At 38.5% G+C, this 72,089-nt stretch overlaps 1 protein-coding gene across 2 annotated transcripts; it reads right to left on the bottom strand.

The window, feature by feature from the left end:
• Positions 1-45,521: 45,521 nt before the first annotated feature.
• MAP9 (microtubule associated protein 9) lies at positions 45,522-69,160 on the bottom strand. 2 transcript variants are annotated; one of them, XM_074866616.1, is made up of 13 exons: positions 69,023-69,160; positions 67,947-68,043; positions 66,299-66,721; positions 63,955-64,031; positions 63,131-63,242; positions 60,560-60,813; positions 59,681-59,739; positions 58,973-59,138; positions 57,754-57,843; positions 56,883-57,044; positions 56,285-56,430; positions 55,432-55,564; positions 45,522-50,105 (listed from the first exon to the last, which is right to left on the bottom strand). In XM_074866616.1, exons 1-13 carry the CDS (start codon positions 69,074-69,076, stop codon positions 49,983-49,985), a joined length of 1,896 nt encoding a protein of 631 aa, XP_074722717.1. In that variant the 5' UTR covers positions 69,077-69,160; the 3' UTR covers positions 45,522-49,982. The 2 variants fall into 2 exon arrangements, with proteins under 2 accessions (XP_074722717.1, XP_074722719.1); XM_074866618.1 differs by lacking the exons at positions 63,131-63,242; positions 63,955-64,031 and having other exon boundaries at positions 69,023-69,154.
• Between the last annotated feature and the right edge of the window lie 2,929 nt (positions 69,161-72,089).

Genomic DNA, 72,089 nt, shown 5'->3' with positions numbered 1-72,089 from the left:
TTAACATCGGTCATTTTCCCAATCTTGTTTCTGGCAGTGTGGGGCAGAAAGAAGTCACGTATAATATTTTTGCTGTCCAAGAAGATTACACCATGTTCAGCATATGCCCTGAATCTTTACCTGTGACTTCTAGAAGCAGGATATCTTGTAAAACATTCAATATCCTGCATTACTGTTGGACCAGCCCGAGTTATAGCAATATAAAGAGTAATGTTGACTAAATTTATTTTTCAGGGGAGCATGAATAACACAAAGTCCTGTGACTACGCATTTACATTAAAGTTCAAACTAGCAGCCTTTTTTCTGCTAACTTTCAACTAACATGCAAATAATTAAATTTTAATTGTGCTGTGTTTATGAAAAATGAAATTGCATAGTTTTTGTACCAGTACTTTCAAAGCTAATTTTGACTTTCTCCTGAGGTGAACATTTGTAGCTGAAGAGTTTGCCGTTACAGAACTAATCTGCACAGCAACAACTAATCCAAGTACTTTAAATGATAAGAAATTGCAGGAAAGAATTTGCCATCAGTGAACCTGGATGGTTAAAAAATGGAATGCCTCCCTCCCTGAATCCAACATAATTAAAGAATGATTAAATTAGTAAGAATCTTGATTATCATGTTTCATAATGAGAAAATGATTTGTTTGTGGAACAAGTTCTTCACTATATATTATTTCTTCAGCTCTGTTATTTTCTGCCTGCACTGCAGCCAGCTGTGGTTAGAGCACTGTGGTCCCACAGTCACAGATAGTGTTGCACAAAGAGAAATACTAACTGCTAGTTCTGATGTGACACCATTTTTTAACGGTGAAAACAATCTCAGATTGTTTAAGAATGTATTTTATGGCTAATTCAAACATTATTGTTACCTATGCCATGGTCTCCAATTGCTACTTTTCTTTAATTGGCAAGCTACAGTACAATTATCTCAAATACCATATACTAAATCACATGAAAATGGTACAAATTAGAAGTACATTAGTTGAGAGGGTGGTTTATTAGCCATAAACATTCAGATTAATCACATTTCAGCTCTAAATTCTTGTTATCTTGTGTGTTTCCATTCCCTTTATTATTATGCTTTGATAGGTTGTTTTTAGCACCTCTGGGTGTTTGTTTTTTATCAAATTATGATTCATAATTCATGAAAATCATGATTCATAAGCCTTGAAAGATTCACAGCTTTATATAAGCATCTGAGATTTAGAGGTGCATTTAACACTAATACAAATTATCGGCACATTATTCCCTCTTTTCAGTGGAGACTTGTCTCTTCACTACTGCAGTTTCTCTCTGATGGGAATTGGCTTTCCCTACCCCTTTCACCCTTTGGAATGAGAGCTATGGGAGACAGAGCTCACAGGTTGCTACTCTCTACCTTTTTTCAGCTACCCACATTTCTAGCAGAATCTCTTCTAGCTCAATCCCTTGGTTGTACAATCCCTCAAAATTACTAGGATTTCATTTCTGACTGCAAGACAAGGTCAATGTTGTTTTTAAAACTCTAGTGGAAATATTTAATTTTTTCTTGATCATACCAAATGTTATTTTGCTAAAAAAAAAAAAAATCAAAATTCAAGATGAACATTTGCTGAAGGACAAACTAGAAATGCAGGCAGTAGCTCATCCCCAGAGATGATTCACTGTAAGAATGGGAACGAAGAACCTGACTGCTGTGAAAGTTACTGTATTCATGCAACCTGTTAATCGCCACAGACCTAAGAAAAGGTTTTTCGTAGATTAAGGAAAAGAGAAGAAATGGCCCAAACCTTAACTATTGAAGTCCTCAGAAGTGGTTACAGCTTTGTTGTGACATCTCAGGAAGAGCTCTACTGGCAGCATGGTCAGTCCAGCAGAAAGGCAGGTGTTAACCATACTGCAAGAGCAGAGGTACCTGAGAGAATATGTATCAGTTCAGGAAAAAAAAAAAAGAAAAGAAAAAAAATCCCCAAACCCCCCAAAAACCCAAAACCTGCTGTACTTCTCTGGGATGGGTTAGTCTAGTAGCAGACCTCTAGAATAAGACAGATGTACAGTTTGACCAGAAAACACCATGAAGACAGCATAAGGAACCCGTGGCTGAACACACTTCAGTGACTGGTTTGGGTATTGACACTGGAGCACAGTGAAATGAGGACATTATTTCAAAATGTTACTATTGGTGACAAACACTTTGTGCTCCCTGCACAGAAGCACACAGAAGTCACACAAAAAATTGTGTCACAGATCTCTGGGACATTCAGTAATATAAAGACAGAAGAATAGAATAACAGCATTTTTTCATTCATTTTATGCTTAAAACCCCAAACAGCATTCATAAGATTTCTTAGTTGAATAAACAATGAATCAGAAATGGTATCAAGTTATAGAAGTTAAGGATGCAACTATGGTATAAAGACTCTCCAGAAAATAGGTTTACAAGGCTCATCTCAATGCAAAGAAGCTCTTTCATTTACATGAGTGTATATGGATCCTCAGCCATTGTCTCTGGACAGATTTGTCAGGTATTAAACCAGTAACCAATGTTACACTTGGTCTTTTTTGTTCCCTTGAGTATGTGGATTTGTTGACCACTCAGTTCTCTCTGTGGGCTCTGTTCCTAGGACTAGGGGAAAAAAATCAAATATATAAGAAATTCAGTTAGAGCACTGACGAAAATTTTAAAAATCAGTCTCTATTGGTGATAAAAATGTACAGAGTAAAAATGAGCAGATGGTACACTATACACCATCATTTTTGCAGAGCATATACATATATAAAAAAATATCGCTATCTCCATAACAAAATTAAACCTGCCACACGTAACCCAAATATCCTCTCTTTAAGGAATATCTTATTTGTTGATTCAGTAGAAACAGAAGAAAGTAGAATTGGGAAGCTGCGTGTGAGAAACTGGGTTTTGTTTTCAAAGGTAAATTTTCTTTTAAAATACTTAGGTGGATCACAATTTTCTTCCAGATTTAGTCCATAATTATTTTATAAATGATGAAGTACAAGATAAAACAGGTTAGTTTCGATCTAACTTTCAATCTTACTAACTTTGTCTAAAATAATTCATCATGTTTCCTACATCACTTTAATTGATATACTTCAAATGATAGAACTTGGTAGCTTTAACTAATTTTCAAGTTGTTATAAAGTCCACAATATTTTTTAAGTTCAATTTGTCTTTGTTTATCAGTGATGGAAATGGAACAGTGAAACTACCTTTGTGTTAAAAAGAAGCAAAAGTTCTCCAGTGTAGCTAAATTTTAAATGAGGAGGAAGTAATCTTTAACAAATTTTCCTTTTTGTAAGAACGCTGATTGTCTAAATAAGCAGTTAGGCAGCTAAAATAAACTTTAGCATGATTTGGGTTAGCAATCTGAATGGAGATGTAGGTGAGATGGAGGATGTATCCATTTTCAAGTCCACACTGAGGTATTAGCCTTTGTCCTCCCCATGACCCACCATCAGGCATAGGGCTCCAGCATTTTACTTCACCCAGGAGGTTTGTGTCTGCCACAACCGCTTGTGCCAACAGAGTGACCCAATCAGCCACTGGTCACAGGTGCTAGAATGGATGGAGGGTGAGCATTTCTGGGTAACTTAAGACAATGAGAGTGTTTGGAAGAAAAATTATTTCTCATATATACTTTTAAGGTGCGAAGTCACTCATTGAGGTAAGCATGAATTTAAAAACTGACGAACTGCGAAGAGGTATTGAAAGGGATTTTGGCTTATCATAGGAGCTGATCCCAAATCAGAAGTGGGGATCTGAAAATTCATGCTAATTTTGGCATGAGGACTTGAAGCCCAGCCCTGAATTTTGAAACACTGGCTTCCTGGGAAACTGCACACCCCTTCTTTCCTCCCTTCCACTAAAGCTGAAAGAGAAAACAATTGCACCAGTACTGGTGGCCAGTCATTTCAAATTTTTGCCCTTAACCAGAAGGTTGTGGGTTTTTTTGCGGGTTTTTTTTGTGGTTTTTTTCCAGCTACTGGAGTAAACTGAGAAGTATAAATAGCATTGAGCTAAGTTAAACAGTCTGAAGTTTTCTCATTAGGAACAGCTGTTCAAGAGAAAGTGATGGGACCTGAGCTTGTATTTCTAAGGCCAGAATTAGGCTGAAGACTGAGGACCTGAGTTCCCACACAATCTCAACAGCAGTTCCAAAAGAGACTAAGTCACTCTGCTGTGTGGGGTCTGATCTCTCAGAGAACTCAAAATCAGGGTTGCTCCTCCTCAGGTTTTACCACAAGCATTAGGCATACTTTTTTTTTTCCTAAAAAATCCATATCTTGATATTATACATTATTCCAGAAACTGTTTTCGTTTAAAAATCAAAGGCCATTTAAACTTTTTCCTATAGAGCTTAAAAACATGGCCCTAATAGAAAAACATAAATGAATAATTTTAGAAGTTGCTTGGCCTTTGATCCAGGAACACAATTCTCTGTGACTGAGATATGTGGTGCCAGTGCCATGAAAACCCAGTAGCCGCAGTGTGGGCTTGTGGGGAAGGATATACACAGAGAGTTCAACTGGAGATGGGAATTTAATCTGCTCATAGTTTCTACCATCGGAACTAAGGAGTTAGAGGCCAAAGACATCACAGATGGAAGTGCTACTGAAACACCCAATGAAGCAGAGGTTCCCAACTGAATGATCACAGCGTTAGCCTAAGAATAAAGGAACACACAACATACTGGGACGCATGAAGGCTATAAAATCCAGCCTTTCACATCACATTTGCAGCTGGTGGCTTGGAATATACTATTAACTCTATGACTCAAAATCCTAGTAAATAATATGAGTATTCGTAACAAAAATTAGTATTAGATAAGCACAATGATGTATTACCAAATTAAAGCAGATTTTCAAAATCTCCTCATGATATTTATGATGTCCAGAATATACTTAAACACATGCCATCGCCTTGTCTTTCCAGTGATTAGGTTACCATGAAAGCATCCTTTTCAAAGCTGGGTTGACAAAGCTGTGCTAAACTACATTTTAATAGTAATCTCTACCTATGTCTTGTTTTGCTAAGTAGTCTGTTTTGAATCTAAACTTAAAACTTCAAGCAGTTCTGAAATATTTTATAACTGACATGCTTTTCTATTGCCAGTATTCCAAATACAGTCTTTGTGGCAAGATGCATATTCTGGTTGTGTAGGGGCTAAATTATTCTAACATTCATCAGAATAAAAGCCATTTTGTCTGCAAAAAAGTAATATCCAATGTATTTTTCATTATAGAAGGAGTAGAGAAAGGACAACTGGCAGAGTAAGACCCATCTCTTTAGATTCAGTACAAGCCTTCCAAAATAAAATGTGTTCAATTTTCTATTATATGAATTCTTCTGTGGTCACAGATGTTCTCTCTCCTTCCATTTTACTTATTGACAAGAGACAATCATGTATTTAGTCCAGTCACTTTATTGTCTTCCTTTTATCACAAAAAATATGTTCATCTGAAGTGATTCTTTATCTTTTCAAAAGCTGTTTCATGAAATTAGAAATAATACAGAAACCTGACTTGACCTGTCCATTTTTAATTATATAAGTTAAAGTGTAACTAGCTCTGTGCTTACTATAAGCATGTCTTATTAAATTATACACATAAAGGCCAATATTCCATGGAAACTCCAGGTGCTATCTCAGCATGATTCACATTAGAAACAGCTGAAAGCTATACAAAACTTATGGAGGAAATATTCTAAATGGATTTTAGGGACACATGGAGTTACTGTACACTCAAAAGACTTAGATCTAGAGCTAAAGACTAAGTCTTTTCATTGCAGGCCAGTAATGAGGGCATTATACCTTCTCTTCCTCTGTTCTTCAGAAGGGATGCAAGTTAACAATGTGATGGGTGTCCTCAAGTTAGGGAAGCTTTAAGTAAGGGTTCAGAATCATGTAGACTTTGGTGTTTATGGTGTGGGCTACTGATTCCAGCAGTGTCTTTATTTTGCAGTCTCCTGTAATATTTTTTAATTCCCATTTCAACTTCGTAATATGGAAATGCAGTCAAATTAAAACCTCACCATTAATTTTCCTCATAGTAGGAAATATGGTCTAGATAAATAGATTAACACACATTAAAAGTTGCTGTGAAGCACAGTGGTGCTGAGGGAGCAAAACAGATCACTTTTTGCAGTGCTCTTGGCAGTACTAAGTAATAGCTTCTTATTTAGAGACCTTAATAAAGAGTCCAGAAGCAGATGGATTCTGAAGTGCAGACACAATGCAATTTTCCAAAAATATTAATAGAATGATATATGAAAGAATTAGAAAAAGCATAGGTTCTGCGTTTCTGATGGCTTCCAAATGTTTGTTTTTCACATCCTGTGATCTGAAAAGCACCTGAATGTAGTTCAGAAAATATCTGTAAACAAAAGTCTCCAAACCCAACACCATATATATATCTGTATTCAAGCATGCAAGACAAAAACAGGAATAAAATGTGAAAGGAAAGCTCAAAGCTTAGCCAAAAAATGCAGAAGTTGATAAAAGGAAGCTTCTACAGCAGTGTTGTGTAGACAGTCTTTTGATTGTTTCAAAAATGCTAAGGCATCCTTTGAATTTTAAAAGGTTATGAAATACTGGGTTTGAGAACTGTGTTTTATCAGCCAAAACTGTGAACTCTAAATGTGTTGAAAAAGGCATCTGCCCAAGTCAAATGAAAGCAAGTTCTGCCATGGCTGAGAAAGAAATAGTCTGCCTGCTCTTGGAGCTCCCAATTCAGGCGCCCTGTAGAACTGGGCAGTCAGAGCATTTGGGAGCCAGATGCTAATGGGAGGGGAACTATCAGCATAGGGTCATTAAACTGGCATAGTAAGTAAAAAATTTCTTACTAGAGGCAGACTTTTCCTGTGTGGGCCACCCACTGAAGAAATAAACCTGTTTTTCATATATGCCCCATACCAATACATTAAGAACATTTACCATACATTAAGAATATTACTTGCTAATTTAAAGCAAAACCGAAGAATAAATAGAACTCATCACTTGATACATCAATTGTATGATGTATCAAAGGAAATGACCATGCTCCCTTCACTCCTTAAGCTGTCTCTCAATAGTTATCGAACAGATGCTATTCTTGGAAAGATAAAAAAACCCCCCACAATATAGAGAATAATTCTAAGATCCCAAGTGGTTATTGTAAGTTGCTGAGATTAATTACTTCTAAATATAAACCTTAAAATACAGGGGTCTAAGAACACAATGAAATCTTGACTCTCTGTGCAGAATATAAACATTCCTCCAAGCCTATTTATCTATTATTTTATGGCGTTAACTTCATAAATACTCTGAAATGGCCATTTTTCTTACATCTTGATAATGAAAAAAACCCCAAACATCTGTACTAAAACCAGGTCAATGTCAAAGTGTTTTTATGAAAATGTCTGCTTCATGAAAAGGATCTGAAGGCACAATTTAGTTTGAAGTCTTTCAGTATTTGGAACATTGTTTGTGTGTATATATGCTATGGTCCTGGGGAAGCGTAATAGGTAAGGAGAAAATTTTACAGACCTTACTAATGCTTGAAAACATTTATAATTGTACAAAAATGAAAGCATAGTATTCAGTTGCTAATGCTCTCTGAAAAGAAAATTCAGTAAAGGAAAGAAAATTAGGTCAATTTACTTTGGTCTCTAAGTACAGAGTGGAATTAAAAAAATAAAAAAAAGAAATGGTCCCTGTAGTTTTTCAAGTACCATTACTCAGAAGATCAAATCTAGAGCTTCTACAGTCCATTCTTGTTATACTTGAAAGGAACAGTTGCAAGTGAAAATTTTTTTCAACAAAAATACAATTAATTTTGTAACAAACACACACTCTGCAGTTAAAATAAAGTAACTCAAAAGATTCAGTCAAACAACTTTAGTCCATAATATCAATTGCCATTAGTCTTCTCACTACAGTTTGGTTTTTGTATGGCAGGGGTTAGAGGTGGATGGTGAGAAGTTGTGCTTAGCTATGTTTGAAGTTTCCTGAACAGAAGGAACCCAAACATGGTCTCAGAAGAATCAACACATGTGACTACAAAGGCCAGGACACTCTTTTTCTGCACCAGCTACTGTTCAGAAGATTATCTCAGTAGCATAAGAACATTCTAAGGAGTACCTCTAATCTTGCTTCAGCAAATTGATGAAAAAAATTTCTGCGGATTTTCCTTTCCAGTGGGAGGCAAGAACAATACAGAGTTCAGCCTTGATTCAGCAAAGACCCTTTTTTTTTTTTCCTTTTTCAATGTCAAGTACCTCTGAACCATAATAAATTCTTGTTCTGATCCATATGTTTAATTTTCTTCCCAGGTAGTGTGCGGAGAGCCCAGGTGTCGTTCTGCTTCCAGCCTCTGATCAGACCAGGCCATCTTTTAAATTGGTTTTGTCTCATACTATTTCTCAAAAGCTTTGCAGAATCAGCTTCACTTGTACAGCGCTCTTCACTTGTACAACTCTTCACAGAGTTCTCTTGGTACTTTCAAAGGGCATCCTTAAACTTTAATTTTCTTGCATTACCTTCATACTGCTTAGTCCAGCAAAAAATGCATAGCCTATCCTAAAAGCCAATAACTGGTCCCCAGATCCTACCACTATAGTCTCGGGCATATTTCTGCTCTGGTATGCATGGGTGTAACTGCATACTTCAATTAAAAGAAAAATGTGGCTCAGTACATAAGCATAAGTCTGCAGCAGAGAAGAGGTTTATCCTGGAACGAATCAAGTATCAAAGCAGGATGATACAGTTGTTTATCTAATCTCTACATGCAAGTAACGCTTACTATAGCAAATCTCCGTCAAGGCAGGGAAATCCTTCCATTGCTGGGTGAAACAAAATATCATGTCATTGCTTTACTTAAATGAGAAGTGCAAGTCAAATGGGATTTCAAGCAGCTGTGTTCACAGCTCTGCACACTTGTCAAACCAGCCTGCAGATTCTGGGAGGCAGGAAAGCCAAACAGAGTGCACATTTAAATCCAAATAAAGTACCCCCAGGACACTTGTGGTGGTCCCAGCTACATTTACACTTAGCAAATGTGCACAAAGCTTTGGTTTGGCAGGTTATTTACTTATTCATACATGCTTCCCCCTTTCTCGATGCCTATTTCAATAACATGGTAGGTTACAAGTCAAAGACTATAGACTAGGTGCTTAAGTAGCTACTAAGTGATGGTAATACAGAATAGTTGCTTCTCACACTCAAGAGCGGGAAAGCTCATGCCAGCAGGTACAGAAGCAAGTGTTCATTTAAGCACATCTATGAAACCATTAGCCAAGACTCCTTTGCAAGATTTTTCTTCCCCATTGTTGCTAGTTATTTCACAAAGCAACCTTAGACAAACTACAATCACCTTCAGTTTCCTCACTGAAAAATCAATCATCTCCCACAAGTAAGAGGAGATTTAATTTTTATACAAAACAACTAATGAAGAGACTGCTCCTCAGAAAAGGCATTCTTTTGAATACCATGGCTCAGTAACATATTTCAGTGCTTATTGGAAGTAAATCATGGGCCTGAAGTCAAACATGTTAAGAAGCACTCCAAGCAATTGGGATACATTTCTCTGTATCAAAACTCTTATAGAATATCACGCAACTTTCTCAGAAGTACCCTGTTGCCATCTTTTCCACAGTACTGTTGTAGTAATTAGTGAAATATCATCAACATGTTTAGAAACCCTTTTTGGACTGTTCTAGCCTCCAGGGAAAAGGGACGCCCTTTGGGTTAATTTCTTCAGTGCAGGCAGGCTGAACAGACGGCATTTTCAAAGCAGATTTGACAGGAATTCAACATCTGATGGAAGTGGGCACTCAGAGCACTTTCACATGACTTTGGAAAGCCCGTCTGGCTAGAATTATTTATTTTTTCCCTTCAGAAAAACAAAAGAGTCTAACCTGATATGAAGCTACAGTGCATCTTAAATCCTATCTCTTGCAATAAAAGATGCTCTGATGTTACAGTAAGTCTACTACATCCTCTCTTTGCAAAACTTCCTTCAGTGTCTTACTGGCCAGAAACAGGCACAAGTTACTGAATAATTTCCTCAGAAAGTTTATGAAGGCTTTTCCATTCCAACATCTAATTAGCTTTGGAAATTTCACAGTGCAGTAGAGTATGCAGTAATTGGAGTGAAAGGTAAGAATAACATCCTGTTTATGATGGAAAAATAAGGTTCGCAAGTTTATTCTATCAATACATAATGCTACCACTGAAATAAATTGGTATTCAGTGTTTTCATGACAAACAGATCTTGAAACTGCCCCTGGGTCTACACACAGTGCTGCTCAGTGAATGATGTTAGAGGAGACTGGAGAGCATAGGAGAGAAAAACCTTTAGTCCATGAGAAATAGGGAGGGTGAGTGAAGGAAGACAACTTTAATCACAATGAGACAAAACAGAGCAAATGTGAGAAAAGGACAGAGTAAGTGAAGGATGTGAGCAAAGCAAGGCAGTAAATGTGTGCATGGGGCAGGAAGAAGACTCTATTCTTCAAGGCAGCCTCAGGCCTCAGGACTTGCTTTTTTAGGCACAAGACCAACAACATTTCTCATGCATTTGTTTTGCTTTGGCAGGGCCTAGCTGAGGCATCAATGCAACCCACCCGAGTATTGCTAAACTACAAAGCCACTTCAGAGAGAAGCGCAAATGTCACTGATAGAGGGGAATCCCACTGGAAATGTTAGGATGGAGATAAGCGGTAACAAGCATCAGCAGCATGCTCATCAGGTGTGCAGGCTCTAGATAGAGAAGAAATCTTTCATCCCAGAAGAGGACATCATGGCAGCAGCTTCTATGGGTCTGTCAGCCACAACAGTGCTGTATCGGTTGCCACCGACCAGGGGCAGCAAATCAGGACTGCCTGCAGGAAAACAGAGGTGTCTTTTGGGATGCATGGGAGGCAGCAATAAATGGCATTCAGTCCATCCAAGCTCATCTTACTGGATGCCACAGTCACTAGAAAAATGAACGCTTGGATTAGTGCCTCATTGCATGAAGGGACAGTGTCTGTGGTTACAGAAGCTGTAATGATAAATACCAATTTCTTCTTTTTGGCCATGAATGTTTCCTCCCCAGTTGTTCCCTAGGGTATAAACCATTTTTCTAGAGAACTGCTGGTCAGCTGTTAGTACAAGATGGCAGCACTGACTGCACAAGTGATAGTGCTGCTCAGTCAGTTGTTTGCAACAAGCATCATGTGGACAGATGACTGATAACCCTGCCAGTGACGATTTTAACAAGATGGAGGTGTTAGGTAGCATGCTCATCTACGTTCCTTTCTCTCTCAGATTTATGACAGAAGACAACAGAGTCAAAACAGGACAAGCAGACTGCAAGCATACCCTCTGAACACTCTCCTTTTTGACAGTTTATAAGGACCTCATCAAAATGTGTCTGTAAAAGACACCAGTAAAATAACTGCAGCAGAAAATGGGAAAATGCTGGGTTTTTTTCTGTTTGCTTTGTGCATCTGACAACATAAGCTCAGGAGCGCAATCTATAAATAGGTGGCAGGACTTGTGTTCATGACATTATGGACCAGTGTCAATCAATGTCATCCAGTTACTGATCAAAGCAGACTTAGCTTGTCCATATATGTTTTGTCTCCAGTCAAACTGTATCACTTGCATTGATTGAAATAATAGCTATGCTACTGATACCTTATAACTGCTTTGCAATATACATATACCATTAAAGCCTTATCCTAAATTAGCAGCTCTCCAACTCTTAAGGGAAATACATAGATTGAACTCTGCCTTCATACTGTTAAATAAATTTGCCTTTGATGAGCAGAAATAACTCCAAAGTCTGCTGGCATTATAATTCATATGTGATTTTAATGTCTTCTGAAGTTACTCTCTCAAGGTTTTTTTTTGTCTCCTACTGATTATCTTCACACCGACAAATCAACAGTGCCTGAATTATGGGACCCATAATACACATCTCACAATTCCTGAAGAATCCAAGACTAAATTTGTTTCATATGGGTATATGTATAATACTTGTTCTGTAGAAGTCTAAACAGTTATTAGCATTGCAGTCCAATGCTCTAAATCACCGACACTTATCAGTGCTGCTAAATTGCCAGTCGCCTTCCTGGACGCCACTGAAACAGGAAATTGAACAAGAGATTAATCAGCAAGTTAATGCAGGCAACCAAATATGAGGGTCCCCTCAAAGGCTAAAGACCTGCTCTCATGCTTTCATCTCTATCTCAAAGTCCAAATATAAACAGCTTCCCTACTAGTTAATTTACAGGGATTAATAACTGGATGACTTTATAATTCACTTCAATGAGGCTGGGAAAACAGGTCAATGAAGCATGTCTTTTATCCGCCTGGTCAGGCTTGTTCTGAAGTCTGTTCTGCATCTATGAATGATTAGCAGCAGGTGTAAAATTGTTCCCCAAAGGTTGCTACTGGCAAGTCCCATTCACTCCTGGGTCCTCCTGACAACAGTTCGTTAATTTTCCAAGCTTTCAGACCTAAGTCCTGACATCCAAGTTAAGGGTACATCACATCTGTTTCCATTAAGAGACCTTAAATGACCTTAGCCAGTAATTCAGATCTTCAGCAGCTTTACCAACTATCTAGGCCATTTTTTTTTTTTTTTTTTGTAAAAGACCACTAAAGAAAGAACCAGGTGCCACTGGCCTTTTTTTCCTTTAAAAAGGCAACTTGTATATCTCTTTTAATGTAAGTTCTCTTTGAAAATTATTGGAGGGTTGGAATATTTCAGCATTTTGAGATTCAGTGACCCATGGGAGCGAAATTTATGTCACCGATGCAAGTTGTACTCTGCTCTGTAAACAAGTGGCTGTAATTCCTCCGATACTACATTAGAAAAGAATATAATTATTAAAATGATCATGTGTATCTGAAAACACTGAAAAATAGAAGAAGTATATTTGATGGAAAAAGAACTAGATGAAACAAGGTAGAAAGGAGGAAATTGAGAATGTCATCAACATAATTCAACAATTGCTCAGTCAGAGCTATCATTCAGTTTAATATAGTAAAAATGGGCTTGCTTCACTCAGCAAGTGTCCAGTGTCCAAACCCTGCAGCTGCCTCACTTGGATCAGACCTTTTGCAACTGCACTGTCTTTAGATACAGCAATTAGGCCCAATTCTGCATTGCAGCTGAGGCTGAGGCGAGTCCAAGGAAGAAGACATTAGCATACAGCGGAGGAGTATCTGAGCATCAGTGTGAACTACAGCATCTGAGATTGCTCTTCCTTAAAGGCACAGCTTGACCTTACAGTTGTTTCCAGAATAAGAAAAAAAAATTCTGTAGGTGAGCCTCTTACCTACTATTTATATATTTATATTATTTTTATATTAAAAAGTATTTATACTTTTTTCTGTAAGTCTGTCGTATTCTAGATGCAGCAGCACATTAAGTACAAGTGCTGCACTACTAAAAATGCAGATCACACCTGTGAGTCTTTAAGCAACAGGAGAATCTTAGCCATGTTTGGTAGCAGGAGCACAAAAAGGAGCATATTGCAATGCTGCTATTTGCTTTCAGGTGTCTTGGTCATCTTGATCATATATCAACATCCAGTAACATGCAGTGATGTGGGAAGAACAGACAGCAGCTGAGGAGCAAACACCTTTGGAAAGGTTATTTTAGCCGTAACTATTGCTACAGTATACAAAATGGAGTTCCCTCGTCTTATCATCAGATGCCAGACTAGGTTTTTGGTTTAATCATAATGTCTGTCAAGAGGACTTCACAGCAGACAGTGAGCAAAAGGCTTTATGGACTTCTTCTCTCCTTCCTTCCCCTAATATGTTATAAGCTTTTTCAGTCAATCAAGATAGTTAAACTGCTAATGGCAGATTGCCTGAGGCATCAGAGATGGGCACAAACTAGGAGTATCTCGTATTTGCAAGGCTTTTCTTCAATGTCTAGGTTCTAAACAGCAACGTTTCTTAGCAATGAGACTAAGCCTTTGCATGTGACAGCATTTGGTTGTTTGATTTGTAAACAGATTAGAACAACTGCTGAAAAAGCTATTTCTCATATATATGCAGACACTAGTATGAGGACAACTTTTATAAGCCAACTTCTTTGTTAGTGAAGTGTAAACCATTTCCTTATTTGGGTTGTAGGATCACTTTTTGTCCATATCTAAACTCATAGCGATTTTACCAATCTTCCAGTATCAGCTAGGTAGTTGCAACTTTCTTATGCTCTTGATTTCTTTTTTACTTTTAAACAAGGACTACTATGGTACATAAGTGCAGACTAAAGGTTTTACCAATTTTACCTTAATGAGGTAAAATTTGTCCAAAGCTTGTCAGATTGTGAAGCAGCCTGTGAACATGATGAAGCATTAAGTGAAACTACCTCTACAGCTCTGTTGATCACTTGTACATCATGAACAAAAACCCTTTTGTGGATCTCATAACAGTGGTCAACAAATACTTTTTGTTAAGATCTGCCAAGGGAAACAAGACTCTTTATTGTACTATACCTAGAACAGTGATGTCTCTCTCTGTAAGATCTTCTTGGGAGACTGATGAAACTACAATTTCAATACTCACCCATTACTGTAGGCATGTTTACTTATACCGATCCAGAGCAAATAAAGAGAGGGTATGCCACTGCACATAGCAAAGCAAGAAAATACTTTACTAGAAAGAATAGAATTTGCAGCTGCTATCTGGTTTCATGTTCAAAGCCTGTGATTGCTTCATGCAGTTGATCACAATCTGATTAACTATCATAATTAGAGAAACTGAAAAATGACTCATCTGAAAAATGTGCAAAAGAACATTGTAATGTGAGTCCTTACTAGGAATGATCCTGTTTCAAGTCTGACTCAAATATTAAGTTCAGAAAAAACAATTCAATTATCCAGTTTAACAGAATACAGACACACAAACTCATCACAGAATTTCTTTGATAAATACACAAGTGAATATGAAGACAGGAAGACACAGAAACCTCCTAGCTTCAGTTATGCACAAAGTTGGTGATAATGAGGGGAGTTGAACCTTCCTCTTTGAAGAGAAATATTGCTTGGGCTGTGCAGTATCTTATTTGTGTCCACTTGTGGGGACAAGTAAATAGCTTGTCACATCCATAACACTCTGCATATAACATTCTCTCAACTATCTTCATTGTGGGTAAACCAAAAGTACCGAAAATGAATCTGATGCATCAAATCTGTCCTGATATTTTCTGTGCAGGGACAGGGAAGTGATCTTACCCCTGTACTCGGCACTGGTGAGGCCGCACCTCGATGACTGTGTTGTTTTGGGCCCCTCACTACAAAAAGGACATTGAATTACTCGAGCGTGTCCAGAGAAGGGCAACGAAGCTGGTGAAGGGTCTGGAGCACATGTCGTATGAGGAGCGGCTGAGGGAACTGGGGTTGTTTAGTCTGGAGAAGAGGAGGCTGAGGGGAGACCTCATCACCCTCTACAACTACCTGAAAGGAGGTTGCAGAGAGCTGGGGATGAGTCTCTTTAACCAAGTAACAAGTGATAGGACAAGAGGTAATGGCCTCAAATTGCGCCAGGGAACGTTTAGACTGGATATTAGGAAACATTTTTTTACAGAACGGGTCATTAGGCGTTGGAATGGGCTGCCCAGGGAGGTGGTAGAGTCCCCATCCCTGGAGGTGTTTAAGAGTCGGGTTGACATAGCGCTTAGGGATATGGTGTAGTTGGGAACTGTCAATGTTAGGTTAATGGTTGGGCTGGATGATCTTCAAGGTCTTTTCCAACCTAGACAATTCTGATTTTTTTCTGATTCTGATATATCCTATAAAAGAACAGACTAATTTGATCTTGAGTCCCATAGCAATAGTAAACACTCTGAGTCATTTGACACTCCAAACCAAGTGCCAATTGAGAAATGGAAAGAAAAAACAAAAGGATTTCTCAAGATGCCAAGTATATCCTTCCTCCTACTTCAGTTATAAACAAAGTACTAAGGCAGAACTACGGTTTCCAAATAACTTGACTATTGAAAACAGAGATCTTGTCTCTAAGAGTAGTGACTAAGCATTTATTTTTGATGAAAGAAACACCATTTTTAAGCAGTTATGAACAACACTGGGTACTTACTAGGAATTAATGGCTAGCACAGGACATTTTTTGGTTAATGTAGTTTCAGCTGGGATATTGAGAGCTTTTACAGAGGACTAGTGAGTCATAAAAAGACTCGCTCACTTGCTTGGACAATCTCTCAGAGTTGTTGTCCACTTCAGATGGTCTGTGTTACCATGTCACAGATGAGATGGGTGACCTCTGTGGTCCCATTTCTGTCCTTACCTGCTGCACAAATGACTGCACTTCTACACATGCATAATTCTGTTCAGATTCATTGGTTGCATGACTTCATCTGAACCATAGTTTCAGCCTTACTGAATTTTCTCTTCCACATAGTTGTCTATATCTGCATTTTTTGTATTCTTCCTGTTCATAAATAGTACTTGCCACAACAGCTGCTTTTAATAAGAAAATAGTTAATTTTCTAAGTGTTGAGCTCTGTTTGTTTGAAGAGTACTTCTCATATTCTAAGCCCATGACTGCTAAACAGGATCAAGCACTTTCAAGAGCATACTTTTATTTGTGTGAAGAAAGTACATGAGGAATTTTATACACAGTGTTTATTGAGAGATATTAATGTAATATAAATAATTACAAGACAATTGTTCATTGTTTCTGTATTCCCTTTTGCTCTTGAACATCCGTAAGAGCAGTTTGAAAGAAGAGGAATATGGTGAACTGGAGTTAAATTAAACTTACAGTTCAGAAAAATGAAGGATGACTACATGAAATGCAGAATATTCCTTGGAGGAACAATTTCAGCATAAATACAGAACTTGTGTTAAGTTTAGTATTATAAATGCTAGCAGCAAATCTTGCAGTCACTCACTTTAAACAGTCCAGAAATATTCTTTCGATTCCTGAGGGAATTTAGGGAGGTATACTTCCAAAACTTTACAGCTGTACACAACGGACGTTTATAATATTACTTAGCATTCTGCTACACCAAATGAAAAGTCAATTGACATTCACTCCCTAGTCAGAAGATAGTTCAGAACAGAACGACCAAGTAGCAACAGAGAACAGAGAATGTGAAACAGAAACACAGTCTTTAATTGCATGAGAAGATGTTTACAATTCCACAGGCTGTTCTCATCTTTAACTTGGAAGGTTGTGAGCAGAGAATGGGTTATTAAAAATAAGTTTACACTGTTATGGTTTTATGATGAATTAGAAATCCTGGAAAAGAACACTTAAATTTCCACTTTCACAGTGTTGTTTTCATGCCCATTGAAATGCTACAAACAGGTAGCATTTCCAAACATGAGCAATCAAATGATTTTTACAAGTTATAAAATTATTGCAACTTCTAGCTCCGTTATTCAAAGGAATTTAGATGGTTAGTATTAGGAATAATGTTATTTTAGAAGAGGATCATTACTGGTGTCAGGTATGTTTTCTAGCATTAGGTTAGCTGATATGCTGAGAGTGCTGGAGTGTTTCCATGTTCTGAAAAAGCACAGATTTCATAGACTCAGTAAGTGCTATTCCATAAAAGTTAAGACACTTCTGAAGTACTATAGAGGAATGTAAATGTTCGGTTTCATGTTCTGTTTCAGAAATCAGAAGCATTTAATTTTCATCTCACTTTCAGTGTCCTACATATCCCCTCATTACCCAAAACTCTGTAATTTTCTCAGTTACATTTCTCCTAGAAAAACAGAGAACAGAATGAGCCAGGTTTTTTAAGCCATGCCCAGAGATACATGAAAACTCTTCCAGAACATAAGAAGTACTTCATACAATCAAATATCAGCTGGAGGCAACAAACTGGAACAACCTCTTCTCACTAGATACTATGCCAAGCCACAGAAGAGACCAGAATGTCGTTGTATCACCAAAATAAGTCTTGTGTAAATATGCAGTTCCAGCTAAACCCCATTTAAAGGTAATTGCAGCCTAGCTGGCTTTAAGCATTGAGTTGCTTATATCTTCAGTACTTACTGAGCAGAAGCAAACCTTTATTTCTCAGTTACAAAAGAATATATCTTCACATGTGAAAAAAGATCACAGATGTGCAGAGTAGCTAGGTGCTCAGGGAATGAAAGCACACAATGGCACATTCCCACCTCTCTGCTCCCTGTTGTCACGAGAGCCTTGCACTTACGTCTCACATGTGTCCGTGATGCATAGGACGCATTCCTGCCTGTGCCAAGAGCCTCACCCCTTGCACACTGGTGCATGTGGGAGGGATTATTTTATACCCACCGGAGCATGGATTATTTCAGACTCCTACCTGTATCCCTTTCAAATCCATAGGCACAAATGCACCATCTCACACCACATATATATTTTAAAGTGTTGCAGTGGAGGAATGGCTTTTTCTTTCACTGGAATTTCTTGTCAAGACCCTGAAGTATCAGTTTCTTCCACATTTTAAGAACAGAAATGTATGTGAGAGCAAGCATTGTGAAAACTATGGCTCTGACTGAAACTGAGCTGCAATGATTTAAATTGTAGGTGTTTGCTATGTAGCATGACCTTTACCTCCCTTTCTTGAAAGGTATTTATAGGACATTTCTGCCAGAGCACACATCTGAGATCTGTAAGCACTCCAGTGAGTCTGTTAGTACTATTAAATACCTATGAGTAACTGAAACACTGTATTTCATTTTTACTTTCCAGAACCACTTCAATGATCTTCCCTTCTTTGACTTTAATAGTTTTCAGATTTCTTTGACTCACCTTGCTAAAGGCTAAAGTAAAATTCATTATGATCTAGAGCATCTAATTTATGTTCCAGCCAGTCAGTAGCCTTGGACAGAACAAGGTAACAGACAGCTGTTAACACTTAGTAAATGTTCATATTCATCAAAAGATATGCATGGGTGTACATGCACTAGTTTTCATAACAACTATTACATCTCCAGGCTTCCTAAGGTGGAAAAAGACATTTAGAGAAGAAGAAGACATTGCATACATCTCCTACACAGTTTTGTCTCCACTGTATCAAGTCACACACCAAAAGAACTGCAGGCAACTGGAAGTTAATATTATTGTATGAGTAACCAAGGACCCCAGTTTAGATCAGGGCCCTGGTCCTCTTTGCAAGGCTGTGCCATCAAATGCAAAGGAAAAGACAATTTGTTCAGGCGCAATTCATATTCCCACCAAACTAGACAGAGGCAGAAACAGGAAGTTATCAGTGCTAATTTACACAGTGGTCTTTCATGGCTCACCCTCATGTGGATGATTATCAGCAGTTATTGACTATCCACTGCTTCAATAGATGTGTTACAGTGCATTGTACATTACATGCACTTACTAAACCTTAGCAAGCGTATTCTCAAAGAGCCACTATTGGGTTAGCTCACAATAAATATCTTGACATTCTAGTTATAAAGTTATGCCTAAGGCCATCACTCCACTGACTTTGCCTGAAAGTACAAAGCAGATTGCACTGACCAAGTTCCAGCTGTAGCATTGGACCTATTTTTGTGCAACGTGTGTGTCTATCTAGACAGAAGTAGAGCACAAAGCAGTTCAGCTGTGCACATGTAATGTACTGAGCTGAAAACACTGTCTCAGCATTGCTACAATGTCTGATTTTAGTCTCAATACAAGACATTTTTGGGAAAGATTAAAAGCAAACAGCATCTGACTGAAGATCAAGAACCATCCTTTGTTATCCTCTGTCATTTCTATCCAGTTTCCTGCTCTCTTACCTATTAGAAAGAAAACTAAAAAAGCTAAGTAAAGATTAGGTTCTTCTGAAATAATATCATTGCTAAACATTTGACCTGATAAAGGAAATTAAATACATACCAGTTCAAGTATTATAAACATGGTGTCAAACAAGTCGATCCAGCCTATACTGATGTTAATAGGTTTGATGCAGGTTTTGCATTACTTAAAGCATGATATAAGACTACCTGTAAGATCTTTATCTGCTATTGTTACAAATGAAGTCCAAGATGGCTGAAAGGGAAAGCGATTCTTTTTTCAGCTTGTTTACTTGGTGCACTTGACAATAGTTTCTGTACAGTCAGATTCTTCATGCTGAAAAGGATGAGCTTGTACAGATATGCAATCATTATGATAAAGCTTCAGCCAGCACATCTTAGGCTCTGTATATAAATCCTGCTCTCTTTTTAACTGCATCCCACCCCATCTAAGGAGATGATATCAAGTAGCCTGTATTCACACTAACTTGCTCATGCTCTAGTCCTGAATAGTGAACTGGGGGAATTAATGCAAGTTACTATATATGTGAAGTTAAAACGTGATAGCTGTTACTCAATAGGTCTCCATTAAGCAATCTTGCTCCACACTGAAGCCATGGCTGCACAGGACTCCTCAAGCTAAAAACTCCTGTAATGGACAAGGGCGTGCAACCAACCAGATGCCAATAACAGGAAAATTGAACTAAAAAAAAAAACCCTCAAGAAAAAAGCACAACTTCACCTCACTACACAAATGCTTCCAGAAGAACTTACCACAGAAACCACTGCACGCAGCTCTGGCCGGAACACATTCCTCTCACTTTGGCAGTTTTCCTGATGTGATCAGACAGGACAGTGGCTTTTCACAGGCTGTTCCACTCCCCCCTTGGGTGGCCAGAAACCCCTCCATGCTCTTCCACTGGCTTCTTTTCCAGCTCCACTCCTCTGTGTGCAGGTGCCACAAAGCAACTTGCTCTGACTTCAGACCCAGAGCTCTATTGCTCCTCTTATGACTGTTGCCTTGCTAGCCCACTTCCATTTGCTCTACTTAGCCCCCAGGTTTAAAAAAGTAGCATTCTGGTAATGAAGTGCTGTTAATCTATGTATCCAGCCTAAATTCAGTTCACAAATAATTCAGGTGAAAACTTGGTCCTATTTCATATTAATTTCCCTTGAAATCTGTATTATGCCACTTTGTTGCTTGGCAATATACCAGGAAAGATGTCCAGTACCTGGGGGAGTAAAGAAGGTCAAGTAACAGTTGTTTCAAATGACAAGCTTTTTCTCAATAACACTGCAACCCACACTTGCTCATCTAATAGAAATCTCATTAACTGTCAGCTCTGACAGTTAAATTATTGATAGGTCTGAGTAGCTTTATCTGAAATATTGTGTTAGAATTCTTTCCATCTTAATCAAAATATTAAGACTTAGAACCATAAGAAGGAACAAATACAGAGTTCAAATCATTTCCTTTAAAACCAAGGACCAGTTCTTGAATTTTTAACTAAAATCTAACAAATACTAGAATTATTTCTAGAATGTGACTTCACAGATAATAAGGTTTATGAGATCTGCAGTTTTGAATCTCTCAGCCCTCAGTCTGTTTTTTAAGAAAAATGTAATGAAATTAGTTATATGTGATTTCTCTAATGTAACTATATTTTTATCAAAATATGCTCAGATGATGAAAAGGGCTAAATCACTTTCTTACATCAGTTTCAGAAAAGGTATCTTACCACTCTGTCCCTGTTGCATTCAGGCACCTTTTCCACCTATTTATGTCTGCATTTTCAACATCAAGCATTATATTCTGCCAAGAGAGAAAAAGCACAGTTGACTTTCTTGCGTCATTAATCCCAGGTTTTGCCTAGTTAATGTCTTCAAAAAGTCAGAATTTGTGTTGTTCCTAAGTAGTTAATGGCTAGTGACTCCTACTGGAGAACCTAACAGCAGGCAACCCTGGCTGCTCTTCTCAAATGTAAATCCTGACTGTAGGAGGAAGAATGAAAGTCATAGGAGTCACTACTTTTAAAGCAAGAAACTTCTCTGGATAAAATACTTTAACCCACATGACCTTAGAAATGAAGCATGGAAAAATAATATGATTATGATGGAACACTGACTCAGTTGCCTCATAATCACCAAGATATTTCTCAAAGCAGATTTAAGAAAAAACATAGCTGTTAAAAAAAAAAAAACCCCCACAACCTAAAAAATCTTCATTACCCCACTAGAAAAAATGTCTACCTTTTGAAACTGCTTACTGCTGCTGTTAAACTTGGTAGGACAGGAGAAAGCTAGCACAATACCTGGGGCGCCTCCCCTTCTAAAAGTTGCAGAGATAGTAGTAGTGGTTGTGATTATGTATTCTACTAATATTAGCAGTACTGAGAGGAGGCATAGGACAAGTCATTAGTGCAATCAGGTAGCTAGGAGTTTTTATAGATACACCTCTACTAGGAAGTAAAAAAAAAATGTTAATTTTCAAAGCACAGTCAATACACCTGTCAACTCTGACTCAATCCACAAAGATACATAAATTCAGAGCATCTACTTACACATTAGTAGTGGCTCTGGGAGATAACATGGTCACCCCACAATAGTCTAAACAATGTCAGACCTGCCACATTGCCAGTAGTTCAAGTGCCCATGCATTTTGATTTTGTAATTCAATAACATTTCCTAAAAAGAGCCTATGGCCAAATTTTCCAGCTCTGGCGTCATTAAAAAACATTTGAATCACCACTAGACATTGGAATTATCTACATATGAGCAAAAGTTTAAGATTTAGCACTGGGATTTTCTAGGAATATACTGAGGTTTTAAAACTGTGCTCTTCAGCTGAAGTCCAGCATGACATTACACTTATTTACGTCACCTGGCAATCTAACCAGCTCTAGTTAATACCTACACTTTTAGTTAGAATTGTTGTGCCATAATGATTGGGCCTTCAGTATAACTGGAAATTTGGCATTTGCTATACTTAAAAAGGAAAGGAATCTGATGAGCTAGTGCTGTTTTCGCAATGAGAGTTCTGCTATTGCTCACTGTTTATGCTTTTACCAGGAAAGCAAATTCCACTGAAATAGTTTCTGCATTCTATCTACCTTTTTGGTACATTGATGAAAAGATTTTCATCAGCATTCTTTGTGAAGTGTCTCATTTCTATCAGAACTTGCTCATGACGAAACAAAGGTTTGCTTTTTATTCCTTTACACAGGGAATTCAGTACAAATGCATGGGAAAGGATGACAAATGGCAGCAGGTAACCAAAACCAACATTCAAAGAGCAGGATCAGAGAGACCACTGACTCTTAGTGCCCACATAAACACAGTAAGAATGCAAAGAGAGTCAGCAATAAGTCAAGAGGTTAAAGTAGCTGCACATACCTTACTGTGTATGCCCTTTAAACTGGTGGTTACTCTTAGATTACTTGAGAACAAGTACACTGTATATTGATGGAAAAGGGATTACTCCCAATTTTGTTCTATTTACTCATATATGAAAATCTCACACTAAGACCATTGCTTTGCTTTCTTACATAGCTCTTTGCCTCGGCTTTTATGGCTACTGCTTTTTTAATCCAGATCCACATAAAACAATGGTGTGAATAGGTAAGGAAATCAACAGTACACTTAACAAACATATACATCCAAAAGACTTCGAAGTAATGTTTAATCAGATAAATCTGAGCAGAGATACATTTCTTTCTCTTCACCATGTTATGTTAAGGGAAAGGGGAATTTTAGCAGTTTGTGACCTTTACTGATTCAGTTTAGATATAGAGATAATATTCTACTTACTGAGTTACTTTATTAAGTCTTCGATACCTGTCAGTTACTACATGAATATATACTAAGTAAGTATATATATATACACTTGAATGTATGACTGTATTACTGTATGACTATATATATCTATATTAACTGGTGTTACTTTTCACTTAGTAGAAATCTTCCTACAGCTTTGGGATGTCTGACTTAGGCCTTCCTTGCACTCAGAAATTTTTCCATTTTCCCCCAAATTAAAGGCCTAGTATTAGATAGAGATAATGACAACTGCAATGTTAGTAAGTCACTGACTACCTGACCCTCTCTCTCCAAACCAGCACTTTGCTATGTTTCTGAAAAAATGACTGTTTATTACTAAAAAAGTGAGCAATTATTTCACTGCAATAGACATCAGCCAAAGGGTAGGATGCAGAAATGTGGCACCTCTGGGTAAGAAGATATTTTGTAACCTAAAGGGATTTCTTCAGTTTTGCAGAATGACCCAGTTTTTCTACAAAAGTATATACAGATTTAGTATCAGGGAGGACTGAGCAACACAGATCACCTTAAGCAAAGTATTTGATCTTGATACAATATGTGAATATTTTGAAAGAAAACAAGAAGCTTGCTTAAATATTCTAAGTGATTCATGCATAACTGTTGGAATTTAAACTCCAAGCAGACATTGCCTGCAATAAGGTGCCAAACTGATACGCATTTCCAGCACTAACTTCCTTTTTGTACTTGGCTCTTACAATATTTTGCCTACATTTATGTCCAGCTTTTTCAATCTGCTTCAGGTTTGTTTCCATTTTCCTAGGGAAAGAATTAGTGGACCTAGCACACATGTTGTCCACATAATTAGATAACATTCTTATACATTTTACCATGGAAAAAGCCTCACAGGAGCGGAAATTGAAAGAGAGAAATGGACATCACAATATCAGCTAGCCTATCTTCTGGCCCAGAGGGAGAACTGTCATCCTTAACAATTTTTGAGTCTGTTTTTAAACCAGCCCCCTAGATGGAAATCCCATTATCTCATCAGTGCCCAGCAAATATCAGTGCTAAATTACCTTTCCTTACTTTTTCTAATGACTTGCCTAAGTCTGCCCACTATCATTTATGTCCATTACTGCTTGCCCTACCTGCAGCACATGGAAGGGAATTTAATTCTGTTTATTGCACCCCTTAATGTAATTGAAGACTTAGATGTCCTCAGTTTTCTCATCATCAAACTTGAAGTTACTCTTCACACCCGCAACCCGTCCTTGTATTCTCCCCCAACCTGTTTTCTGATCTCTGACTGACCTCACTACTCTGGACCCTGACATTTGATGTACATCCTTCCTGATCTGCAGAATTCAGTGCTGAACAGAGCAGGAGACTCCTATTTCAAGACTGTTTCTGATGATGTATCCATTCTGATGTGTCTCAATCCAACAGCATGACACCATTGAGTCATATTTAGCTTGCAATCCTCTATAATGCTTAAATCCTTTCCTGCAATTCTGCTGTCCAGGCAATCTTGTTCCTCTGAAGCTGGCATTCATCTCAAGTGAATTAGATAATTTCACAAGAGTCTGAGAACCTAATCTTTTCTTCCAATTCCTTTTGAATTAATATAATCTGCATAGTTAAAACATTATTCCTTCATCCAAAACACCAATGAAAATACTGAATAGAACTAGACTCAAGCAAGGTCCTTGAAGAATCATGTTTGATATAGCCATTTGGTTTGATGTTAAAGCACCGATTTTCTACTCTAGAGCAGATTTTTCTTACCAGTTCTGCATTTCCTAATAGTCTCACCTACTGCATATTTTCCTAGTTGTTAGTGAATGTCCTAGTGAACAGTTAGGGGGCATAAAAATCTGTAAAAGTCAAATTATTTAACTCCTACTGCTTCTCCCTTATTCACCCTGTCAGAGAAGAAAATTAGATCAACTTGACATGACTTGTTACTGGTACAACTGTGCTGGTTGTTACTCATCTCCTTACCATTTTTTTAGGTGCTTACAAATTTCTTGTTTGAGTATATTCTCGTATTTTTCCAGGATCTAAGTTGCAATGACAGCTGTATAATTTCTTGGCTGTTCTTTTCTGCTGTGTTTCCCAAGATAAGGTCAAAGTTTAGGGGAAGATTTTAAAAACAGTTTTCCAGGCTCCAAGATCACCACTAGCAGTTATGATGGTTGAAGCAATTTGCCTATGTAACCAAGCTTAAATTTTACCAGGTCCAACCTGTAAGTCATCTTTAACCTAATCTTTCCCTATAATAAGCTCAACTCTTATCCTTTTGTGACTATTAATGCAATGTCTTGCTGTCTTTGGTTAATGAGACTACTAATGCAATGTCTTTGGTTAATGCTGTCTTGGGGTCACTCCTGTTTAACATCTTTATTGATGATCTAGACGAGGGGATCAAGGGCGCCCTCAGTAAGTTTGCAGATGACACCAAGTTGGGTGGGAGTGTTGATCTGCTCGAGGGTAGGGAGGCTCTGCAGAGAGATCTGGACAGGCTGGAGCGATGGGCTAAGGCCAACTGTATGAGTTTGAATAAGGCCAAATGCCGGGTGCTGCACTTGGGCCACAACAACCCCCAGCAGCGCTACAGGCTTGGGGAGGAGTGGCTGGAGAGCTGCCAGTCAGAGAGGGACCTGGGGGTGTTGATTGACAGCCAGCTGAACATGAGCCAGCAGTGTGCCCAGGTGGCCAAGAAGGCCAATGGTATCTTGGCTTGTATCAGAAATAGCGTGGCCAGCAGGGACAGGGAAGTGATCTTACCCCTGTACTCGGCACTGGTGAGGCCGCACCTCGATGACTGTGTTCAGTTTTGGGCCCCTCACTACAAAAAGGACAATGAATTACTCGAGCGTCTCCAGAGAAGGGCAACGAAGCTGGTGAAGGGTCTGGAGCACATGTCGTATGAGGAGTGGCTGAGGGAACTGGGGGTGTTTAGTCTGGAGAAGAGGAGGCTGAGGGGAGACCTCATCGCCCTCTACAATTACCTGAAAGGAGGTTGCAGAGAGCTGGGGATGAGTCTCTTTAACCAAGTAATAAGCAATAGAACAAGAGGTAATGGCCTCAAGTTGCGCCAGGGAAGGTTTAGACTGGATATTAGGAAGCATTTCTTTACAGAGCGGGTTGTTAGGCATTGGAATGGGCTGCCCAGGGAGGTGGTGGAGTCCCCATCCCTGGAGGTGTTTAAGAGTCGGGTTGACATAGCGCTTAGGGATATGGTGCAGTTGGAACTGTCAGTGCTAGGTCAATGATTGGACTAGATGATCTTCAAGGTCTTTTCCAACCTAGACGATTCTGTGATTCTGTGATTCTGTGAAATTTGCAACCTCTACTTTTTCCTCATAGTGTATACATTATATTAGACACATATTATGCATAAGATAGGAATGGGTCTAGTAGATATATTGGATAATTTCTTTAGTGATAAGTGATGGTCCTTGTTCTTTTCTCATTGATCTTCCCATGTTTGTTAGCCTCAGTACTCATTTACTTGGCCTAAACAGACTAAATCTGTAAAGGAAAGTGTGGCTTGGGCCAACAGGTATAGTGCCTTCTATGCCTACAAGATTTAGGGTTTTTGTGTTTGTTTGGTTTTGTTTGGGTTTTATGTTTGTTTGTTGGGGGTTTTTTTGGGGGTTTTTTTGTTTTTTTTTTTTTTGTTTTTTTTTTAAGAAACATTGTCAGCTCTGACTGAATTATTTGAAGCTAAAGAGTTACTTAAATATTAGCAGCACAATAGCTTGAGAAAGCTGTGAAGCATGGTCAAGCTAAAAATAGAGTTATTACACATAGGAATACAAGTACACTCACGTTCATTAATATCTTAATCAGCATTTTTTTAAAGCCAAGAATGAAGGACTATGTTTCAATATAGCATCCCTGTTAACTATCTTATACATTTATGCATATATATGCATATAACCCTGCCTGATGCCTTATTCAGTTTTTTTCTTATCTTGCAAAGTTTGGGAATTTATTAATTTGACAGTATGTTTAGTTGAAGATATAAATAAAGGAGTCATTATTTTGTCAATATTTATTCCAAAGGGAAGATTTCTGGTCTCCTTATATTAAAGGATAGAGTCAATGGAAGCATGAGACATCACAAAAGGAAAAATTGTGAGCAAAGAGGAAACCCCTAACCTAGTGACATGGAAACATTAACAAATAATTTCACTGTCATGATTCTGCTAACACTGTTCTCCAAAAGCAGTTTATGTCCCTAACTCTTGAAAGTCAGTGGGAGCATCTCTCATTTTTTTTGGCCTTCATTATTTTCCCGCAGTGGCTGACTTACAAGGTGGAGCAGGGGAGGGCATAACAGCAATTTCACCTTGTGCAGCCATTCATACTCATGGAACAGCACAGGAGACACAACACCGAGCACAAGCGAGTCCCACCACACCAACGCTGGCCACAACTGCACTGGAATCCCTCAGCCAGGAGAACAGTGTCTGGCTCCAGACCAAGCCAGACAGGTCCACCTGACCTGTTCAGCTTAGTCATCACAGGTGCCTGCTGGAAGAGATGGCAGTCACAGGACAAGATTGTGTGCAAGGAGACAGTGGCTCCAAAATGGAGCTGAGGGGAGAGGTTCTTGGGATAGGTAAGGGAAAGGAACAAGGGACTAGGCACAGACAATCTCAGACAAAGCTCAACTACAAAACAGTTGATCTGATGGATGTTAGCCCTGGTCTTGAGGGCAGAACCTGTTACAATTCATCCCCCTTTGTGAGAGCTAGCAGACAGTTTCTCAGACTTAAAGAACTGAGCACTGTGACAATTAAGGTGTAATTAAGCAGATGAAGGAGCTGATCTGAAGAAAATAATCAATTCTGTATTTCACCTTTCTCTGAGGCAGATAAAATTCTATGTTAAGAAAGTAATAAGTATGCAGGTAATTATGCTCCAAATGTCCTCTTAGGTAAACTTTATTATTTTGTCTTCCTAGTGGTCACATTCACCATATTCATATTGATTAATGCTGTCAACAACTGATTTACCTGCCTTTTGCTTGCAGAAGACAGACATAAGAATTTAGCTGAGAGATGCTGCAGCAGAAGATTCTATCACAGACATCCAGAGAAGCTTTACAGATAACAAACATCAGCTTTCACTGACCTTTCCAACTTTGCTATTTCTATAGTAAGACTTTTGAAATACCAAATCCAAATATACTCTGCAGTCTTTTTAAGTCTGCAGAAAAGAAATCAATTTCCCCTTAATACTTACTATAAACATCTTGTTGTTACCCTCTACCTTGAAGCAGCTGGTCTCAAAAACAATGAAATGTCTTACTTTGCACAAAGTTCAACCTTACTTATGGATTGCACAGATCTTGTCATGCCATTTGCATTTTTATTACTACCTTGTGTAACACAGGAACGAGGTAGAAGTGTGTATCAAATCTGTCATATATTCCTAACTGTGGCTGACTGTTGAACAATGAATCTGGGCTGTTCCAAACATCTGACAGTTATGCTGAAGCTCTATTTGATGGAGCAACAGTCACTGTATATCTTTAGCAATGAATGCAAAATTGGAATTTTAAATGTTATTTCATACATCAAAAGACAACATTATGTTATCTGCTCCATCCAAGGCTTTAAAAGCTCTGTTGGAGAAGCTAAGGAATACATTCTATTTAATTTCATACCTCCTATGATCACACAGCTGTGTGATATGATACCACCAAAATAACTTTTCAAGGAATAGAAATGCTCCACATGTTAAAAGTCAGAAAGTGGTAATAAATCTTAAGGATTCAATTTGCTACAGATGTTGGATATTACAACAACACAAGAGCACAGCTCAAAATATTGTAAGAAAAACAGGACACATGACAAAAATGCAATTTGTAGTTTTCTAAACAGTTCTGATTAGCTTTTTAAAAAAGTTAAAAAGCTACATCTGTCAGCTTTAGACTTGTGTTTTATTTAATCCTGAATTTTCTCCCTAGTATCTGCAAACTTTTTTCAGATCATGCTTCAGTCTTCAGCAAGTCTTACTCTATTATAAATCAAGGAAATAATTTGGTTCCAGTTTATCTAGCATAATCCACCCCTTTACATCTTTCTCTGACACGTCAGGTACTAGCCCCTATCGCAAACAGAATATAGGAGCTTGGACTCAATCTACCATAAAAGTTCCTAGGCCTTGTTTAGATATTTTGGGATTATCCCTCAAAACTAATTTGAGTAACCAGACAGTCCAACTGCACTCTTGTCAGAGAACATATGCTTACCTTTATAGACTGTCATTACCAACGGTTAGTGATGCCTCCCCTGCATTACCCTTCTGCATTTAGGCAGCGTGGTGCTAAATTTGTGTTTAAATGATATAAAGGTGCCAGACATAAAGAGTTGGTGTAAACAAACAACGGCTTGATGGTTGAGTGTCAGCTCAACCAGCTGAAGGAGAATGTTTTCCTTACGTTAAGGTAATTACTTGTTTATAAGTAATTAAGTATCAAGGCATGAGCAAGCTCAGTTTTCCGTCTTGAAAGAACATGATTCCGTCTACTTACACCAATAGCATAGTATTTCCAAAAGCCATTTTATTCAGTCACTGTTTCAGGAAGGAGGTTAAAATCAAAGCTGGTTAAATTTATGAAAATCCTGGCCAGATGATGGACAAAAGAAGGCAAGGAAAAAGAAGAGTTTAAGAGGCCAGATATCTCACTCTAGATCTTCCTCAGATAAAGCTTTATCCAGGATGGGAGTTTTGGCTAGATGCCTAATCTTCACCATGATCTCCGTATGTATCTGGATAAATGAGAACAGACATTTCTTGGAACTGATATGAAGTATACACCGACTTAGACACAGTGATATGTGTATAACTTCCTGTAAACCTAGGAAATGTGTTGCTCTACTACGATTGCTGAAATATCACTCAAATATCTGAGAAAGGAAGCACCCGTAAGGTGTAGTTGGAAGTTGTAGCAAGGTAGCTGCTAAAGACGCCAGGATGGAGGATTGTGTGCTACACTTTGTCTATGAAATAGGTATTGAGTGCCTAAACTCACTGTGCTTCTCAACAAATACGCGGTATTTATTCACACATGCTCAAAAAGAAACATGGCAGCTGCTATCTGTAAAGACTGCAGAACTGCAGAGACAAGATATAAGAGGGATTTCTTCCCTGCCTTGCTTCTCTCTTCTCCTGTCTTGTATTTTTGCCTCACCCAGTCTTACTTTCTGCAAGAGGCAGTGACTAGAAGGTTGGGTAGCCACATATATATTTAAGAAGATTCAGTTAAGTTTCCAAAACTGTTTTCTATTGGATGAAAGCAGATGTATCTATAATCTGGATACACAGTTATAATAGATTGTTTTAGTATACATTATCAGTATGTGTATTTTGCTTTGTTACTAAAGGCCAGTTAACAGTTAACAGTTTACAGCCAATTAAGCAACAAGTTACTTCACAGTAGCTTTAAATGATGCATATATTTTCAGTCCTGATTTCCTGGGAATCAATGTTACTTTTCCAAATTTCTATTTAAAACTTTAAACAATTCGATTCTTATCTGCTAATGGATAGTTCAATCTTTTTATATTTGTGCCTGTGAAATATGCCAAACTTGGCCTATGACAAAATAATTGTTTACATTGTTACAGAAAAGACACCATAGTATGTATTTGAAACTACTATTCCTGTTCACTCCAGTCTATATCCCAGAAACAAACAACATTGTTTCCTGTGAACACAGAATTAAGTAACCCATGTCCAACAATGATGGGACAGAAGGTAATTTATCGGGATGGAAAAAGTTCAGTCTCGGTACCCAGTCAGGGTTTGAACCCTTTACCAAAAACACAGTAAAACAATCCAGCCACCACAATAAACACCCCAATGAGCATCTGGAAGCCTCTCTGCAAGATTTGAGACTGAGGAAAACAAATCTCACTTCACAGATACCACTGAATATTACCAACATGATGAAATACAGCCAGAAAGGATCTAGGCACCTAGAAGTTACTTACTGTATTATCTAATGTTCAGGCTCATGATTAATACAGTGGGGTTTGAAACCTGTATTAGAAGTCTAGGTCCATGCACAATACCTGATGGTGTCTCACTCAGGGATTCTATACAGGTGTTATGCCAAGAAAATCATCATCTACAGACAAGGAAATACACAAGTTATAGGAAATACAGATTTTACACCCTTTCTAGCATATCCTAATCTTCAACAACAGAGTGCTGGAAGGTTGTGTCCACTTGTTTAACAGTTTGTAAACACAGCAGCAGTGTGAGATGCTGTTGGGGAAAGCCTGGCCAGTATTCAGCCTACTCCCATCATACTCCCAACATCCACCACTGTTGAACTGGTGCTGTCAGAGGGTACACCCCTGCCTATGGTTTCAGAGCACTAGCAACTTCAGCGTCACCTTCTGGAGTTGCAACTGCCAGTTTTGAGCTCAGCATCCCATATGCACAGATTATTTTTTTCTCTAGAGGCATTACTTTGTTTTAAAAGTGTAATCTATATCGAAGACTGTCTGGCTTTTTTTCTTCCTCATTCAGATCTGTGAGGTCCTTCTGGAGCTGCCTGCCATTAGCACACCATTTAACTACCCAAAGGAGCCAAAAGACTTATTAACTAGAAAGTTTAAGACAGCATAACAGAAAAATGTCTAAGCCTACTAGTTAGGATATGTACCAGGGTAAGACCTGGTTTCTGTCTGGAATTCATTTAAAGTCCTTGAGTATATGGTTGAATGCAGCCTGTTTCAAAACTTCAACAGAATTTGTAATAAAAATTTAGTCTCATTATCAGTGCACTGAGCCATTTACTTACTCCCACACACAAGTCAGAAGCATGGCAAATCATTTTGCAGAGATCATTTAATTACTCATGAGTGCACCTAGAGCAGTATATCCTAATTCTCATAAATGACCTATAGTTTCAAGTGTTTATTCAGAAGAGAAGCATTTCAAAAGGTCAGAAAGGATCATTCATCAGAGGCTTAGAAATTGCTCCTTTGTAAGTTTTACATACAGTAAAAGGATACACAGTAATTTTCAGACTTGCATCAGGTTTCATTATTTTTCTGATAAAGAACTTTTTTTTTTTTTTCCACAGAAAAAATAAATTCTCATTTAAAGGATTTCTTAACTAGTATAGTCTTTCATATTGAATCTAGTATTGAACATATTTTATGCAATCATCCTAGGACTGTGAATAAGAATAATTTTTTATTTATCCTGGCACTCAGAACTTGATTGCTTTTGTACGGCTACATTTTATTGCAATGTACAAAAGTTCTCCCCCCACCTAAACATGAGAAAGAAGACTAAGCTCCATTAAGCTTTGAACACTCATGAGGTATCACACTATTACCCTGAACATAAAGAGAAATTAATTTTCAGTGTTTTACTATAGGAAATTTAGACTCATTTTATTTACAAGGCTAGAGATGTTTCCATGTGAATGAGAAAGATGAGGTAAACCTCTTTCCCTTGCCTCTTACAGGAACATCATACATGATGACAAGGCATGGTCTCACAGGGTATGTTGGGGAGCACCATCTAAATCCCAAATTACATCAGTCACATGATATGGGGTGCAGTGACACAGGACATCAAGTCACTCCAGTAAAGGCAGATGTGGGGCAGCACTGCAGCTGCAGGAAGACCCTTGAGATCTTGCCCCTCCTTGACCTCATCCTCCTCCCACTTCCCCATCACAGCTCTGCAAAGCCCTGGGGAACACCCTGCTGCAGAGGCTGTGGGGGCCACCTGACAGAGAAAGAAGAGGTGGAGAGGTAAGCGCTGCAGCTACCTCACGCTCCAGCACTGTCTGCAGGAGAAAATTGGGCTCTACTACAGCTTAACAGAGGGCAAGTTTTGCCCAAAGGCTTCCTTCATATAACTGATGGGCATTGATTTTAACGTCATGATTCATTTGTTGTGGTTCTCTTTGTAACTAAAAGATGCAATAAAAATAACTGCAGTGTGCTCAGCAGCCAACTTCAGAGATGTGGTGTCCTGAAAGGCTGATACAGACAAAGACTCCTTGGCTTGGAACATGTTTTAAATCTTCCCACCTCTCCAGGAAACATTTATGACCTGCCTAACACACACTATTGCTAATGCAAGTCTTTGTAAAGACAAAATTCCAGATATAGATCAGGTATAACTCACTATACCTCTACTTTCTACAGATAGCTTGAAAAATGACTGGGGGTTGAAATTGCCCTTGCGCAGTTAAAAAATTATTCTGAAGCCCAAGAAAAACATGAATGTAAGCATTAACTATTTGGATATCTGTCATTTTAGTGGCTGATAACTGAAAAAAATGGATGAAATATGAATTTCTAACAGTAAAAGGTAACCAGAAGAGAGATAATGGAGAGGAACAAAAAATAAAACAGGTGTACCAAAACCAGGACAGAAGCCATTGGGGTTCTTCCCTGAACTTGCTGTCACCCTGTATGATATAAATCATGACAAAGTCCTGAAGAATGAGCTGTGACACAGCGCAAGGCTCTACCCCCATCTCACCTGCAGATACATCACTGCTCCTGGTAAAAATATGACTTTGACTAGAGAACAGCTTACATAGTATTTCTTGGCGACGAACCCGAATATAAATTATTTGCAACACATCGCCTCTGCTGAAATACTTTGCATGACTCGTGGCTGAGAGAGCAGGACCTCCAAAAATTGAAGCTGGGAGTTGATAGCGAGCCACAACTTTAACTGTGAGAGCAGGACTGATCCTTCTAACATGGTGAACAGCAAAGTAGGCAGAAAGGAGGAACCTAACATGCCTAACCTAAATAAAAATACCCCATCAATAAGAAACAAACAGTAAGAATGATCATATTTATTGGACAATAACTCTAAGTCACTTCTTTACTGTAAACTGCATTTCTTTCTGTTTTGTTGTGCTTTTATAATGTTGTCTCTCCCCAGAGATTGAATTGAGTGCTATATTTCTGATTTTTGCAAATAAAACCAATGAGATAAGAATGATTTTAAATATAAACATCTGGATATAATATTTAATAATGTTGGCATTTCTACAAAATAGCATCACTAGTTGAAAGCACTGTTCAAAATGTAACTTGATTTTTCAGAGATATTTACTAAAGAGAGAATTTTCTTAAAATGGGCCACAGTTTGGAAATCTGTAGCTTGAATCAAAAAATAATACAAGCCAGTCTGGGATCATTTTAAACTCCACCTTTGAAATATCCTTTGTAGGTAAGAAATGGTGAGGGAATTTTGAGAATATCAAAGTGTTAGAGAACAATCTGAATATCTGCATAGCTCCCATAATTCTGTGCCATATGGCCTTTATGTAAAGTCTGTGAAAGCTCTGAGATGCAGCCTGCTCTATGGATTGCTTCTCAGTGCTGATCAGTACTGCTGAGAGCATATCTGCAGGTGTCAGGATATCAGATGACCTGAACCTAAGAGCAATGAGCTTTAATATGCAGATAAATTTAAAGAGCTCAATTCCCTGCTGATTTAAAACAGGATGCTAGAGTCTCTCCAGCTCCAGACATTGACTAGTAAGAAACAGCAGGGCAAAAAAATTAGGGAATATTCCTTGCAGTAAGCACAAGTTCACCATTACCCTCAATTACCGTCTGAAGATCCTGAGTAGCTTTAAACACCCTATAGCAATTAGAAAGACAGCTTTTCAGTAAAATGGGCATTTGCATTTGAATGAAACATACTTAACCAGATAGACTCCAACATATCAAATTCTGATTCATTTTTCTCCTCTTCAAACAAAGGTAGAACATTTAAAGTTGCCCTGTAGAAAGAGCTTCCCTTTTTTTTTTTTTCGTATTCTTACTCCCTCCCCTAGACTCAGATTCTTTACTATTTTTATTACTGCAGTTTGAACAGCTTTCCATAAAACTAATGACTGTACTTCCCCCCTTTAATCTTGTTTTGTTTGACTGATTAGAAACAAATAGAGCATGAGCTATAAAGGAAGAACTTTTGCTCTTCATCAGCTGACAGAAAGCAAGTTACTCTCAAACTTACAAACATGGACCTGCTGGTTTATAAATAACCTCCAGACAGTCAGTGACATCTAAGCCTCCCTAAAAGACAATTGAGGGGAAGAGACATGATTGGACAAAATTCTTGTTCTGGATCATTAACCATTAAATTGAACTAGGAATTCAATTATTTGGTTACGCTGTACAGAAATACTTGGGCAGATTGTCTCTATCAGAAAATTGGACAAAATTAACCTTCTTGTATTTTTGTAATGTGCATGTTCTGGCAAGATTTCCTTGTAGGAATGATTGCACAAATGACTAAAACACTTGGATACACCTGAGTGGTACAGATTATGAGATTTTTGGTTTTTCTTATTCTAGATTCTTGGTTTTCTCCTATTAGGTCATCCAGGTGAAAACTATTGATTTTTTTAGCTAGAAATGGCTACAGACATGTATGTTTTGAAGCTCACGTGACATTAAGTGGAATAAAGTACCACTCTGACTTTAAAGACTACAACTAAGAATGAAGATATGGCAGCTAAACAGCATCAAATATCTCATATAGTCTGACTAGTGAAGCTAGTAGGAATGTGTAGGAATTGTGGGTTTTACACGTGTAGGAACTGTGGATTTTACACGTGTAGGAATTGTGGGTTTGTAACTACACAGGTTCCAGTATCTGGTATTTGTGTTAAAAGTACCATTTATATTTGTTTTCCTCTACTACAGAGTCATAATCAAACATTCAGAATGGTGTTGTAACTAATTTGTATTTTATTTAAAAGTATATAACACATGTTGGAACCTAGCTGTTTGAAATTACCTCCTGATGTCCATATTTCCCTGGAATAGCTTTTTAAAAGTAGCTATTTTCATAGCTTTGGTGCTATTTTTAGGCATCTTTCTAGAGGTTAACTGGAACAGAGGACAGACAAGTCAGTCACCCTGGGCTCTCCTATGACCTGGTATATTCATGGCCTCCAGTTCACCCGGATTAAAAATGCCTTTAGTATTTTACTTGCACATTATCAGTGTCTTTAATTTCAACAGGACAACAAGTATAACAAGTAGGAAGGTGTCAGAAGTGTACCTTTGTGCCCTTGGACAGTGATATCACGTACCCACCTGTGCTGCATTAAGAACTGATATTTGTATAAATTCGGTTTCCTGCTGCTTTAACATAGATAATGCAAACATTAAGAAGATGTTGTGTAGCCATCTTCACATAGGTACATGCTATTTTATGCTAAGCATCAGGATCAGTGATCAGCGTGTGTAACTGTTCAGCTGGAGGCAGTAGGGTGACAACCAGTGAATGATGGCAAAGTTGAGAACAACATGAATATAGCTGACTTGAAGGTGCTGGCAGAGACTGGCAGATAATTTGCTTCAACTGCTCTAAATGAAAAGCATCACCTAAATTGACACCTCTAATGTCAGAAAGGGATGTGCTGAGGTGCACTGAGTCTTGTTGGTTTCCACCTGAAACCTGACCTGCTCACTTTTTGCCACTGAATAGCTCCAATAATATGCAGGGCAGGAGGGAGAGGGGCACCTGGAAAAGTGCAGATTCTCACTTTCCATCCCAATGTCTACAAGGCGACATGTCTACTGTTCCCATACCAAAACATCTTTATGTGGCAACACCATGTGCATGATCCACACAGAAAAAACTGCCCATGCAATTATGACTGACACAATTAAACATTTAAAGATTAATGTGTAGCTTCCAAGTTGCTTTGAAGAGCTAAAGGACAAAGGAAATTCTGCCACAGATACTAATCTCCACAGGGCTCTGCTCAGTCCTTTTCACTGATGTGGCCTGAACTCATCCCTCTGTAGCTAGGTCCATTTTGGAACTGAGACCCAGGACATATCTCCAGCAAAGATCCTGAGACTTCCCATTTCCTCACAGGGTACCCCTGCTTTGTAAATTACCCATTGGAGTAAAAAAACACTTCAAAACAGAACACCGTCTCTTGGGCCATGTTTTACCAAATACTTTACACAGATGAACACAACTTCCTCTGGCTGTGAAGATTCTCTAACCTTTCTGGTTTTAAAGCTTTCTATTAAACAACAGTTCAGCAAGTGGAATCCTACTTTCAAGCGTCAGTGCCAGTTTCCAGGGTGCTGTGCTGTAATTTAATAGTGCCAAGTACTAGCTTGAATTTTAAAGCATGCTTTTAGCAGTTTGAACTGCATTTTCCACAAGACTATTTCACTCTGAGCTTGCTGTTACACAGTCAAAGAACCTCACTTTTGAGAACATTTAAACATCACAGTCAAATCACGACCATCTGATATCACAGTTGCTGTACCATGTCTAGCAAAAATAGATTATGGAATATCATATGATTAACAGAAATAATCTTACAATAATACCATATTCGGAGAGCAGACATAAACATTCAGAGCCACTATCTATAGCTTCTCCAGCAAGCATAGGCAATCCAAGCTTTCCTCAAGGCTTTTTGTTGTTGAGTGGATAGCTGCAACCAATGTTTTCTTAGCCATGTTCAATCCGTTTTCTGTCACCCACCTTTTTAATTATACCAACATTTTTATCTTAATCTTTTCTTCATGCTTTTGTTTAGGTACCAGAATTCAGTTTTTCTCTTACTTTTTCTACAGTTTCATTTAATTGATGCTTCCTTTGTTGCTACATTTATTTTTCTTTTTAACTTGTGTATTTTCATGGCAAGTACTCCCTCTGGCAAGGCTCGTTGCGTGATTTACTCCACCATATTTCCTTCCTAGCACTTCCCAGGTTTTTACCATGGATTGTGTGTCCTGTTCCCATCTGTCTGCTTTCTTTTTGAAATACAGGAATCACACTGGAAGTGCACCAATTGAATAATAATTATATGTATTCAGGTGGAACACCACAGGGATCCTTGACTCATTGCCTTTTTGCAATAACATAAACATGCATTTCCCATCAGGGAAACCCATGTAGAAATACAATGCTATTTCTAACTACAGTGTCCAGATATACAGTCCTAATGCTGGCAGAAGTGTCTAGCAGAAAAGAATATAGATGGGAATGAATAGAAAGAACTTGCGAATTCCACTCCATCCTTTTCACATCCGCTCCTCAATAGCCCCTCCTATTAGCTTCCATTTCTCATCCCCTGTACGCAGCACTGGCATCACCCATGTTCCTTGGACATTTCCTCCTGTTCCTGTGACTCCCATACCATCCACATCAGGCAACATACCAGGTTGTATGGTGATAAAAATAATTCAGAAACATACATTTCCAAAGCTTTTCCCCTTAGAAGAAGTAAACTAAGCTATTTCGAGAGTTTCATTCAAAACAGACATTCCCTATCCACAACTGAATATGGGATCTGGATTTACTGAGCTGCCCAAAGTGCTTTGTTCCTCACTGGTTGGGCACCAGCCGGCAGTAGCACTTAGCCCTGCTCGAGCAGTCACCTGGGAAAGCTGCCGACTGCATGTGCTCTGTCAGCCTGGGTCTCTGGTCACACAAGGTTTTGTGTAATGGACCACATGCAATACAAGTGAATTATTTACCATAATTTACAACAGGTCTGGCTCCCAGGAGAGACCAAAAGCTGGAATACCATATCAGAAATGAAATGTAATGTAGTTTGTTGGGGTTTTTTTCAAGTGCATTCAGAAAGTTTGGAGCCAGACAAAATACCCATTTTATTGGGGTCAGTGACCACAAGAAATACTCAAACATTTCTGGTGAGATTCAGGAAAAAAAGTAACTGAGCAGAAGCAATGCTTACCAGCAGAAAGCCTCTCTGTTTGCAACAGGCTCTGCCAAGCGCCGAGCCGCCTCTCCCTGCTGCCATCATGTTTGCTCCATTCCCATCCCTGAGGTACTGCCGCACCAGCATCTGTGTGCTGTCAGTTCATTGAGGCAGCGAGGGGGTAGTTATAAATGTATAATGAATGCTTTTACAGCTCGTCGTCAGGAAGGGTGCGTGCTGTTTGCAGGCTGGTGCAGTGATGCTATGGCTGGGGCAAAAAGCTGGTAGACTAATGGAGAAAGGAAAGTGCTAGAAAGTGTGAAAATGTAACCTTTTTTGCTAGAACTTTTGCTCATGAGGGGTGTGGGGTTCTGGAGGCTGGTCAGGTGCCAGTCACAGGAGGCACCCTGACATCCATGCCACAATGAGCATGGTAGGGGATCGTGCTTGTCAGCTTCATGAATCACTGTCTTTAAAAGGTGGTGTGTTCTCATGTGTTTAGATGGAGGGGAAATGCAGCCTATGACTCTTGCTCTGTAGTTGATTGCCTGTTTCCCAAAAACATTTAAACACATACTTTACTCAAACACATAGTCAGATGGTTCAACAGTGTCCTCTGGTTATGTTCAGGTACTTTCTATTTGTCAACTTTCACCTCAAGTCACAGTATGCCTCTGTCTAGCCAGCCACATTGGTAACAGTCGACTGAAATGAACAGTTTCAGGTTTTCTCTACTTGCCCTATTTAACGTTTGTCTCCAGCACTCATTTTCCATGGAAATTCCCATGAACTTATCTTGTGAGCCATAGCAGAGCATGATACCGTTAGTGTCACCTTGGCTAGCCTGACGAATCTTCAGCACACTAAGTGCTAATGTTCAGGCACTGAATTTTCTCCTAGAGATGGGCCACGTTGGCTACTGACAAGACTTCCAGTTTGGTGCTTAGAGCACCTTTCAGGTCACACTGAGGTGGTTGCTGAGCTTAGTTCAATGCCTCTACATAGCTCTTCAATACCTCACAGTATAAATATCTGAAATACAAGTTCCCATTCTCCTCAACAACCGAAGACTGTGATGGGCATGGGGAACAACACAGTAAATTAACTTGGCAGAACCTGAAGCCTTTACAATGATATTTGCACAGCTAAAACTTTGTAAGAAAAACAGCAATGTCTGCAGGAGACAAGGCAGGTCTGGGAATTAAGTAGTCACGTTTTCTGACCTCTGATTTGGTCGTGACTCAGGGTTGAGAAACTACATCTGTCTAATATGGGGGATAACAACTGTAACCTGTTCCCATGGGACATTGGGAGGATCTCTTTAACGATTACCTTGTGCATCAAATGTGTCACACTATCCATGAACAGTAAGTGCTCTAATTTATTCCAGGTATGGCTGGACATGAATACGAGTGAAATCTCTGGGAAGTTTCAGATGATTTACATTACAGAGCTGGAGTTCAGGATACATGAGACAGGATGGATCTCTCCTTGACCTGCTAAGATTTTAAGTGTGGCCCTAACAACAACACTTGCTTTTTCCATTAAGTATTCTTAGCAGTATTCAAGGTCAATCTAGGCCTCATACAAGAGCAACAAAGATGTGTGTGCTAATTCTTGGCTGTGTGTTTTGCTAAAGATGAGTAAGACTCACTTACTGCCCATGGAGTGTTTTACTGTGGCAACAGATTACCCATTTTTTAAAGGAATAAATGTTTAAATTGTTGAAAACAGAGCCTTGCCAGCCATGACTATAGTACATTCTGCCCACAGTAAATCCTGTCCTGGCACCTTTGGGCACAAGATTTTTCAAACGCATTTTCCCAAACTTTGGTAGGTCAGAAAAGAGACATGCAGCCTACAACAAAGAGCGGAACCTGTACAACACCCCACTGGCCAGTCTTGTCCTTGCTCTGTTTTACCCCATCAGTGGGGAGACAGTCCATGAGCTCAGGATGTCATCACGGTTCTGTGGCATGGCCCCTTGGACACTTTTATATGAACCCAATGGCACAGCTGTGCAGAAAACCAGGTCCGGTGGCATCTGAGCCCAGGTTGCAGGCTGGCACATTTCATTTCCTTCCCTTGTGGCAGTAATTTCAAGTAGTACAGTCTTGCCAGCTAAATTTTTTTAGCAACTTCTGTTTTGCATCCACACCCATTTTATAAGTTTATTTCTACATGCAGCTCACAGACTGACAGCAAGGATTGCATTTACTGGTAAAACTCTTCTGGCTCTTTCTCTTATGTCTGCTTTAACCATTGCACATGATTATTTAAAACAAATACCTGCATGAGAAAAGGCAAAAGTGAATCATAAAGAAAATAGTGTAAAGGGTATTTGACTTGCAAATCAGTAGACAGGCTTTGTGAAACACTTAACATTTACTTGCTACATTGAGCCTTCAGCTATTAATCCTGTCATTTCCAACTGTCATTGCCCTGATATTATTTGCACATAACCCCTCTTTCTAGTGATCATGAGCCCTTGCTTCGGATAGGTTACAAATGCATAGCCATTTGCAAAGAGCATTTCTCTAACACAGTGTTCCTACATTTTGTTGATTCACATGAGGAATAGAAACTTTAAGCAGAATGTCATTTTTGCTGCAGTGAAATTTAACAGCTTGATGCACTACCATCTGTTTAAGGGAAAATAAGTATCAAGCCGACGTTAGGGTTTAACGCTATAATAATACTTCAAATTGTACAGCAATACTGATGGCAGATTCATTCTTTGAGTAGATTGATCTCTTTTGGAGGTGCTGTATGACAGCGAGAATGGACAGAATTATTTGGTGTCTTAAGGAAGAAAGACTGGAAATTTGATACATCAGAAGAAAGGAAACCAGAGGATGCTTGACAACATAGTCAACAGAAGAGTCAACGGGAGAATGAGCACATTGGCTTTGTCTGCTGAAGGCAAGATAGCAAGCAAGGACAATAGCTGGTGGACTGCGAAATCAAAGTGCCAGGAGCTGTTGATACAACTGTACCATGGCTGCTGTTCTGAAACTGCTGCTGCCTTCCCAAGACCATCCTCAACCTCCTTGTGCTTTTGACTAAATCTCTATTATGTGTTTTCTGGGATGGGGAGCCTTCTGTGGCAAGTCATCTTTCCATTTTGCTTGTGCAGTATCCAGCACCACGTTCATAAACACTGATGTTTCTACAAATGATAAATTTAATAGTCACAGTACTGATTGCTTTTATTTTCTCACTGGTACCCTCTATTTCACTATGACAGCCAAAAAATATTTAAATAAAAGCCTGAATGTCTTAATTTTGCTCCCTCAGCTTTTGCAATATAAATCTTTCCTGCTCCCATGTCAATCAAAGACAACATTCTCCTTCAGTGGTAGATGATCTAAGCAATAAAAATTGTATCAACAAGGGTCTGCTTAGACAAAAGTCAAATCTGGGAAGTTTATAAAGTTATCTGCAGTGGTTAGTTATTGACTGAGTTAACTGCTGCTCCGATTTTGCCTACAGCTGTCACTGAAAAGATACTTCTGGTATGGGGAGAGAAGAGCAGATACCATCCTGCCTGCATCAGGGAGCAGAACTTGCAATCCACAGGTCTCCCAGAAGCCTTCAGGATGGGAGCAGTTATCCTGCCCACCTGCAGGGTTTCATGGCCAGTGTGTTAGACTAGGTGCTGAATAACCTCTGCACATCCTCGTTACACTTCAAGATTAGCAGTGCTAAGAAGCGCATAGGAACTCAGGGTAGCTAAGAAAGTTCTTTCCCAAAATGTCATTTATTCTCCATGACTCTGCAAGTGCTTCTTCAAGAAAGTGAAATAGATTGAGGACGGCTTTAATATTTTCCCTTTCTCTACAATTTTTTTCCTGTTGTTTTTCCTTAATTATTTTGTTAGAAAACAACATATGGGGATGAATCCCCAGTGTATTACACCGTGTTAAAATGTGCAAAGGAAAATATAAGTCAACCAGGGTAATATTGTTAATATCTATGCTACACCTGGGCACTAAAACAGTTAAATGGTGGAACATTCTATTTCACTTGGGAGTTAATGATGCTTGAAAACAATGTTATCCTCCTATCATTTGTTATCATCAAGGACTGGACATCCCAGTTTATATTCATGAAAATGAATATATATTTCTATTCATGAAAACTGATTAACCTATAATGGGTTATTTAAATGAAGAATTAATGAAAAAACTTTCAACTGTTCTAGTCTGAATCTACTCAGAAACAAAAGCAGCACAGAAAAAGACTATTCACAAAGGTAATAGCAGTAAAAAAACCCTTGCAATACCAAGGACTTTTATTAACACTTTTCTTCTGTCTTGAGTGTAGTTGCTAAAATTATGTGCTATGTTGAAAACATAGCTTAACCGCCTGAATGCAGTCTGCTAATATGAGCAGACTTCTCCATGCCCCAGGCTGAAATAACAAGGTAAGAGTTTTGCAATTACTTCATTATCTATTGGGGGAAAACCTAACCAATAAATGTTATCAAAATTTTAGAAATTGTTCTTTAAAAGCCAATGTTTCAGTAGAAATGTGAAGGTGGAAGGGCTGATGACCTAAGAGGTGCTTGGGACTTGAGCTTAGTTATTGCATGGTTACAGGGATGAACTAGTCTGGGTTGTGAAAGCTGATAGATAGCCACTTGGCAGCCATGACTCTCAGACTGTGAAGCTTTTAATCCTGTAAAAAGAAGGCAAGATAAATAGTAGAACCACAACCTTGGCCTTCAGGAGAGAAGATGATGGCTTTTTCAGGGATCTGTTTGGCAGAATCGCACAGGAGACTGCCCTGGAGAGCAAAGGGACCCAGGAGAGTTGGTTGTCTTTCAAGAACATCCTCGTCAGAGCACAAGAACAGTCCATTCTGACATGTGGGTAGTTGAGCAAGTGTGGCAGGCAGCCAGCGTGCATGAACAAGGCTCTCCTGCCTGAGTTCAGACAGCAAGCAAGCACACAGATGGTGGAGTGTACTTGCCAGCCAGGAGCAATATAGAGACATTACTTGAGTGAGCACTGAAGGATTTAGTAAAGCCAAAGCTCAGCAGGAGTTAAAGCTCATATGGGGCTTGAAGGGCAACAAGAGGGGTTTCTGCAAGTACATTGACAGTGAAAGAAAAATGTGGTCCTGCTGCTCAGTGGGCAGGTGACTTAGTGACACAGGGCATGGAAAAGTCTGAGGTACTTGATGCCTTTTTTTGCCTTTTTTCTGTTTTTTCACTGGTGAGGTCTGCCCTCAGGCCCTGAAGAGGAAGACAGAATAGGGGAGCACTTCAGCTTAGTGGATATAGCTATGTCCGTGGAACCATGTAGGGTATCTCTGAGGGAGCTGGAGAAGTGGGCTGATGGGAACCTTTAAGTTCAACAAAGGTAAAGTCAGTCCTGCGCCGAGGGCCAAATAACCCCATGCAACAGTATGGGCTTAACCCCAACAAGATAGAAAGCAGCTTTGCAGGAAAGGACCTAGGGGTACCAGAGAACAAGAAGTGGAATGTAAGCCAGCCATGGGCTCTTACAGCGAAGAGTGCCAACAACATTGTGGGCTCTATTAGCAAGAATGTTCAGCAGGCTGATGGAAGCAATTCCTCCCCTCTATTTGGCATGTGTGAGACTGCAGCTGGATCCAAGACTGCATCTAGAGCACCGTGTTCAATTTTGGGCTCTCCAGTGCAAGAAAGATACGTACATACTGGAGCAAGTCCAGCTCTTGACTTGTAGCCAAGGCTGGCGTCAGCGTTCACAACCCAAACTAGTTCATCCCTGTTGGTCAGACTCAAGTAACTCAGTTCCACACACAATTAACCAAGTGAAACATAGCAGTCCATGTTACACAGACCAGGTAAGATGACCTAGTATTTAGTGAATATGAAAGAAAGAGAAGATGTAAAGGAGAACAGCGTACAATCTTTCTTACCCAGAATGAGAATCGGAATAGAAAATTATTCATCATGAACCTGCCCTTTAGTGCACCAATGCAACAACATAATGCCTGAATAAAATACGAAAAAAAAAAAAAAGAGAGAGACTGAACATCTTTCAGGTTATTACTTGGAACACCCTGCCTTCCTTAAAGGTTTGTTCGCATTGGTGTGGCAGCAAAAGTGAGTGTTGGTGAGCTGGAGGAGAGCGCTGTAGTGCCAGAAGCTCCAACTTCAGTGGGATACAATTCCCTGCCTGCTCGTCACATTAACAATAACAAAAGAATAGCTTGTGCTTAGGGACACTTCCCTAGTTCATTTACATGCATTAAAGCCTTATTTAAAGATTTGTATCCTGGGATCTGATGAAAACATTGAGGACATTATACTAAAATATACTTTATTAAACACAAAATATTTTCCCTCTGTCATCAATAAACATATTAACAGGATTTATATAGATACATGTACATTTTTATAAATGTACGTATGTTCATATTTCTCAGCTCTATTTTTTACATTTGCATCATGCTGTAACATGTCCAAGTTTTTACAATGTAAAATTAGACAAAGCTCTAAAATTTTACTATAAAAGTTAAACACACAGTTTCATCAACTGTTTTCCCATGTCTACAGACCTTCAGCATCATTTTCTATTTGAAAAGTTGTGAATTTATGTGAGTGCCGGGTATATCACTCCTCTGAAAGATGTCACCAACATCTTCCCACTTCTATCTTCTGTCAAAAATTTTCCATCCAATCATCTCGAGGCTTAAAGCCAGTAAGGATACCATATTCAGTTTAGTCACAGGCACATGACAAACCTTTTTCTAGCTCTGTCACTTCCCCTACCACACTTCATTTGCACCCCTCAACTCTAGGCCTGTCAGCATAGGGACTTACCTTACTTGCTCGAGCTGGACACTGCAGAAATAAAGATCCAGACAATTTGTTTCTCACAGGGACGCTTTGCCTCAGACTCTCCTGATCTGACCCTGACAGCTGTACAGCACTCTCCGCTGTCTGCTACACATTTCATCGTCCCATGATACTATAGCTATGAATTCATTAAACCTGAATTCAAGGCTCCAAGGACTAGAAGCCTAGAGGACCAATGATGCACATCACTGCTCCAGCCCAGATTTGTTCAGAAATTTTTCCATAAAATTTGGGTGGGTCAATTTTGAGTTGGTAGTTCTGTCGCATTCTGCCCATGCTGTAATGCTGGTACCTCTCCTGTTGCTATCTGTAATTTTACTCTACCTCTTCAGTTGTCCACTGAAAGTGCCCTGGCTGGGCATCTTCTCAACTTCTTGAAAGTTTCTGCCGGCAGTGGATTCTTTCTCTTTGGATGTCAATACAGTCATTGTGATACTACTACTGCTGAAAAAAATGCCCAACCTGCCACAAGGTAACAGCCAGAGCCAGACCCAGGGTTTATGAAAGCCCCACATTCACTCCTCTGTAATATCTGTCCTACAGCCTGGCTTAAGCCAGATAAAAATCTGGATTTCTACAAAAAAGCTGATGTGCAGGATTCCCTAACTGGGAACTTCTGTGGTAATGCAATGCACTGGAACACTGCAGTGCAGGAACCTCAGCATGGGTACTACTATGAAGAGCCTACAAGAGAAAACACCAACGGCCTAGGAACACAGCCAGACTCCAGGGGCTCTGCAAGAGCAGACTGCAGGCCTTGGGGTGCTTCTGAAAGCTCCAGCCTCTTTCCTGCCCTCTCCCCTTTTTGACTAATGTCCTCCTCCTCCCAGATGAAAAAAGAAGAGCTGCTTAGCACAAACCTGTATGAATGCTGCCCTACCCAGAAGTTCAGCATCCGAGTGATGACTTGGCACAAATCTGAGTCTCACAGAAGGGGCAAAAAGGTCACTATTTTCATTAAGGTCCACTGGATGATGTCAAGTGTGCATTACCTGCAGACTGTATACAATCAAAGGGTGGGTGTCTGTACTGGGTCTGGCTGAGCCGGAATTGGTTTTCCCCTGTAGCAGCCCTCATGGTGCTGTGTTTTATGTTGGGAGCCAGCAGGGTGTTGATAGCACACTGGTGTTGTGGCTACTGCTGAGTAGTGCTTACACAGCACCAAGGCTCTTTCCGACATTTCCCCCGCCCAGTGGGACAGGGTGGGCAAGATCTTGGGAGGGGACACAACCAGGACAGCTGACCCGAACTGACCAAAGGGATATTCCATACCATATGACGTCTGCTCAGTATAAAGCTGGGAAAAAGGAGGAAGGGGGTGGGGTCACCCTTGGTCCTCCGAGGCAACCACTACGCGTATTGGAGCCCTGCTTCCTGAGAAGGCCCGACAGCGCCTGTTAATGGGAAGTGAGAATAAATCTGTTTTCTTTTTGCTTCCGTGTGTGGACCTTTGCTTCGCTTTGCTTATGTTAAAACTGCTTTTGTTTTACCCACAAGGGTTTGTTTTTTTTTTTTTCCTATCTTATTTTCTTTTCCCTTTTTGCCCTGTTGAGAAAAAAGGGGGAAGTGATAGAGCAACTTGGTGGGTACCTGGCATTTAGCCAAGGTCAAACCACCACAGTGTCATAAAGGTCCCTAGTTTCTCTAGACTTTAGTGGAACAAAAACTTCCAGCAACAACATTTCTGGGCGAGTGGCCCAGTGACAGAAGGCTAGAAACAAAGAAAAGAATAAAAGCCAGGTCCAGTACAGTTGTCTTCTGAGGAAGAACCAGAACTTAAAGCAAGAGTGAGGACCAGTGGAGACATGCTCAAAAATGTCAATATACAATAGGGCTACCATGAACAAGGTACATGAAAGGCAACTAGAAGTTGAGACACGCAATGTGAAATACCAGAAAATATACTCAAACTTGATCCTGCAATAAAAATACTTCATAATCTAGAAGCTGTATCAAATCTGCAACCATTCCTCACAATGGATCAAATCTGACCTGTCAGATGATTCGGCTGTACACAAATCCAGCACAACTACTAGTGAAACCTCACCATTATTCTCAAGATTAGCAAATAATTCTTGACGTTGTCAACAGATCATATGCAACAGAAATATTGTACATTTTACAAGCCTTCCTCTACACTTATTAATAGAAATTCGGTTAATTATGGTAATTACACCACTATCTACTGGTTCTAACAAATTTATCTTTTCTTTCTAGCATCTGCTTATGCCTGTCATAAACTCTGCAAAAGGTCTGAATTAGGAATTCACAGAACTACAGTTCATACTAACAATAATGAACAGGACCATATTCAATAATGAGACAGAATAGATATCCTTCCAATTTCACTCTTACATACATACCAGCAGTAAATTTCACCTGAACAGCATTCTGGTAATAGAAACAGTTACTGCCAAAACAAATGTCTCTAAATCCTCACTGGCTCTCACTAAAATGTAAAAAAACAGGCAAGAAACATCATGAAACAAAATAAATTAATCTGTTTGCCGGTCTTATGGTTTTTCTTTCCTGAGGAGATGCCCCAGTGTACATGAAATGCAGAATTCAAGAGTATCTCAGTGATTTATGAACAGCGCAGGACTCAAGTGGAAAAGGCAAGTCTACTTCTCACACACTCCTTTGACTTCCCAAAGAGGCTGTCAGTCTAAACAGGAGCAAGATTCTCAATTGAGAAAATACATCTATAATTTAAAGACTAAGTTTTTTTACTTCTTGGTTGGTGATGATGATTTTGTGGGTTTTTTTAAGAATACATACTTGAGGAGTAAATCTGATCTGGAGTGATTATTAAAATTCAAATAAGAAAATACAAACATAAGAAACAGCTTGAGTTTAGACAGTAGGCAAACAAGAGATTTGAAGATTTCTAAAGATACACAGTCTTGCCATTGTTTCCAAAACAGTGAGGCAATAGCCATGAAAAAACAGAAGAAATTTTAATCATGTACTACAGCAACTAGCTCATTAGCAATGATGAAAACAGGTTTGGGAAGGATTTACTTGATCATGTAAAAACCACCACAGAAGCCTTTAAATTAAGCTCCTGAAAAATAATTTTCAGTGTCTAAGCTTGCCTCATAAGAGTACCACTGTTCTGTCCTTGCAGTTTTTATGTAAGATTTTACGTGAACTGAAAAACATGCCTCTAAAAACAGTTTCCTGTAGGAAGCAGGAAATCTAAGGAGTGTATGTGAAGACCTGAAATGGAATTAACAGCTACAGTCTTACTTAGTCCTGGATCATTTTACACTATATGGATTCTAGTTTCTTTTGTACCATCACATGGCTGGTTTTGGCCCCATGAAATCTTCTTTCTGCTTGATGCAGTTTTAATTTAAAAGCTATTTTTATATTTCATAATGTAACATAATCTAAGAATTATATGTTCCCTCTAGCTTGCCTCTTCATGTATGAAAATGAAGTCCCCCTACTATACTGCTTAGCCTTTTGTCTTCTTCCTATCACCACAAGGGAGCCAACATCTCCTTGCCCATCATCCCCTCACCCAAAGCATTTCTTCCAGACTTAACTCCCCAGCAGTATGGCCTAGTAACTTAAAAGCAACCATTCTGCTACTTACTGGGTGAAAAAAAATGCGAGAGTCCAGCCTTAGGTATCCTGAATATACACTTTCACCAAAAAGGAACAAAGTAACACAGGATTCAGCAAAACTAAGTTAAATGAGGAATTACAAAAATTAGTACATTTTCTAAAGCAGTGGAAAGGGACAACCGATCTATTTAAACTGCAGAGATCAAATAAACCAAAAAGAAAGGATGCAACATCTATAATGTATTCAGTGAAAATCAGCTGTTATTGAAATAATGATGAGCTATCGTCAGAACTTTGTGGATCATCTTTTCTCACAGAAGGCAATAGACTGCTCAGTAATTCCTTGAATATGTGACTTTGCCAGGTGGACTCCAGGGAGAAAGCACTTCATTCCCATGGACAGCCTGCAAATTCTTTTGCTTCTTCTCAAGCTGCTCTCTCCTCTCTTTCTTTTCCTGAGAATAAAAAGATGTGTCAAAAAAACCCAAACCAAACCCCTCCCCCCTAAAAAACTCACAAAAAACCCAACTCTACCAACAGAAAAGTTACAATTATTGTTATACCTTTCTTGTGTAAAATGAAAAGTTAACATGCAATGGAGATTTGCCTTTCAGAGCTTAGTGCATCCCTTTTAGGGATTCAGACACACACACTGCACAATGCAACCCAAGAGGCTGCACACTTAATGTCATTTACGATTATGGTGACTGTCTTAAGGATGGGCTGGTTTTGTGCATCATCTAAACGAAAAGCCCAACAAAAGGCCTAGTGGATTAGGTACTGTATTTGTCTTGCATATAATCAGTCTCATCTTAATTACTTCTTTTCTTTAAGAGGATACCTAAATTACAATGCTAAATATGTTGTTCTCATTAATTCTCATTGATGCATCTTTGTAACTTTCTGTACTTATTAAATCACACTTGCCCTGTACTGGAACAAACTGGGAATTAAACAATTTAATTATAAACAAATATCTATCTAACATTATAAGCACTGCAAGGTTCTGATGATATCTTCTATTGTTTCAAACAGCAATGGGTGATTAGGACGATGATGGATAAGCAAGTTGCTTGCAATATTCTTTTTGTGCCTGATTAACTAACGATTTTCAAGAGACCTGTCATTCAAAAAATAATTTGCAATTTTTTATAATTATTTTTGAATATTTATAGTGTTCTGTTCTATATAAAATAAACATTCTTCTTTGCAAAGATGACTGCCATTTCACCATTGCGAGGACCAGCATGTACGGGTGCATCTGCATGAGCAATTTAGTACACTGGAGAGTTCTTTATAGGTGCAAATTTTCCTTGTATCATCCCTGCTTGAGCACACCACTTACTGACTTAAAGTAGTTTCTCTCTTGGGGGAACCTAGTTTGACATTATGGACCAGAGCATAACTTACAATGCCCCACCTGACAGGTGGGTAAAAGGTCTTTGAGCAGCTGGCTTTCTGGCACATGAACAGTGCCCTCACTCCTAGGACCAACAGCTTGCGTACACATCACTGGTAGTAAAGAAGCAATGCGGATATGCAGACTTAAAACCACCATCAAGGTGGGTATAAGCATTATTGTAAAAAAGGGAGCTTGAGTGGAAGTTTTCTCTTGTTTTCCACGTATGCAGCAGTCAAACTGTACTCATGCAGCTATACATGTGATATGTACAAAAATTTTAAAAAGCATAACATGCACTGAAACATCAACCCTATCAATATGATGTTAATCTGTGCCCTTTAGGTCTTTGTTAACATAAATCTGAAGATCCAATTCAGTTAGGAATGCCTGGTCTGACTAAATAAACACCCAAGTATTTCATGCTGTTACTAGTAAAGCTGATTAAAAGCAAGGCAAAGTTTGTATGGGGAAGTAATGCCCTTTACTAAAACAAGCGATACAAAAGTTCATCACAGTCTAATAAAAAAACATTATCTCTCTGTACAAAGTGTATCTTTCTGAATTATATGGAGTAATTGAGACAAACTGGGCTTCTAGCACTGTAAGATTCTGGCTCTTCTGTGCCATTTTACACTTTAGCCTTCTTTCTCCTTCCATAAAGATCTTCCTTGGATGAACACAACTGGTGGCTTTGGGTCTTTAGAACAAGTTCAAGATATTACTCATGTATGAAAAACCCAAACCAAAGATAAAGCATACACTGATCCAGGAAGGGAACGAAAGTTGCTCTGGATTTTTTAATCACGTCTCAGCTTTGAATGTTTGGGTTTGAAGATTCAATTTTCATGAATGAATCCCAGTGCCAAGGAAAGAGTCTTGAGTTAATTTAACTGGTTTTCAAAAGAATAAATTTGACATGAAGAATTATTGGCTTCTTCCCTGCCTTCAACACACAGAAAGCTTTTTATGTTCTAGTCCTAGCCACAGTCCACATTCTTACAAGATATAACTGACATAGATCTTCCCTAAAATAATAATCAAGATGTTATTTGCACTAAAAGGAGAAAAGTAACAGAAACAGTGAAAGATTAAAACAATAACTGTAGCTTGTCATACACTAGATCAACTCAATTGTATGGCTTGAATTCTCTGTGGAAGTTTCCTACTCAATAGCCTAGTAAGATGAATACATTTTTCACTTACAAAATTCTGGGAAGATCACATTCTTTAGCAGTATGACTGCCATATAATAATTGAATTTTAGATAGTGCAGAAGCCTTACAACATTTAAAAGGAATAACAATAACAGCCTTATTTCTAAACATATTGCAATTTCAGGAGATTAAAATTCCAATATAGAAAGTATTTTCAGATAGATCTTATTAAACCACATGAAATGAATAACCCATGTCAGCTGTTTCCAACCCAGAAAAGCAAGAAATCCATGAGACGCATCCAGTACATCATTTAGTGATGTTTTTAAACAGCTTTAGAATGCCAAAAATAGATGTTAAGCATGCTCAACCTCAAGGTAAAATTCTTCTAGGGCATTTAACCTTACTATGTTGATGTTCAAGAATTATCTGTGAGCAGCCTTACTTCTCTTCAACTCATACTAGGTTAATGTTTACCACGTAAAATGGAGAACATACGTAGGATACTTGTTTTTCTCTACAGAAAACAGGTATCAAGATTACTAGCTCAACAATAATGGAAACTACACCGATCTGTCGTGATGAACTTTCTACATGAATCTTCTCCATGTTCTACTCCTCAGAATAGGTGTATATCAATGACAAGCATCAGACACTGGTAGTACATATTAAAGTATAAAATGATCATTTATCAAGCACGTCATCTAGATTGGCTTGAAGAGTACTCGGTGAGTAGCAAGAGGCAAATACTATGAAAGAAACAAAAGACTCAGAAGCTTAAATTTCCTCAGCAAAAGTAAAGTTCCTCAGCTCAAGATTATCCTTTTTATGTTAGTATTTTACAAGTGTTAGTAGCCTTTTTCAGGGCATTTATTTTAATGCTTAAAAAGTAAATCTTCTCTATGCACTTATGTTACCAAACATTCACACAATGATCTCTAAAAGTATAAGTAACAGAATTTCCATCAACATAAAAGCAGAATGTTTCTTATATTTTGGAAGAAGTACAAAGGAGATTTTTATGTCTGTTTTACCTATGCATTATGGTCAACACCTGGTTCAGGAAAGCCAAGGATGAATTTACATATTTATTTCTGGTGAACGTTAATGAAAAGATATTAGAATATCTCCCATTATGTTACTCTTATTTCCCTTCAAACAAAGACCCTCTCATTTGAAATAATATGCTTCAAAGACTTCCACAATTCTGCTCTCTCAGATTTGATCCCTGTTTATCTACCTGTAGGCAGATATCATCTTAGTTCCCTTGATAATAAATTGACAACTTTACCGGTGTTTCTCTCCTGCGGTTCACTGAAGGTGTGTATTTTCTCTATTACTACACAAAGCCAGATAATATCCTGGCCAAACATGATGACAGAGCCATTGCCCGATACACCTTCTCAAACAAAGGTGTGTTAGCTGCAAACACCAGCAAGTTTCAGAAAGCAAAGTGTGAAGAGTGGGCATGAGACATATCAGTCAACACTTGCAGATAGACACTGAAGATGAGATCATTTTAGAGGTACCTCTGCCAACCAGTTCAGAACCTATCACATCCTCCAACACCTATTTTTCAAAGTGTACATGCTTCTCTCAGGTAGGCACATGTACATCCATTTAGGTCTGGTCATTCCTCCAACTACTGAAATTTGTATTAATAATCCCACTGAATTGAAGTGATGACCTCAGGAATTTAAACACAATTTGAACAGGGGAGCCTGTGTGAAGCAGCAGATTTCATTCCCCCCAAAACAACAGATAATTTTTTTACCTTCCTACAGAGTCCAAGACAGCAAAGAAGTTAAATGTACAGTAAGAGGCAACATCCATGCTTTGGTACAACTATGCTAACTGAGGACAGCCTCAGTAAGCAAAGCATTCCAGGACAGAGTGTTAGCTACTACTCAAAGTATAGTACTTTCTTCCTTGGGAACCAGGAATATCAGCTAGGCAAGAAATAATCTAAGATTAGACATTAATCATTTGACAAAACTGAACTGGAAATCACTTGATAAAGGGGATCAGATAAAACAGTTCTTACTAATGATTACACAAATCAGAGGTATTCCAACAGGGGACCAGGTCAAAGAAGATCTTAAAAGACTTAAACCTAAGACTAAAAAGGTTCAAAAATAGAGAGAAGGGAAAACATGCAGGCTCTTGCCTAACTGCATATTTCTGAGTTAGGCAAGTAAAGGATTATTGTCCTTGTAAGATCTGTCCCACACCCATATATCTGCCTGCCTCAGTTCTCATCTATCCCCTTCCCACAAAAAAACCCCCCAAAAAACCCAAACCAAAACAGAAAACCCACTCGAGACTCTGGAAAAGACTTTAAGCTACTGACAGTACAAATGAATCCCTGTAAGGACCTTACGCCAGCTGAGTTGCAAGATCCCATCCTTACAAATGACAACAGAGACTGTATGTACAGGATGCATGCCAGAAACCACAAGGAAGAGAAACAATAGAAGAAACACTCTCAGACTAAGAAAACCGTGAAAGTCAGTATGATCAATGACTGTGTCACAGGCTGAGGATGAAAAATGCAGGTTCTTCTTTAAGTAGCAAGTCACAGGTCTTTAAGAAAACAATGTATGCTAAGAATATTAGTGATCTCTTCTCATTTGTCTTTCCTGTAGCAAGGGAAAAAAACAACCATGCCTTACTGTAGGGACTAGAGTACTAGATTAGTTTACTGCTTAACAACTGTGACCAAAGTACACTGTTATAGGAAAAATATAATTGGGAGCATGAGAGTTCCACCCTTTCTCATAAATGGAGATAATCTCAAACCTCATTACAGTGCTTTTATCAATTTTAAGGTATGCAAGTCTCCACTTTAAATACTCCTTGAACGTATATGGACTCACTGTTGCAGCTGCTGATGCTGCTTGGCTTTGCAGGTTTTGTGCTGTAGTGAGTTGGCGTTTCAGAGATGGTTGCTCCTGACGTGGAATGTCAAAAAATGAAGAGTAACTATGAAATTCAAAACCCTATGACATGTAGGTAGGGAGAATATATTTTCCATGTATGCTAAATATCAAGCCCACCATATTTTATCATCATTTTGCTCAAGAATTTTGGGGGACTAGCTATGTAATGCTGCCATCATCTGGCCTCTCTCATAACAGCATGAAAAACCATGAGTATTACAATACAAAAGTTTTCACACTCATTACTAATCTTTTGGTTTTGACAAAGTGCAAAAAAAAAAAATACCAGCCATCTTTCATATTCCTCCATAGCCTTTTTACTTTTTTCTTCCTTCTTTGCCTGTTGTATTTCTTGCTTTCTTCTCTCTACAATTTTTTCTATTTTCTTCTGTTTTATATATTCTTCCTTTCTTTCATTCCTGTGTAGTGAGAGGGAAGAAAAGGAGATCATGTAACAGACTAATGCTGCATCTGTGACTAAATAACTAAATTGAGCGAAAAGAGGTATTTTACATGTTTAATAAAAGATCAAGAATACATTATTTAAAATCTTCAAAGTCCACCTTTATATATTATATAACGAAGATATAAACGAACGTACTGTTCTATCTATTATGGCATCACCTTTTCTGTACTTCTTTCCTCCTCATTTGGTATCATATAAAAAATTAGATTCAAAGTTTCTGTGTGTAATAGTAAGTTGCACATGGTCTGTGAGAACTCTTGGCTTGTAAAACTAAGAAAGAATTTCTCCAGCAGACACATCATTTGCTTCTGACTACATCTACATTCATACATTGTATTCCACAAAATTTAAAGACTTACCTTCCTTCCTACAGCTTAGTAATGAAGCATGAGACTAATCAATAAGACATTATACTACTCAATGAATCTTACTTTGTCAGTTGCAGTATCTCTGCAGTAGCCTTTTGAGGGGAAAAGCATATAAGTCACTAAACTGAAAGAAGCTGTACAGCTTGTCCTCATTGTTATACCCATTCTCCATTGGGACTAAAGCACCTGATCCCAAGCATGCCATTGTCTCCCAATTAAAAGCACATCAAGCACTCACAGATCCATTGCATTTGTAAGCAAATATTTGGGAAACTATGATATTCCAAAACCCAGTGGGGCAGCACCATTTTTCAACTGCTGACATGCTGTCTCTCTTCTTCTCTGCAACCAGTTCCTCTTCTTTTTTCTTCCTGATTCTTTCAGACTGTTTTTCCTTTCTGCTTTGTTCTCTTAAATATTCCACCTTTCTTTCTTTCCATTTTTCGAATGCCTAAACAAAACCACAGATTCATTAGAAATCTTACCCCCACCTTCTTGTCAATACTCTGCTTATTATGTATTATTATTTTTTATAATTTCTACACATTCCAATTTTAGAATATTTTTTTGTAGTATTGCTCAGAAGTGCATATCACTATACCTAAAAAGAATTATATTCTTTTTCCCAGTAAGTAACAGTTCACTGCCAACATATTTATACGGAGTTTATTTTACATTCAGTTAATAGAATCCAAATACGGAAAAAAGCCCGTTTGTGTGCAAATGTAAACATTAGATACTTCCAACAGAACGGAATCTAATATGAGCTTTCTTCAAAAGTTAACCACGTTCAGATTTTAGAATCTAATTCATTCCCACCTCTTGCTGGATTAGTCAAAATTATTCTCAACAATTTCTTTAATCATATTCAGTATGCATTTATGTACATATTTCCGATCACACCTTCTGTGCTGCTTCTGCTTTTTCCTCATTCTGTTCTGCTGCTTTCTTTTTCTTAAGTTCCTCAAGCTTCTTTTTTTCGCTTAACTTCTTTGCTTCGCTTCCTTTCTTTTTTTTCCAGGCTTCAAAAGATGCAATTGCTTCCTCTCTTTTAACAGCTTCTTTCTAGATTGAAAATAACAGTCTACATTTAAATACACTTAAATATAAAACTGTAACTGAAATAGTATGCTTTAAACTCATTATCAAATGTAGGATTAACTGGAGCAATAAAGAAATGGAAATTAATTTGCACACAACATGCCAAGTAATACTCAAAATTAAATTTGAACTATATAGAGCATTTCTTTTCTATGCTCATTTTTAATTTAACTTAATCAAATGAGATAAACTGCTCCTGCAAAATATGTGTAGGAGAATATGAAATACATGTTAAATGCCTAGAAGCAAAACATTAAATACTTAAAAGCCAAATCTAAGAATTGTGTGGTACTATTCAAAATACAGTCCTCTGTAGATAAGCATCTCTTGAGGTAGGGAGCAAACTCATTTTCTAACAGATGACAAATTAAAATTTAATACCTGAAGGGTTGAGCATCTCAAGGTCTTTTTAAACAAAGCTGAAAATTAATCTAAGAAGCACACTTTTAACATACCTTATGTAAATGTGGATGGAAGCATCAGCCACACACCTTTTACAGCAAGCACAACAAGTGGGACATGCCCTTTACTGTTTCAACTCACTGTATGCTATTTAGAGAAAAACAGATGCCTTAAAACAGCAGAGCAATGTGATTAGGCAGAAAGCACAGGTAAGCATACTTCAAAGAATTACAGTTTGTCAACTTTTTTTTAAACAAGAACATAAACAAACCTCTTCAGCATTGTTCCTTAGATTTTCAGCTTTCTTCTTTTCAGTTCTCTTTAATTCCAGTAGAAAGACCCTTTTCTTTTCCAACCAATTCTGTAAGAAACATTAGAAGACTTTTATACTTTTAAAGTCTTGTTAAGGTGTAACTAAAATGTTCTGTTAAAACAACCAAATGCAGCACCAATATAATGACCACCAAAATTACTCTTAATTCTTCTACGTTCTACTTAAATAACTATCCTATGTGGAAGACTAATCTGTGATCACACAAACATTGTGATCAAAAAAGTCTGAGGTTCTGAAGACATAGCTACAAAATACGAAAAAGCTTAAGGATCTTTAAAAAAAAAAATCTTCAAAAAACCACCAAAAAACGTAAGCATTAGAAAAAAAAATGAAAAAGAAGAATGGAATAAAGATTCTCATCACTTGGTATATAGGAGTATTAATTACATTTATTGTCTCTCCTGCAAATACCTATAATTAAAGAGAATAAAATCCAACTAGGAAGAGTGAGACTTAAAGTGTTATGAGCCATTTGCAGAATCAGACTTAAATTTTCAAGATTTAACTATATATTTGGTATGCTGCTTAGAGATAGAAGTGTCCTAGATGAAGCCTATTTTACCTTTAAAAATTATGGAGACAATATAAATATGGATTTGATGTTCTAAATTTTGTTCCAGAACCATAACAAGTATTAAAACCACATACCAATATGAACAGTATCTGTTAATGAAAGTTCACACACAGATTAGTAGCAAAAATCTGTTGGAACCCACAAACGAATTGTTATGAAATTCTACACAGAATCCACATAGATTATCCTTCTGGAGAGAATACTAGACTTGCTTCCATTTTTCCTGAACGCCAACTGAATAGAACGTATCAGGAAAAGAAACTTTAAACTACACACCTACTTATGTTAAGGAAGAAGTAGAAATAAAGGAAAATATTCTATTTGCCTGAAAATAGTTTGACGCAATAAATTATGAACCACGGCATGCCCCTCTCATCTAGCTTTTTAGTTTGTAATTTGATGAAAAAGTGTAGCCAACAGAATAAAAGGATTATTACAGCTGTAAGCATATGCAAGGAATACACTCAAGAATACTGATTTCAAAAAAATAAGGTGTTGACTCCTGTAACAGGACCTTTATATACATAGTTTTGTTTGTTCATCGTTTTGTTCATTTTTTATTTATTTGTTTTTAAGATCTACCTGGAAAACAGCTGCTCGTAAACTATCTGCTTTGTCAAATTCTGTACCATTCTTCTGTGTGTGTTTATCTTCCAACACCTTTAATGATCCCAGATATTGAGATGATATAGGTGTAGCTGGTGGAACAGCTTTTGCCCTTTTCTTTAAGTGTGCAGAAGACAGAGATCTACAAAAATACCAAGACACAAACATATCAATGATCTTTCCATCTATTGTAGCTGATATCAAGTAGTGTTCCTTTTATTTCTGTGTATACCGAAAGTTATGTGACTGTTTTTTACATGCACTTGGCTGAAGACAGGGGAAAAGGAAAGGAGGAAGAAGCCTGTTTTCTTCTGAGGGCTTCATTATTGTCAAAACAAGGCACTACTCAACATATCCAGCACAAGAAAGTTTACAAATTCCTTACACTTTCATCTACAAAGCAGCTTAAGTCCTATAATGACATTATGGACTGGATTCATTGGTGGATCCAGTAGCACACACTCATCATAGACATTGGCAAAAGACTTGGGAGTCAGATCTGATCTAACCCTGAGCAAGGGTTATAATAATATGCCCCATCTACTAAACTGTTTTCCACAGATGGACAGAGGTTGTCAGCAGTGAAGACAATGCTGACAGAAAACAAGAGTGAAGCAGCACTGTCACGGCACTTACACGCACCTTACACTCTGCAGACTGTGATACACAGTGTCTTTCTCTTACCTGTCAGATAAAGCAGCTTTCGGGTTTTGTAGAACTCTCTCCTTTGTTTCACTTAGTTTCTAAGAAACACAGAAGAGAAGTAAAATTACAGAGTCTCTCAAGCAACAGGACTAGATAAGGATGAAACAGATTTTTACAAGCTAACAAGGATGTTGGGAATTGGACTTGACGATCTTTATGGGTCCCTTCTAACTTGAGATGTTCTGTGATTCCATGGTGTCAGAAAAATATGCAAGAAAGCCACTAATATAGAAAGGGTACAGTACAGGGTAAGAAAGTTTAAAAAAAAAAACCACCCCAAAACCAACCAACCAAACTTTCAGAATGTACCTTTTTTGAATGGCACCTAGAAATGTATCTTTTATTATGTAAAAATATAGTCTATAGTTTAGAAATACAAAGGAATAAAAAGAACCCAGCCTTGTTATTATACCAATACACTTTAAACTGTTCTTAATATTTAGCTTTAACAATTACATGTATCTACATATTTTCTTTCTTGTGATAAAGCTTAAAGTGCTTTGTATCTTATCCATTATTGAAGTCACACCATGGATTCCATCCTCTGATGACATACACTGATCATTGCAATTCAGTTAACTTCACAGCAGAGATCTGACATTTTCACTTGGATAAGGGTATTTGCTTAAGGTTGGAAAACACACATTTCAATACCTTTATATGGTTTAAATGATTTGTGTAAAGTCTTCCATAAAGCTGTACAGAATTTGTAAGAGCCTCAGCTCTAGAAGCCAGGGGTAAATTGTCAGCTTTACAGAGTTCTACACATTTAAGGTACCAACAGCAACTTCATGATACTTTTCACCGTACTTCTAGGTCATTGTTCCAACCAATGGTAAAAACGCATACGAATAATACCTTGACAGAGTCTTTTGAAGTGTTCTTTGCCTCCCCACACTCAGACTGATCATTCACTGACACCTCCTGTATTGTATCAGTTACTATTTGCCCCTCCACTATTTTCAGTGTTTCATCTGAACTGTCAATTGTTGACTTCTCCAATTTCTTTGTTTTCTCACATACTGTGGTCATCGTTACTTCTGTCACAGAAGGGGATTTTTGACTGTTGTCCTCCAGTTTCAAGTCACTGGTGCTGATCTTCTGATCTTGATCTAATGGGAGAAAAAAGATTGAGAGGACAATTTCATTGTTTCGTTGTTTCTGAACATTGTTATTTCTGTACTAAACACATCTGTTTATGAAACATATTACTAAATTTGATATAACGTATTTTCTGTGTACTTCTTTCTAAGAACTGTATGGACTAATGAGAAGAGTATTCACTTGTATTTAAATGTAAGACTGGAGTAGCAACTGAAGTTTTAACGAATGTTATAGAATGCGAGATCATGACAAAGGCAAAACTTCCCATCTGCCCTACCACCCAAACATGGTTCTAGTGTGGAAACCAAAAGCAAGAGTCGCTGCAATCACAGCAAGAGCTCTTCTGACATTTAGCAAACCACTAATGAAGTCTGTATAACAATTTGGGTAGCAAAAACCACTTTGTGTTTTTCAGGCACGTGGGACACACAAGAAAATAATGGAAAGATTCTGAGGCAGGGATTTAAACAAAACATCACCTCAATTTAAATGTATGCCTAAGTGGTGAAATTGTCATTTATGAAACACTTTATTAATAATACTTAAAAAATATTTTTATCAGATCTGAACTGCCATGATTGTAGAGATCTAAATTTGTAAAACAATTCAGACACAAAAAAGGTCATGGTAAATTCCAAATTACAGTCTTCCACAATTTTCTGATAGAATTCTTAAAAGAAATATAAATTGTGGATCCGAGATTAACTTCAAACTACCTGAAGAAAGGAATGCTGACAATCTAAGATATTTAATCTAGATTTACAGAGATGAAGATAAATTCAAGGTGACAAGAATTCTGAATTTATATGAACCATTTCCTATCCTCTGTTGATATGTAAACTTTCATATTTTACTTTACACTTACTAGAGAGTACAACTGTATATAAACTGTACAATTCTGATTAAGCTGCAGCACTCAGTGCACAGGACACTGGTGACAGCAGATTTACTGCTGACTGCAAGCACTTGATTGCATGAACTTCACTGAACTTCATGTGCAAGTCAGTTTGGCTCCATTTGCAAAATGGATACAAAATACTAACCCTCCCATGGTTAGCTGAGAAATGCCACATAAAACCCAAAATTATTATTATTGTCACTTCTTTCTTGACAGTTCAAGCTATACAAGTTTGATCAGTCTGCTTGGAATTCTTATACTGCACACTTCAGCATCATATTTAAACAATCTTTTCCAATCCTTTCTTCTCCACTTTCACTGAAGACTCTGTATCATTGTTGTTTCTATGTCCTCTGTCCTGACAACACCACCTTTATTATTCTCTTCCTCTTATGTTGTCCCTGCACTTGGAGAATCTACCCATTCCAGTACACTGATGCTTATATCCTTTTCCCCACACAAACTCTTCTTTGACATTGTTTCATTAATGATGTTTAAAAACATCAAGCTATACCAAATTTTCAAATCCAAAGTATCAGCAAAATATAAAAAAGAACTGAAATTAAACACAGATCTAAGCATATTTCTTATTTACTACTCAGTAAATTGCCTGAGTTTTCTACTTTTATTCACCTTCCTACACTAAATTATTCAAGCCAAGTCCTATCTTTTATCTCATTAGGCTGCAGTGTATAGACTTCTTGCTGCATCCCACAGTCTATGTTACCCATTACAGTCCTGCACAGAGCAAATTACCCCCCAGCATGATTCCCTTAGCAAATTAAAAAAGGTGTCTAACAGCCTATTCCAGTGTTTTTTAATCTGGGGTCCATGGATTTTCTGTGACCAGCTGAAAAAGGGGACTATGAAAGGTAAGTTTAATGGATACTGCTGAGAAGTCCACATACTTGATATTTCTTAAAGGGTCTGCACACCTCCTAAGAACTGTTAGGTATTTACAAATCCAAAAAAAAAAATAGAAAAAACACTACTCCGTTTGTATTAAACTTTGTAGAAAAGGTGCAGGAAGAAGTAAAAGGTTTACCCTAGTCACACTGACTGCAAAAGAGGAAATGAAATCAAAATGACTTAAGTCTTAAAGATGCTTATACAATGACATAAGTCACAGTACAAAAATCAAATTTAACTCAAACTTTAATCTGTTCCTCTCCATTCCTGGGATACCTCTAGGGACAAATTTCTCAGTACTTGGGATGATACTGTATGTGGACATAACTGCAAGCATGAGGCTGGGCCATTCTCAAAACCAGAACAGGAGGAGACATGAAGGCATGAGAAAGATACTGAAAGAGAGTAGAAAGGAAATTAAGAATGTCACTGATTTTAAGAAAACTTGTATTAGACCATTAGATATTACTAAGGTATAAATGGTAACATTTATCTGGTTGTAGGTATCTAAGTTCTACCTTTTACAGGTGGTGCTTCTCCACACATCAGTAAATCGGAGTCCCCAGATCTTTCATTGTGGGAAGTAAAATTAATGGAAAATTGTGGTGAAGTACTTTCTAGCCATGGACCCTCAGATCAGAGAGTGACAAATAAACAAGTGAGCAATTTGTAACAAATCAGTGTAATTTAATTTGACTTTATAACACTCTGACAGAATGTCAGAACTGTGGGGATTCTAAAGGATTTTCTGCGAGGAAATGGACATGTGAGCAATCCTGCATATGAGCAAGACTGGTAAAGCCTCAGCGTCGGCAAGGACATAACCTGGAAAGAATGAAGAAGAACACAGGAAGTTAAACAACTTCAGGGTGTGGGTTTGGGCGGAGAAGGAAGTTTGTACAATGTCGATGTGGCAGTTTTCATCCAATCAGAAAGAATTATACCATGTGATTATATCATGTGATTCTCACCTGCATTATAAAAGGCTTGCTTCACTACAATAAAATTGGCATTGCTTAATCACGTTGATTGTCTGCATGTCCATATCTCCCGCACAGAACTCTCTAGGAAAAGTGTAATTCTTGTTTTACATTTGGAGAAATAAAATCAATCAGCACGTAAGGCTGCAAGCCATCGCAAAATCCTATTTCTAGTTAGAAAGAAAAAGAATTATGTTCACTTATCTGGCCCTCATCATAAGAATACTACTGGCAAAGACATTTTTTCCCCACTCATATTTTTGTCCTATTTTTCTTCCCAAAAATTTTGCCAGCTAAGTAAAAGTTAGTTTCTAGAGTTTCCAATGTAGATGGTAAAAAAATCAATACATATCCTCTCTTACTTCAGGACCAGGGCTTTCGTCAAGCAGTTTTTTCTTGGGCATGGCTTGGACATTCAGAGTAGTTAGGGATGATGGTGCTGAAAATGAAGAAAATCCATTTCTAGAAGCTATTGTTCCTTCTGACCTATTAAGCTCATCATTTTCCACAGGATCACATTTTCTCAACATATTTCTTGGTTGAGGTGATTGTTTATTACAACTATCAAACGAAGGAATGCTGATATTATCAACTGAAAATAAACACTACCGCTTCAGTTATGTCTAGTTAAAGACATTTTAGCCTGGAACACTGTTTTGCCAAGATAGATTCAACTAAGTTTTTTCAGTTAAATAGCTATTTAAATAATAGCACAGCTTTCTTAACATAGTGAGGCCATATACAAGCAGCTATATAAACAGTTACAGCCACTTTTACACCAAGTAATGAAAGTTTTAAAGCTTCTAATATAATCTCTACATAGACAATCTATTATTTTTTTCCATCATTATCTCTGTATATATTGAAACTACACTCAAGGGCTTATCTGTAATTAGAGAGACAGAGTTTTCATAAATACAGAAGAGAGCGTGTATCTAACAGCACTGTTGTAAGAAAACCTTCTTGCTATTCTGCTTGTCCAGTTCCCCACTAGCAAAAGATACAACGGGAAGACTGCCTTGCTCTGCACAGTGCAGAACAGAAAAAGGCTGGGTAGGAGAACACATCATGAGAAATACAGTCAAAGGGGAGGCCTTTCAGTGTATTTCTAGCCTCTTCAGTGATGTCTCTGTTCTCTCCTTAAGGCAGTCATTGCGCAGCAGAACCACCATGCAACTTCTTACAGATTTCCATCCTCTGGCTCTTCATCTTCCTCCTGCTTAGTAATCCTATCTTCTTCATCTTTTCTTCCCCCTGCCCTGCCACCAACAAGATCAAGCCATACAATGGTTTTCTACCTCCCGCCTTCTTTATGTATGCCGATCCACATAAGAATGCTTATCTAATTCTGCACATTGGCATGAAAGCATTTCTTATTAAGTCCTAGTTCATACAAATCTATCACAGGAAATGGGAGAATCACCATGCCTATCCAGCACACTCAGCTGCCTAAAGTCTAATTATACAGTTACTGTGAAGTTTAGAGAGCTAAGAGGTCACAACAATATTCCTACAAGTGCACTGACAGTTTTTCCATGCACTAAATCACAAGAGAAATCAAAGGAGCAGAAAACGCTGATTAGTCTCTGGATAGTCACCTCCTCTGTCAGACAGAGATCAATTTATTTAATATAAGAAAATTTACAATGGTTGACTATTAAAGACAATATGCTAGTATCACCGTATTACTTAGATTCACAAGAAGAAAAGGAGTACTTCAACTTTTTTCTGCCACTCTAAAACTACACAGGCATACTGGTCAGGAAAGAGGCAGCTGCAGTGCCCAGCTGCACAACCAAATATCTGGCACTTTGGTGCCACCATGTGGAAAGAAGAAAAGGAGCTGTTATCACTAATCATGCTCTATCAATTCAAAGTTGTAATCTTCCATCACAGCCATAAATTTCTCTCAACATCAAACAGGACAAATTATTGTCATATTATGAAGCACATAAAAAAAGTCTGAACTCTTCTGACATCTTAAATTTGTAAAAGCACATATATTCAACTAGCAGAATTCCAAGTTACACTTTGCATATTGAAAATGAATTAAACTGTTCTTATTACATTAAAGTTCAGGTTTTTTCATGTTTGACTATACATCCAAAGTGGCTGAGTATCTTCAAAGTAAAAGATCATTTGAAATTTTAACTTTGCAATGGTGAGAAGTCTGCCATTCATAAATGTTTTGGTTACAGCTCATTTTTTGACATTCTGTTACATTACAGCATCATGATGTCTCAGCATCGCGACTTCAACATTTTATTTGCGAACACTGTGGTCCAACTTCACGGGTCACAGAGAAGGAATGCCTGGTTGAGGACCTTCTCATTAAAGGGTGCATGGATGCTGCGGACACTGTGTCAATATGGCTTTCTGTGCTATGCACACATACAGAAGGCAACTCTGTAGTCCTCCCACACCTTCAGACATGCACTGATGGAGAGCTGAACTTTAAGTACCCAAATCTCCTGAAAGGAAAAGGCAAACAGGAACCTCCTGCTACTTGGCCCACACTGGTTCAGTTTACCCCCTGGCAGTTGGAGGTTATCAAAACACGTATTTTTAGAAGAATATTGAATAAATTTCCTGCAAGCCAAAGCAGCTGATACTTAACACAGAAAATAACACAAATTACAACACTTTATAATACTGTAATATGGCTAAGCAAGTAGCAACAACAACATTCAAATGCTTTCTTTTCACCTGATGCTGAAGCATTTCTTGTTTTGTGCACCCGTGGCTTTGGTATTGGTTTGTTTTCCTCTTGATTTCTTTTTTTCTGTACTTCATGAATAGGCAAGTCGTTACAAGGGTCACTTTCACTATTATCACATGGCACTTCAGCAGCTGAACACTCTTCATTATTTTTTCTGTCATCACCCTCATTTCGACTTTCCAAACATTCTTCTTCACCATCTTTTCTGTCATCCTGTATGTTTTCACTTTCTAAAAGCATTATTTGCTGAAGCTTCTTTTCATGAAAGGATAAAGTCAAGTCATCAGCAGCTTCGTTTTTCAGATCTGTTTTTTGTGAATCATCATCATCTGAGAGAGGACTCTCAACAGCAACTGATTTCTTAGTGCTTTCAGCACCTGAATTACTTTCATTAAGTTCTTCCCCAATACCTGAAAATAGCACATTATCAACTTCCATTTGAGACAAGTGGAAAAAAATAAGACAGAGAAACTCTATCTTCTATAATTTAGAAGTATTTTTCATGTAACACTCTCCTGACTTAAGTCTCTGAGCGTTTCTCTTTCTGCACCTCTGATCTCTGCAAAGCCACGAAATTACATCCTTATTCTCCTTCCTTTCCTGTCACCTGTTTCCATGGATCCAACCTAAAGCAAATAATTCAAATATTCACTGGTTAATTCTTACCTGTCATGCAATTTAAATTTCTTCTAAAAAAACATCTCCAATACCATAAGAAGTAGAAGCAAGTCAACAACAACAAAGCTAGGCATGTTTGGTCTCTAGAATCCATCCTCCCCTTCTTTTCACTTGTGTCCCATCTGAAATCTACTAGAGGATACTCAAAGGATTTATCTGCTCCAATGCTAAGGTTCACATGTTTAACAAAAATATTTTTATCTTCCTGTAGCCTGTTATTTCTAACTGACTTTATTTCAGAGTTCAAATGCTCGAGGAAGACGACAAAAGAATGTCATGATAGTTGAGTATATTTAATGCCAAAGGACTTTTTTCTAAATCTTGTCAGCAAAGGAAAATTAAAGCATCCCATGAACTTTTAAAAGATGTTTCAGATGTGAATGAAAAACAGGACACAGAGGAAGCCCTTTTAAAAACACATCATGATATTTAAGATTCACATTTTCCTTAACATGCAGCATCATAAGGAGGAAGAAGAGCCATTCAGCTCATCTCATAGACTAAACATAAACATTACCAAATATCAAATGCATCTTGGCCCAAGAAAAACAGCCAGCGCAAACCTGCTCCTAGTTTGTTCTGCCCTGTGTCCTGCAGCCCAGTGATCGTCCAGACTGGGAAAACAGTAAGACAACAGGGCTTTCTCTCTGCCCATATCCACTTTCACTGACAGTACTGTGTGCTACTGTCTCATCCAGGTATAGAGTAAACAATATAGCTAAGGAGTAAAACTGGGCACCACAACTGCAGGAAACAGCACAGACTGTCTGGTCCGGGAGGCTGGCACCACCACCGATTTCTGCTCCTAACTTGGAAGAGGAGGACTAAGTGATTCAGAAGTTGTTAAAATATGAAGTCTTGGAAATTAAATCATATTGACCCACAAAGATTGTCTGTGATGTAGCAATGAGTTGAGGAAAGGAAGAACACAAGGAAAAATATTTAATTCTGTCTTACCGTTTATCATGCCATCTTCGTCACTCTCGAAGTCGTCTGAGTATTCAGCTGTTTGCTCTCTTGCTGCATGAGCAGAAATTGCTTCTTGGGGCTTATCCTGAAATGATTTCACAAATAACTTTTATACAGAAGGGAAGATTCACTTGTTCAATTTCAGCACTAACTCCCCCCTCCCACACAGAACAACAGTAAAACTGAGCAACAAAGATTAACCTGTTTTAACTGAACATTATCATGAAGGATAAGTAAAATACAGTGTTTTCACTCTATCATCATTGCCCCAATTTTTCTGTGTTTAAAAAACCCCTCCATATATTAATTTATATTTCCTCTTCATAAAAAATGTATCTTGCAGATCTCTCTTCCATTTTTGGCAATAATGACCCCGTATTACGTGACATATTCTCCCCCTTTTATATGCTTTGATCGGCAAGAGTACAACAAAAAGGTCTGTACAGTCAGCCGTGGCAGAGGTGGTGAGCAGGGACTACCTCATCTCTGACTGCTGCAGTACAAGAACCTGAAGCAGGTGGCAGGCCCAAAACAATGGAAGAACTTCACATAAGCGACCACTGATATTCTGGACTCTTTGCTGCAGGACATCAGAGGCCCACCACGTTTACATGGGTTCTGAATGCAAGTGGCCTTACTTATAGATTAAAATACGTTATGAAATGCAGCAGTCTCTGCAGATTGGAAGACCTAGAGCCACAAACCACTGAAGGCTTGAGAGCAGGTTGTTTGACATGGGCCTTACCCTCTTCCCGAGGCACCTGCTGTTGGCCACTGCTGGTCCGTTAGCCAGAGCCGTTTTTGCAGGACTATCAGGAACTAGGAGGTCAGGCTCCTCACGCCTTACAGCAACTGCTCCCCAGGTTATGCACGGGGAGCAGCTTCTAGCGTCCACGCAGAAGGAAACATGCTTTCCCAGTTTTCATTTCGACAGCAAATCGGCTTTTTTCGGGCGTGTTTAACAGCAAATGACTGTATTCGCAGCCGCAGCCAAAGGCCACCGCCGCCCTTCCCCGGCCCACAGGCAGGGCTCCCGCCCTCGGCCTGCCGCCGCCCCCGCTCACCTCCACCGCGCTGCGCCGCCTCACTGCCCGCCTGCCGCCGCCTTCCCCCGACATGGCGGCGGCCTCCCGCTCCCGCCGGGCAGCGCCTCCGGCCGCCAGCCGGCCCCTCCGAAAGCCCCGGCCCCGCCCGTCGCCCGGCAACGCCGCCGCGCGGGAGAGACCGGGTAAAGGGCGGGCGGCGGCGCGGGACCTGCCGGCGGAACGCCCCCGCCTTCAGGCCGCGGCTGCAGGCCGGCGGGCGCCGGTCGTGGCTGCGCTCTGACCCTGCGTCTGACACCGCTGAGCATCCGCCTCCCAGCCCAGACCCCAAGGGCGCCGTTTGCCGTGACCAGGCGCACAGACTTCAGGGTACAGCAGAGGACAGGCGCGCCTGCCTGTCAAAATTGAGGCCTTCCGTCACTGCGGAAGCAACGTTCTTAGCTGGGCCAAAGTCAGACTTCACCTGTGCTTTGCAGAAACCAGCTGAAGTCAATGAGATTTATTATTTATCCCCATATCCTACATATAATCCACATACCTCTTCTCACAAGATGTATATATAGTATATTTCTGTGCCACTCAGGGCATGCCAAGCCAAAGCCAGGGCTGACACAGGTTCATCAACCCCACTCTTTAAGAGTCAGGTAATTGTCTAAAACTTCCCACTTGGGATTTAAGTGCTGACATCAACAACACTTTACATAAGGAACAAACTCATTTTAGTGCTTTGTGGGAAAAAAAATCTCATAGCACCAGTGTGTTAATTTAAATGAACTTTTAGAGGTGAAGGCATATGATAGTGGCGTAGAAGTAAATCACCTGGTGCTTGCACCTCCTAATACTCTGATTTTTACTTCCCCACACCTGGTGAGCATCAACCCCCAGGTGACCAGACAGCTTGCCAAGCAGCATGGGTGCCTGCAGAGCTGGCTGTCCTAGAGGTCATCTGTCCCCTGTGTGAGTGGTGATGGAGGCGACCAAACCTTAGGATGCTCTGGGGATATTGACCTTGTGCATCAAAAGACAAGTGCCGACTTCAGGACCATGTACAGATACAGACATTTCTGTTCTTTCTCCAGTTCAAATGCTTCTGATTGCTCCTTTTCTAAAATAAGACTAGTGCTCCAGTTGTCTTAGTGATAATAAAGAACTTCTGACATGCTCTCTGTACTGTTGCTATATTTGCATATATTAATCTTCCCCCAAATGCATTACATTTTCACATGTTGTGCAGAAGAAAATCTCTCTGACAGGAACAGGGAGAGAATATGTAGGACAGAGCCCAGAGCCTTAGGACTTGTTTGCCTCTTGTTTATTTACGCAGAGTTGTATTTTAAAAGGAGTGCTGTTACACAAAGGCCACAACGGACCTGTGGGAAAGAGGCCCTGAGTTCTAAGAAATAACCTTGGATTTAAACTAACAATTAATTGTGAATGATTAATTTATATTTATGTATCATCTGTGAGCAGTTCCTTGCTTTGTTTACCTATATTTCTTTATGACCAGATTATGCCTGATCTGCTGATTTTTCATGGCATTTGTTGAGAGTTATGCATGATGCACAAAGTTTTTTCCTCTATTTTATTCTCAAAAGCCTTAAATGTCAATCTGTGCTATTCCATCTCTCTGTGGAAGTTGAAATTGGACATAATTGTTCAGAATTTAAAAAGTAATAAAGAAGAAATATATGTATGCTTTCTCTGTAATAATGTTAGCAATTGCTGTTGAAGGCTAGATTATGTCCATGTTACAAACAACTGAGATGCACATTTTATGAAATTCCAGAAGGTGGCAGCAAAATATTTTAAAAGTAAAACATTGGTTCATTTTTTTTTTAAATGTCCATTTTATTCTAGCTTCTTTTACATTATCTCTGATGTATATGGGATTTTTTGAAAGACCTTGTATTCATTTAGAACAAGTTTCCAGCCTTGCATGCACAATAGAGAAAGAAGAAGATTTGGTTTCAATTATTATGTTATTTATATGAGTCAGACAATGGGGCCCCATATCACCTCTATTATTAAATATTCAGTGCACTGAGTTAGTAGGATGTGAAAAAAAAAGGGATCAATACTGTCAGCACTGAAGAACTCAAAATGTGTGAAGATGTTTTTGTCAAGATGCATCAGATCTGCATCTTCTAGTCTTACCTCAGGCAAAAATCCCATTGAGACCCACTGAGGTAAATGGGATTTATGTCTAAATATGAATATAGTATACACTGAGTATAAATATAAAGGTTTTTAAGAGTCTTGCTTAACAACAACAACAACAAAAAAGTTTGTTGAGGACAAAAAGCAGAAGATTTTATGGCATGAAAATGAACATTAACATCTTTTTTTTAATTAATAACTGGTGAATATATCACACGTATGAACTGGACAAGGAAATGTATATTTGAAGGTGAAGTTGTTCTTTCTCAAGTATACAGAAGCTTTAAGAAAAATACTCTAAATAATCCCAGCAATTATGTTAATTTGGCTAAACTAGGAAGTAACATTTAATTCTGCTGCCCAAATGTACGTTAACCTCTGCCATGCCCAGAACCTTAAAAAAAAGCTTTTTAAAACATGCATCACAATGCAAAGTAATTCCAATCTGCAAGAATGATGTTACATTCAGAAAGCAGTCGGGTATGATGATGTTTTCAGATGGCTAGCTCATATGCATATAAACGACTTTCAGAAGTGGTTTATTTTATTCATGTGGCTAGGGTTCGTAAAATTGGATTCAGAATTTCCTCGGAACAAATGACAGACACAGATGAAAAATTTTAAAGTCATATACCATAAATTACCTTAAATCAAAATATATAAAAACCCTTACTGGAGAGAAATGGTGTTCTCCTTGCTTTGGTATTCCTTCCCAAAGTCAGAAGTTATACTTGAAAGGAGATGTAACGGCATGACAAAATGCCCGAGTTGGTGTACATTCCTGTACAAAGTGATTTTTGGTGTTGGTTGCAAGGGTGTCCACTCATAATGACTATTCCTGTTCTTGACATCAGTGGGAACTGGACATCCAGCTACCAGAGCATCTAGCCCTTGGATTTTGCATATCTATTGGTTTAGCAGAGTAACATAG

The sequence above is a fragment of the Strix uralensis genome, chromosome 4 (genome assembly GCF_047716275.1).
Source record: "Strix uralensis isolate ZFMK-TIS-50842 chromosome 4, bStrUra1, whole genome shotgun sequence".
NCBI classification, from domain to species: Eukaryota; Metazoa; Chordata; class Aves; order Strigiformes; family Strigidae; genus Strix; species Strix uralensis.
Note: the sequence above shows the minus strand (reverse complement) of the source record. Positions and strands in the feature narration are given on the sequence as shown.

Coding starts and splice junctions, on each gene's coding strand:
- MAP9 (XM_074866616.1), bottom strand. CDS start 69,076: ATGTCGGGGGAAGGCGGCGGCAGGCGGGCAGTGAGGCGGCGCAGCGCG. Junction 57,844..58,972: donor TACGAGCAGCTGTTTTCCAG/GTAGATCTTAAA, acceptor TGTTTCTTACAG/AATTGGTTGGAAAAGAAAAG. Junction 56,431..56,882: donor AAGCAGAAGCAGCACAGAAG/GTGTGATCGGAA, acceptor GGTTTTGTTTAG/GCATTCGAAAAATGGAAAGA.